This window comes from Phyllobates terribilis, unplaced genomic scaffold (genome assembly GCF_046119375.1).
Source record: "Phyllobates terribilis strain yellow unplaced genomic scaffold, ASM4611937v1 Scaffold_456__1_contigs__length_1449463, whole genome shotgun sequence".
Classification (NCBI taxonomy): domain Eukaryota; kingdom Metazoa; phylum Chordata; class Amphibia; order Anura; family Dendrobatidae; genus Phyllobates; species Phyllobates terribilis.
Genome location: NW_027363216.1, coordinates 434,354 through 506,442, shown reverse-complemented (window position 1 = coordinate 506,442; position 72,089 = coordinate 434,354).

Sequence of the window (72,089 nt, the reverse complement as noted above, 5' to 3'; positions counted from 1 at the left end):
TCAAGAATGGTCACAGAGTTGTTCTGAAGCCACTCCTTTGTTATTTTAGCTGTGTGATTAGGGTCATTGTCTTGTTGAAAGGTGAACCTTCGGCCAAGTCTGAGGTCCAGAGCACTCTGGAAGAGGTTTTCATCCAGGATATCTCTGTACTTGGCCGCATTCATGTTTCCTTCAATTGCAACCAGTCATCCTATCCCTGCAGCTGAAAAACACCCCCATAGCATGATGCTGCCACCACCATGTTTCACTGTTGGGATTGTATTGGGCAGGTGATGAGCAGTGCCTGGCTTTCTCCACCCATACCGCTTAGAATTATCACCAAAAAGTTCTATCTTCATCTCATCAGACCAGAGAATCTTATTTCTCATAGTCTGGGAGTCCTTCATGTGTTTTTGAGCAACTTCTAGGCGGGTTTTCATATGTCTTACACTGAGGAGAGGCTTCCATCGGGCTACTCTGTCATGAAGGCCAAACTGGTGGAGGGCTGCAGTGATAGTTGACTTTGTAAAACTTTCTCCCATCTCCCTACTGCATCTCTGGAGCTCAGACACAGTGATTGGGTTTGTTCTTTACCTCTCTCACCAAGGCTCTTCTCCCACGATTGCTCAGTTTGGCTGGATGGCCAAGTCTATGAAGACTTCTAGTGGTCCCAAACTTCTTCCATTTAAGGATTATGGAGGCCACTGTGCTCTTAGGAACCTTGAGTAATTCAGAAATTATTTTGTAACCCTGGCTAAATCTTTGCCTTGCCACAATTCTGTCTCTGAGCTCCTTGGGCAGTTCCTTTGAGCTCATGATTCTCATTTGGTCTGACATGCACTGTGAGCTGTGAGGTCTTATATAGACAGGTGCTTGCCTTTCCAAATCAAGTCCTATCAGTTTAATTAAACACAGCTGGACACAATGAAGGAGTAGAACCATCTCAAGGAGGATCACAAGGAAATGGACAGCGTGAGACTTAAATATGAGTGTCTGAGCAAAGGGTCTGAATTCTTATGACCTTATGATATTTCAGTTTTTTTTTTTTTTTAATAAATTTGCAAAAATTTCTATATTTCTGTTTTTTTCAGTCAAGATGGGGTGCAGAGTGTACTTTAATGAGAAAAAATGAACTTTTTAGAATTTACCAAATGGCTGCAATGAAACAAAGAGTGAAAAATGTAAAGGGGTCTGAATACTTTCCGTACCCACTGTATACATTTATTCAGGATGTGGGGGGGGCGCAATCCCGGGCCCATCAGACTATAGTTACCCCACTGTATGTACATATATATACAATATTCATTTTTTAGAGTTAGGCATATAACAATTTTTAACAACTGCATACCAATTCCGTCTTGTTTCAATGGCACTCTCATACATACACAGCGATGGGTGACATTGATGCCTGTTCCCCAGGTAGCACATTCTAATCCCACAACTGGGGTTATAAAATCCTTGGGGATTAATTTCATAGTGTTTTTATGAATTTTTTTTTATATAGTACTGTCCACACTGAGTATTTAATTCTCCCCTCTTTTCCTTCCTTTTTTTACTGTCCCATTTTACCATTCTTATTTGAATAAAAATAAATGAAAAACTAAAAATAAATACAATTGTTCACGTCCCCCACTCAGCAACAGCGTTTCTGGCTGGAACATCACTCCGGACGGGCACAGGAGAGGGGCAGATTCGGGATGTTGCTCCCGCAACATTTCCACCTTGCCAGAGGACCCTACCATAGTCACTACCATGGAGTGGGAGCTGGAGGACTGCTAACAAAATTGTATTCATCTGAATGCTGGAACCAACGGTGCTGTACATACCTAGCACAAATGAACTCCGCTGTCTCCCTGCGGTGGATCAGGGGATACCTTGTGTAATATTAAAGATTTTCCTGCAAAAATTGCTGAATATTCACAATTATTTTCTATTAGTCATTATTATAGGTGGAGATTGTCTTACTGACCCCACAGCCCTGGTGAGAAGGGTGGTCTCTAGAATACAGAAGGTCTTATTATGTCACAGTGGGCATGTGACCCCTGGGCTCCCCAGGACGCCCAGCACCGAATCCAATTGGTTCCTGTGCATAAAACTTAGGTCGAGCCACATTTAGGTAAAAGGGTCCGAGTCTATGGATAAAATCTATGGATCAGAACATGTTTTTCCTACATTGACCATCATTTTTAGGTGTAACAGAATCACTGGTCCTCTCCTCCACTTTTGGCCGAGGTCTGGAGGATTACTGGGAGACATGGAACAGATGTTCTCCTGTTTGTAGCCCACCCATCAGACATGTATGTCGTAAACAACTGACACCCCATAAATGTCAGGAGGATTCTATTAAATACAAAGGGACATTAATCAATTTAAAAGTTTTATTTTTAAATTAAGAATTGCATGGAAGGACGAGGAGATGTTCTTGGAGGAGCCTCCTTCTTCAGCAGATGTTCCTTGCTGGTCAGGAGGCCACATGTAGATGGTGCCAGTCCTTCCATACAGCTACAGCATTGATGGTGGACGCGCTGTACTTTCCTCAGGGTGCTAGACGTGGCGGTTTTCTGCCCTCGCGATGTTTATGGAGCCGCGGTGACAGACACCAAATAAGCAGCTTTCTCGGATGGAGTGAGCAGCCCTGGATAGTCCACGCCGGCAGGATGAGATCACCCGGCGGAAGAGAGAACCTATGAGAAGAGACGTAACACTGATGTCAGTAACAGGACTCCATATCAGAGGACACGGCTGTGCGGTCACTGTGGCCGGACGGCAGAGGAATCATCCATACACAGGTACGGGGGGATTGTCCGCCATCATACATGTGACAATCCCACCACTGACAGATCTGCTCCACGGCCGACACCACACAACATGGGGCTTATTGTCACACTCACCTCTTCTCCTTTCCCCTTCTTCTTCTCTCTCTGGTTTTTGTTGTTTTTTCGGTTTTCTTTTCCCCTGAACTGGAAATTCGAATAAAAAACAAGAAAAAGATGTTGATTATAAACTCCTAAGAGATGAGCTTTGTATGGTTCTATAGGATGGTGTTATTCTCGTGGCTTGTAGCCCTGGTAATCGATTATTTCCCCATAATGGGGGAAATATGTCACATATACATAACATCAGCAGAGGGGTGAGAATTAGATTACCCAGAGAACTGATTAATATGAAACCTGCCATGTGGGGTCTCGACAAGGAGCTATGTCCCTTCTTACCATGACATTACTTGTAATGTGCCGCAGTGTTGCCTTATAATCAGTTACATAAACCTCAGTGTAACAATGAGGCCATAAAGGGGTCAGTATGGGCCATATGGGGCCGTGGGCGCAGGATTCGGGTCAGTTTGGCAGAAGACTGAACGGCCCCTTAGAACTTTTAACGCATAAAAGAATGGAGATTTTTACAGAATGAACTGCTCATCGCTTTATAGGGAGAAAAAAGTAGTAATTTTCTGATCCTTTATGTGCACGTTCACATTACATGTTTTGACCACAAACTGTGATAGGATGTCATATAGACCTGTACACACCTGACAATGGGGAGGACTCGCTGTAATTAGCAGTGAAACACTGCTTGTCTCCATCAGGTTTAGAAGGGGAAGATTCTTGCTGCCTGTTTGGTAGAAGAAAAACATAAATTACAAGCGAAAACAATACAAAATGGACGAACACCCGTCTGCAAGGCCGGTTAGGACATTTGGATAACATGGAGGAGGCACCCTGCTCAGGACCCACTTCTATCACTAAGAATGGAGAATCGCTAGTAATATTGGCCTGTAATGAGCTGGAAATGATTGACTGGTTGCAATGATCGGCTGTTATCCCCGGCGTTATCACAAGCCAGAACCACAGTGATCATCAATCATGGGGTGGTGGCGCTGGATATAGTGCTGAGTTACACTTATCTTACAGTTGATCTTCTGATATATCAGATCCAAACCCGATAATAATAATTTACTCACATGTCTGAGTGTTTTGCACTCTCTGGGGAATACACTGGAGGTGGCTTCAGTTCTTCATCGTTCATCACCCTGGTATTGGTGGAACAGAGCTAAAACATAGAGAAAAATAAAATAAATATATATTTAAACTTTATTTTAATTATAAGTTTTATAGATCTTACCGGTCACACTTACTTTAGAAAGCCTTTGAGACGATGATATAAAGTTCAGGCTTTCTGGCCAGTCATTATCCTCGCTTGTGTCCCCCTCATCTGAATCAATAAGTTCGTAATTGCTACATTGAGCTGAAAAGCACAAGTGTTATTAGAGATTATTAGTATGAGACCCGATCACGGAAAGTCACCATTTTATCACTAAAAATGATTGGGACTGATTGTCACAAAATATGAAAGACAAGACGCACAAAAGCTTTCTGCAGATGATGTCTCCTTCTACTTACGGTCAAAGTAGCCAGTGTCCTCTTCTGACTCAAAGTTAGGAATGAAATGTGGCTCTTTACTTAGAAGACTGTCAAAGTCTATGCCACATAGGAATGGATGCATTTTGATCTCTTTCGCTCCTCCTGGGAAAGGAAGACAATAAAAAGTGATCTAGACATTATCAGATAGACAGCTCCATATCTGAACAGTTTATGTTACTCTGAACTAAAGACGTAACAGAGCTGATGTGAAGAAAAGTTGCTGAAAGTAAAGCAGAAAACCTCAGTGCTGATCCTCAGGGGTGTGATCATTTGTCTGGTCACAGATGTGTAATAATTCATTATTAATACTATTATATACATTACCTGTCCCAAGTCTATGTGCCGGATCTTTTCTGAGCAGCTCAGTGATGATGTCCTGAGCATCAGGTGGAGGAGTGCGATTATCAAATGTCCAAGTTATCTCATCTGTTATATTAAAAGAAAATGTTACAGAAAATAAAACCTCTTCATTTACTTTATTAAAACAAAAATCTTTTGGATTAACACAACAAGTAACTAAACCACAGAACCAATCTAAGCAAATAACAATGACACCACACCGCATTCAGATTATTTTACTTACCCCTTAATATACTGCAGTAAGTCTCATATTTGGAATCCCCATGAAATGGGCATCGCTACATGTGATCTCCTCTTGCCCCGCTTGAAGCGCGCCGGGCGAGAGTCCTGAATCCCTAAATGGAAATGTGAACAGCTCTTCAGAGTGTCCAAGTGTGGGATCAGTTGTCTCCAGGCACTCGGCATGGGGGGAGAAAGGAGGATCAGAGTGAGGAATATGCGGTCCAGGCTCACAGCTACTGAAACTGGACCATATGGAAGACAGGGTGGTGGTGGTGGCAAACTGACTGGAAACATTATCTGCTATCCAACCAACAACCTTTTCACACTGCTTTGGCTTCAATAGTGGTGTTTCGCGGCCCCCTTCAAAGTAGGGCAGGAAGGTAGGTCGACATGATATGGGTGCTTTAGTGCTCCCTCAGCAGGCATAATTTCAGCTAGCCCACGACCTCGGCCTCTGCGTGCACCATCAGCATCATGTCCTCTTTCCAGTCCCTTGCCACGTGCCTTGCCCATTTTAAATGGAGTATAATATTTGTCACGTTCCCAAAAATGTCAGGATTATTACAGCAGTAATATCGGATCAAGTCTGATGACCACGGTTTTAAGCAGTGGCCTTATAGTATGGTATTGGTTAGCGTCCAAGTGTGAATAGGTTTGAACAGCACACAACTGACAGACTTTAAATGGAGTATAATATTTGTCACATTTCCAAAAATGTCAGGATTATTACCGCAGTAACATCGTATCACCTGAGATGGACAAGTTTCTCTGCTTCCACAATACAGCAATGCTATTAAAATCAAACAAATCTGGCTGTATGCTGCTAACAAGCAAATGGAGCAGTAAAAGTGGTGTATTATATCGCTTTTCAACCAAATAATTAGGATTAAGCGCAAAAAGAATATTAAACCTGTTATCTAAGGCTGTGGATATGAGTAACAGCAGCAGACAGAACGTTCAATGGATTTATTGTGCTGTATACACTCTCCACAAACTCTGCCTAACTCCTGCTATCACCAGTATTATATGCATCTGGATTAGTCCTTAGCAGGACTGTTAGTATAGATGTATATTGCTGTGGAATACCTGACTAAATCAACCGCCAATTCTCTCCCTCGCTCAGCAGCAGCTCTCCCTACTCTGCCTGTCTGAAGGGTAGACTGTGACGGGCATAGGGTCCCGGGTCTGATATAGACCTGATGACGCTGTGTGGCCAGCCAATCACTGTAATGCCACAACCAACATGGCTGACATTAGAGAAATTCTACATTTTAAGTTAATTCTTTTTAATTCTTTCTACAAAACAGAAAAAAGAGTCGAAATCAGTGGAGCTCAGGGATGTTTAGATATTTAGCTAATTTTTTTTGAGCAAGTGACAGATCCTCTATAATCTTGGGGAATGAAACACTAGTCCTAATAAATCTCCTCCTACGTTCTCCGATCACCACCATATTTGTATTCCAAGAGCCTCAAAGCACCGGAAAGAGAAAGTAAGTGAAGAATCAGGCGCATTCTAATCTGTAACCATGGAGACACATAGGCTGCATAAGAGCTGTATACACTACACAAGATTTACAAATTTGTTTCATTTTTTATTTTAAGGAACCAAGTAAAAAAAAATACTGTAAAAGATCTTCTAACAACTAGAAATGATTCCAGGATTGTCTTTCCACTATATATACAGTATACACTCACAACACAAAGGTTAACTAATAGTTTTAATGATTTTCTGTAATAAATATTTGTATAAATATGAGAAACATTTATATAAAAATACAACAAATGATAATAAATATTTCAATTATAAAACAAGAAATACGTCTTATAATAATATTACTCAGCGATTTATAAAAATAACAAAATTCTTGTCGCTGCTGCTCCTGACGACCAATCAGATTTCTGCCGTTTTGCCTCTTGCAGTGCGGAATCGATGGATGGAATCTGACTGGTTGCTACGGGCAACACTTTCATTATTCTCTACACTGTTTGTATAAATAATCCTTGAACTCTCGTTGCCGATAGCAACCGATTAGAATTCAGCTTTTACATTTGTAATTTACACGAGATAAATAAACGTGATTTCTGATTGGTCGCTAGGGGTAACAAAGACGCTACATGACAGCTGAGGCTCCGTGACAATGGCGCCTGTTACTCCAGGTACTGGATGATGGGCCGGACACAGGTGCAGCCCACCGTCACCAGCTGCTTCTCCAGCCTATAGGTGGGGACACATCCTCTCATCTCACCACGCAGGACCAGGATCTCCTGTCTGATGGGGACTGAGTTCATGCTGAGGTCCACATGACCCTCCGGGTCCAAACATCCGCGGTGGAGACATCGGGCCTCGCTGATGACCGCAGGGAATCTGTTATTGTCCACATTAGAGCTGGTGGAAGGAGATGAGAGAAATCAGGACACAGCAGTAACCATGTTTAGTCCCCCATACTCCGGCCTGCTGACCCCTATATATCATTATTATTATTTCTGCCATTACTCCATGTACATTCACCTGTATTCCCATGGAGAGATGGAGCGGCTCCGCACACTGTCCGCCATTACTTGTGCAGAACTCCGACTGCCGACCTTCATATCCACCTTCACATGTGGAGGAAATGTGGTGTCCGGTGTGAAGAGACATCCCCCGCCGGACACTAGAGGGGCCTCCCAGCCATCAGCGCCAGGGACCTGCTCTTCTCCTCCATGGACACAAGAGATGAAGATCAGAAGAAGCAAAGTGGAGAAAACCTGAGGACAGAAGATGTCACACATGTGATAGGGGACATTGTGGAAGTGTCAACATTATGTAGTGATATAAGTAAGGGTTAAATAATGGATCAATAATATACACTAATAATATTCATACTCTTATGGACCTATCCCAAAGATATGCAACAGCGCTCAAGCCAAGAGCAACCATATATGACTATATAACACATATAAGAAAGTCCAACATTCTAAGTGGAATTCATTCAACAATATATTATATTGTCATTGTATCATAACAGAGGATAACAAATAAAATGGTGGTGGCCCCAAGCAAGTGCTGCACTCACTATTATGCTGGTGCAGTCACTGTGTACATACATTACATTACTGATCCTGAGTTACATCCTGTATTATACTCCAGAGCTGAACTCACTATTCTGCTGGTGCAGTCACTATGTACATACATTACATTACTGATCCTGTACTGATTCTGAGTTACATCCTGTATTATACTCCAGAGCTGCACTCACTTTTCTGCAGGTGCAGTCACTGTGTACATACATTACATTACTGATCCTGAGTTCCATCCTGTATTATACTCCAGAGCTGCACTCACTTTTCTGCAGGTGCAGTCACTGTGTACATACATTACATTACTGATCCTGTACTGATCCTGAGTTATATCCTGAATTATACTCCAGAGCTGCACTCACTATTCTGCTGGTGCAGTCACTATGTACATACATTACATTACTGATCCTGTACTGATCCTGAGTTACATCCTGTATTATACTCCAGAGCTGCACTCACTATTCTGCTGGTGCAGTCACTGTGTACATACATTACATTACAGATCCTGCACTGATCCTGTGTTACATCCTGTATTATACTCCATAGCTGCACTCACTATTCTGCTGGTGCAGTCACTGTGTACATACATTACATTGCTGATCCTGAGTTCCATCCTGTATTATACTCCAGAGATGCACTCACTTTTCTGCAGGTGCAGTCACTGTATACATATATTACATTATTGATCCTGCACTGATCCTGAGTTCCATCCTGTATTATACTCCAGAGCTGCACTCACTATTCTGCTGGTGCAGTCACTGTGTACATACATTACATTACTGATCTTGAGTTACATCCTGTATTATACTCCAGAGCTGCACTCACTATTCTGCTGGCGCAGTCACTGTGTACATGCATTACATTACTGATCCTGAGTTCCATCCTGTATTATACTCCAGAGATGCACTCACTATTCTGCTGGTGCAGTCACTGTGTACATACATTACATTATTGATCCTGCACTGATCCTGAGTTACATCCTGTATTATACTCCAGAGCTGCACTCACTTTTCTGCTGGAGCAGTCACTGTGTACATACATTACATTACTGATCCTTTACTGATCCTGAGTTACATCCTGTATTATACTGCAGTGCTGCACTCACTATTCTGCTGGTGCAGTCACTGTGTACATACATTACATTACTGATCCTTTACTGATCCTGAGTTACATCCTGTATTACACTGCAGAGCTGCACTCACTATTCTGCTGGTGCAGTCACTGTGTACATACATTACATTACTGATCCTGAGTTACATCCTGTATTTTACCCCAGAGCTGCACTCACTATTCTGCTGGTGCAGTCACTGTGTACATACATTACATTACTGATCCTGTACTGATCCTGAGTTACATCCTGTATTATACTCCAGAGCTGCACTCACTATTCTGCTGGAGCAGTCACTGTGTACATACATTACATTACTGATCCTGAGTTCCATCCTGTATTATACTCCAGAGCTGCACTCACTTTTCTGCAGATGCAGTCACTGTGTACATACATTACATTACTGATTCTGAGTTCCATCCTGTATTATACTCCAGAGCTGCACTCACTTTTCTGCAGGTGCAGTCACTGTGTACATATATTACATTACTGATCCTGCACTGATCCTGAGTTACATCCTGTATTATACTGCAGAGCTGCACTCACTATTCTGCTCGTGCAGTCACTGTGTACATACATTACATTACTGATTCTGAGTTCCATCCTATATTATACTCCAGAGCTGCACTCACTTTTCTGCAGGTGCAGTCACTGTGTACATATATTACATTACTGATCCTGCACTGATCCTGAGTTCCATCCTGTATTATACTCCAGAGCTGCACTCACTATTCTGCAGGTGCAGTCACTGTGTACATATATTACATTACTGATCCTGTACTGATCCTGAGTTACATCCTGTATTATACTCCAGAGCTGCACTCACTTTTCTGCAGGTGTAGACACTGTGTACATACATTACATTACTGATCCTGAGTTCCATCCTGTATTATACTCCAGAGCTGCACTCACTATTCTGCTGGTGCAGTCACTGTGTACATATATTCCATTACTGATCCTGCACTGATCCTGAGTTACATCCTGTATTATACTCCAGAGCTGCACTCACTATTCTGCTGGTGCAGTCACTGTGTACTTACATTACATTACTGATCCTGTACTGATCCTGAGTTACATCCTGTATTATACTCCAGAGCTGCATTCACTATTCTGCTGGTGCAGTCACTGTGTACATACTTTACATTACTGATCCTGTACTGATCCTGAGTTACATCCTGTATTATACTCCAGAGCTGCGCTCACTATTCTGCTGGTGCAGTCACTGTGTACACACATTACATTACTGATCCTGAGCTACATCATGTATTATATCCCAGAGCTGCGCTCACTATTCTGCTGGTGCAGTCACTGTGTACATACTTTACATTACTGATCCTGTACTGATCCTGAGTTACATCCTGTATTATACTCCAGAGCTGCGCTCACTATTCTGCTGGTGCAGTCACTGTGTACATACATTACATTACTGATCCTGAGCTCCATCATGTATTATACCCCAGAGCTGCGCTCACTATTCTGCTGGTGCAGTCACTGTGTACATACATTACATTACTGATCCTGTACTGATCCTGAGTTACATCCTGTATTATACTCCAGAGCTGCACTCACTTTTCTGCAGGTGTAGACACTGTGTACATACATTACATTACTGATCCTGAGTTCCATCCTGTATTATACTCCAGAGCTGCACTCACTATTCTGCTGGTGCAGTCACTGTGTACATATATTCCATTACTGATCCTGCACTGATCCTGAGTTACATCCTGTATTATACTCCAGAGCTGCACTCACTATTCTGCTGGTGCAGTCACTGTGTACTTACATTACATTACTGATCCTGTACTGATCCTGAGTTACATCCTGTATTATACTCCAGAGCTGCATTCACTATTCTGCTGGTGCAGTCACTGTGTACATACATTATATTTCTGATCCTGTACTGATCCTGAGTTACATCCTGTATTATACTCCAGAGCTGCGCTCACTATTCTGCTGGTGCAGTCACTGTGTACAGACATTACATTGCTGAGCCTGTACTGTTCCGGAGTTACATCCTGTATTATACTCCAGAGCTGCACTCACTATTCTGCTGGTGCAGTCACTGTGTACATACATTACATTACTGATGATGAGTTACATCCTGTAGTATACCCCAGAGCTGCACTCACTATTCTGCTGGTGCAGCCACTGTGTACATATTTTACATTACTGATCCTGTACTCATCCTGAGTTATATCCTGTATTATACTCCAGAGCTGCATTCACTATTCTGCAGGTGTAGACACTGTGTACATCCATTACATTACTGATCCTGAGTTCCATCCTGTATTATACTCCAGAGCTGCACTCACTATTCTGCTGGTCCAGTCACTGTGTACATACATTACATTACTCATCCTGTGTTACATCCTGTATTATACTCCAGAGCTGCACTCACTATTCTGCTAGTGCAGTCACTGTGTACATACATTACATTACTGATCCTGTGTTACATCCTGTATTATACTCCAGAGCTGCACTCGCTATTCTGCTGGTGCAGTCACTGTGTACATACATTACATTGCTGATCCTGAGTTCCATCCTATATTATACTCCAGAGCTGCACTCACTTTTCTGCAGGTGCAGTCACTGTGTACATATATTACATTATTGATCCTGTACTGATCCTGAGTTACATCTTGTATTATACTGCAGAGCTGCACTCACTATTCTGCTGGTACAGTAACTGTGTACATACATTACATTACTGATCCTTTACTGATCCTGAGTTACATCCTGTATTACACTGCAGAGCTGCAGTCACTATTCTGCTGCTGCAGTCACTGTGTTCATACATTACATTGCTGATCCTGAGTTCCATCCTGTATTATACTCCAGAGCTGCACTCACTTTTCTGCAGGTGCAGTCACTGTGTACATATATTACATTATTGATCCTGAGTTCCATCCTGTATTATACTCCAGAGCTGCACTCACTATTCTGCTGGTCCAGTCACTGTGTACATACATTACATTACTGATCCTGAGTTCCATCCTGTATTATACTCCAGAGCTGCACTCACTATTCTGCTGGTGCAGTCTCTGTGTACATACATTACATTACTGATCTTGAGTTACATCCTGTATTATACTCCAGAGCTGCACTCACTATTCTGCTGGTGCAGTCACTGTGTACATACATTACATTACTGATCCTGTGTTACATCCTGTATTATACTCCAGAGCTGCACTCACTATTCTGCTGGTGCAGTCACTGTGTACATACATTACATTACTGATCCTGAGTTCCATCCTGTATTATACTCCAGAGCTGCACTCACTTTTCTGCAGGTGCAGTCACTGTGTACATATATTACATTATTGATCCTGTACTGATCCTGATTTACATCTTGTATTATACTGCAGAGCTGCACTCACTATTCTGCTGGTGCAGTCACTGTGTACATACATTACATTACTGATCCTTTACTGATCCTGAGTTACATCCTGTATTACACTGCAGAGCTGCACTCACTATTCTGCTGCTGCAGTCACTATGTTCATACATTACATTGCTGATCCTGAGTTCCATCCTGTATTATACTCCAGAGCTGCACTCACTTTTCTGCAGGTGCAGTCACTGTGTACATATATTACATTATTGATCCTGCACTGATCCTGAGTTACATCCTGTATTATACTCCAGAGCTGCACTCACTTTTCTGCTGGAGCAGTCACTGTGTACATACATTACATTACTAATCCTGCACTGATCCTGAGTTCCATCCTGTATTATACTCCAGAGCTGCACTCACTATTCTGCTGGTGCAGCCACTGTGTACATATATTCCATTACTGATCCTGAACTGATCCTGAGTTACATCCTGTATTATACTCCAGAGCTGCACTCACTATTCTGCTGGTGCAGTCACTGTGTACTTACATTACATTACTGATCCTGTACTGATCCTGAGTTACATCCTGTATTATACTCCAGAGCTGCATTCACTATTCTGCTGGTGCAGTCACTGTGTACATACATTATATTTCTGATCCTGTACTGATCCTGAGTTACATCCTGTATTATACTCCAGAGCTGCGCTCACTATTCTGCTGGTGCAGTCACTGTGTACATACATTACATTACTGATCCTGAGTTACATCCTGTATTATACTCCAGAGCTGCACTCACTATTCTACTGGTACAGTCACTGTGTACATACATTACATTACTGATCCTGTACTGATCCTGAGTTACATCCTGTATTATACTCCAGAGCTGCACTAACTATTCTGCCAGTGCAGTCACTATGTACATACATTACATTACTGATCCTGAGTTACATCCTGTATTATACTCCAGAGCTGCACTCACTTTTCTGCAGGTGCAGTCACTGTGTACATATATTACATTACTGATCCTGCACTGATCCTGAGTTACATCCTGTATTATACTCCAGAGCTGCACTCACTATTCTGCTGGTGCAGTCACTGTGCACATACATTACATTACTGATCCTGAGTTCCATCCTGTATTATACTCCAGAGCAGCACTCACTTTTCTGCAGGTGCAGTCACTGTGTACTTACATTACATTACTGATCCTGTACTGATCCTGAGTTACATCCTGTATTATACTCCAGAGCTGCATTCACTATTCTGCTGGTGCAGTCACTGTGTACATACATTACATTACTGATCCTGTACTGATCCTGAGTTACATCCTGTATTATACTCCAGAGCTGCACTCACTATTCTGCTGGTGCAGTCACTGTGCACATACATTACGTTACTGATCCTGAGTTCCATCCTGTATTATACTCCAGAGCAGCACTCACTTTTCTGCAGGTGCAGTCACTGTGTACATACATTACATTACTGATCCTGAGCTACATCATGTATTATACCCCAGAGCTGCGCTCACTATTCTGCTGGTGCAGTCACTGTGTACATACATTACATTACTGATCCTGTACTGATCCTGAGTTACATCCTGTATTATACTCCAGAGCTGCACTCACTATACTGCTGGTGTAGTCACTGTGTACATATATTACATTACTGATCCTGAGTTACATCCTGTATTATACTCCAGAGCTGCACTCACTATTCTGCTGGTGCATTCACTGTGTACATACATTACATTACTGATCCTGAGTTCCATCCTGTATTATACTCCAGAGCAGCACTCACTTTTCTGCAGGTGCAGTCACTGTGTACTTACATTACATTACTGATCCTGTACTGATCCTGAGTTACATCCTGTATTATACTCCAGAGCTGCGCTCACTATTCTGCTGGTGCATTCACTGTGTACATACATTACATTACTGATCCTGAGCTACATCATGTATTATACCCCAGAGCTGCGCTCACTATTCTGCTGGTGCAGTCACTGTGTACATACATTACATTACTGATCCTGTACTGATCCTGAGTTACATCCTGTATTATACTCCAGAGCTGCACTCACTATTCTGCTGGTGTAGTCACTGTGTACATACATTATATTACTGATCCTGAGCTACATCATGTATTATACCCCAGAGCTGCACTCACTATTCTGCTGGTGCAGTCATTGTGTACATATATTGCATTACTGATCCTGTACTGATCCTGAGTTACATCCTGTATTATACCCCAGAGCTGCGCTCACTATTCTGCTGGTGCAGTCACTGTGTACAGACATTACATTGCTGATCCTGTACTGATCCTGAGTTACAGCCTTTATTATGCTGCAGAGCTGCACTCACTTTTCTGCAGGTGCAGTAACTGTGTACATACACTACATTACAGATCCTGTACTTATCCTGAGTTACCTCCTGTATTATACTCCTGAGCTGCACTCACTATTCTGCTGGTGGAGTCACTGTGTTCATACATTACATTACTGATCCTGTACTGATCCTGAGTTACATCCTGTATTATACTACAGAGCTGCACTCACTATTCTGCTGGTGCAGTCACTGTGTACATACATTACTTTATTGATCCTGTACTGATCCTGAGTTACATCCTGTATTATACTCCAGAGCTGCACTCACTATTCTGCTGGTGCAGTCACTGTGTACATACATTACATTACTGATCCTGAGTTACATTCTGTATTATACTCCAGAGCTGCATTCACTATTCTGCTTGTGCAGTCACTGTGTACATACATTATATTTCTGATCCTGTACTGATCCTGAGTTACATCCTGTATTATACTCCAGTGCTGCGCTCACTATTCTGCTGGTGCAGTCACTGTGTACAGACATTACATTGCTAATCCTGTACTGATCCTGAGTTACATCCTGTATTATACTCCAGAGCTGCACTCACTATTCTGCTGGTGCAGTCACTGTGTACATACATTACATTACTGATCCTGTACTGATCCTGAGTTACATCCTGTATTATACTCCAGAGCTGCGCTCACTATTCTGCTGGTGCATTCACTGTGTACATACATTACATTACTGATCCTGAGCTACATCATGTATTATACCCCAGAGCTGCGCTCACTATTCTGCTGGTGCAGTCATTGTGTACATATATTACATTACTGATCCGGTACTGATCCTGAGTTACATCCTGTATTTTACTCCAGAGCTGCACTCACTATTCTGCTGGTGTAGTCACTGTGTACATACATTACATTACTGATCCTGAGCTACATCATGTATTATACCCCAGAGCTGCACTCACTATTCTGCTGGTGCAGTCATTGTGTACATATATTACATTACTGATCCTGTACTGATCCTGAGTTACATCCTGTATTATACCCCAGAGCTGCGCTCACTATTCTGCTGGTGCAGTCACTGTGTACAGACATTACATTGCTGATCCTGTACTGATCCTGAGTTCCCTCCTGTATTATACTCCTGAGCTGCACTCACTATTCTGCTGGTGGAGTCACTGTGTACATACATTACATTACTGATCCTGTACTGATCCTGAGTTACATCCTGTATTATACTCCAGAGCTGCACTCACTATTCTGCTTGTGCAGTCACTGTGTACATACATTATATTTCTGATCCTGTACTGATCCTGAGTTACATTCTGTATTATACTCCAGAGCTGCACTCACTATTCTGCTGGTGCAGTCACTGTGTACAGACATTACATTGCTGATCCTGTACTGATCCTGAGTTACATCCAGTATTATACTCCAGAGCTGCACTCACTATTCTGCTGGTGCAGTCACTGTGTACATACATTACATTACTGATCCTGTACTGATCCTGAGTTACATCCTGTATTATACTCCAGAGCTGCGCTCACTATTCTGCTGGTGCATTCACTGTGTACATACATTACATTACTGATCCTGCGCTACATCATGTATTATACCCCAGAGCTGCGCTCACTATTCTGCTGGTGCAGTCACTGTGTACATACATTACATTACTGATCCTGTACTGATCCTGAGTTACATCCTGTATTATACTCCAGAGCTGCACTCACTATTCTGCTGGTGTAGTCAATGTGTACATACATTATATTACTGATCCTGAGCTACATCATGTATTATACCCCAGAGCTGAACTCACTATTCTGCTGGTGCAGTCATTGTGTACATATATTACATTACTGATCCTGTACTGATCCTGAGTTACATCCTGTATTATACCCCAGAGCTGCGCTCACTATTCTGCTGGTGCAGTCACTGTGTACAGACATTACATTGCTGATCCTGTACTGATCCTGAGTTACAGCCTGTATTATGCTGCAGAGCTGCACTCACTTTTCTGCAGGTGCAGTCACTGTGTACATACATTACATTACAGATCCTGTACTTATCCTGAGTTACCTCCTGTATTATACTCCTGAGCTGCACTCACTATTCTGCTGGTGGAGTCACTGTGTACATACATTACATTACTGATCCTGTACTGATCCTGAGTTACATCCTGTATTATACTCCAGAGCTGCACTCACTATTCTGCTGGTGCAGTCACTGTGTACATACATTACTTTATTGATCCTGTACTGATCCTGAGTTACATCCTGTATTATACTCCAGAGCTGCACTCACTTTTCTGCTGGTGCAGTCACTGTGTACATACATTACATTACTGATCCTGAGTTACATTCTGTATTATACTCCAGAGCTGCATTCACTATTCTGCTTGTGCAGTCACTGTGTACATACATTACATTACTGATCCTGAGTTACATCCTGTATTATACTGCAGAGCTGCACTCACTATTCTGCTGCTGCAGTCACTGTGTACATACATTACATTACTGATCCTGAGCTACATCCTGTATTATACTCCAGAGCTGCACTCACTATTCTGCTGGTTCAGTCACTGTGTACATATATTACATTACTGATCCAGAGTTCCATCCTGTATTATACTCCAGAGCTGCACTCACTTTTCTGCAGGTGCAGTCACTGTGTACATATATTACATTACTGATCCTGCACTGATCCTGAGTTACATCCTGTATTATACTCCAGAGCTGCACTCACTATTCTGCTGGTCCAGCCGCTCCCTCTCTCCTCACACACATATTATACATATATACACAATAATAACTACCTACACCATGACATCTGGTCCGGTTACCAAACAAATATAACAATATAATAAACAATAACCGACAAATTATATACAAACTAATATATACATTCTTTTTTTTTATTATTATTTTTTTTTATTATAAGTAAAATAAATACTAACTATACAAATATATACAAGACAAAACAAAACACCCCACACTCAAGCCCACCAGTCCCTCCCCGGCACTGACCTGAGAGCTGGTCCTGCGCCTCATGCCTCAGTCCAACGTCCATAGGCCAGATCAGGCAGTGCCAGTTTTTCACCCAAATAACCAGTGTCCCACAAGATGAACCCACCTCCCCCCTTTTCCCTCCACCCAACCTAATACCTACACCCAAACCCATATATACAATATATACTGAAACAAACAATACAATAACCACAACTGACAAAGCCCAAGTTCGGCGCCTGCAGCCCTACATCACTGTCTACTGATCAATAAAACAAAAATCTATGGTGTCAGCAGCAGCCCACCACCAGGAGAGGCGATGACCAGACTAGGGCACACTAAAAGAAAAGCCCCTCCAGAGGAGAGCTGCCCTCCGTGTACCCAGTCTCTCATACTCCAGAGAACGCACCTTCACCAGGTCACCGAGTATGGTCCTAAACACATCGTCCACTGGGAGGATTTTCCGCTGCGTCGATACTAAGCACCGTGCGTTCCACGTGTGATACCTAACCACTGCGCTAACTAGAAATAAGGTGCAGCGGTCCCGACCACCCAGGTCCCCGAATGCTCCATAGGCCCATTCCGCATAAGAGAGACCGACCAGCCGGGGCCAGCCAATGGAGGCGCCCACCCTGTTGTACACTTCTGTGTTAAAGGGACAACGAAGCAGGAAGTGGTCCATGCTTTCAAGCATGGTACCACAATGCTCCCGAGGACAGTTCCTGTCCTCAGAGCTCCTACACTTCAGATTGTTCCTCACACACAGTTTCCCATGGAAGCAGCGCCAAGCCAAGTCCCAAACCTTCGAGGGGATCCTGATAGAATTCAAAAGATGCAGACCCACCCCAAGATTCCGACTTGGGCAATCCCTGAGCGCCAGAGGCCTCTGAAAATAGGTCAACAGAACCCTTTTGTCAAGGAGCTTCCTTGGCAGAGTCCTGACCTCCCACATTCCCAGACCCCACCAGCGAATTACCTTCAGAACCACGGTAGCGTAAGCCGGGAGATGTTCATGCGGTGTGCAGAGATCCTTCACTTGCCCTCCTGTCTCCCATTCCTGGAAGAAAGGCTGAAACCATCCCTTACAGGAGAATACCCACGGAGTAGCCCTCTCTTTCCAGAGGTTTGCAATATTGATCTTAATGAAGGTATTCACAAGGAATACCACAGGGTTGACCATACCCAACCCTCCTAGTCTCCTCGTACGGTAAGTAACCTCCCTCTTGACCAGGTTCAGTCTATTCCCCCATAACAGTTGAAAGAACAAACTGTAGACCCGAGTCCAGAGAGGCTCTGGCAAGATGCACACACTGCCCAGATAGATCAGCAAAGGGAGCAGGTAAGTTTTGATCAGGTTTACCCTCTCCCTTAGGGTCAAAGACCAACCCTTCCATTGGTTCACCTTCTGAGTGGCGATCTCTAGCCTGCTGTCCCAATTTTGTTTGGGGTAATCCCCCTGGCCAAATTCGATGCCAAGAACTTTTGCAGAGACTTTGGGTTCTGGAAGGGTGTCCGGGAGATCAAAACCAGGATCTCCTCCTCCCAGCCAGAGACTCTCACACTTATCCCGGTTGATCTTAGACCCGGATGCCTCCGAGTAGCGATTTACCTCTGACATCAGCCATTCTGCCTCCCCATCAGAGGAAACAAAAACGGTGACGTCATCGGCATACGCCACCACTCTCAGAGTGGCTTCCGGTGCTGCCCGGTCCATCCCGATCCCAGCCAACGGTCCACGCTCCACCATCCTAAGAAGTGGGTCAATCGCAAACACGTACAGTAGCGGGCTCAAGGGACAACCCTGGCGAACACCACACCCAACCTCAAAAGAGCTGCCAATCCAACCGTTCACAAGCGGGAAACTCTCTGCCCCAGAGTACAAGGTCTTAAGCCAATCAACAAACCCCCCCGGCAGGCCATACCTCAGAAGGACAGACCAGAGGTACTCATGATTAACCCGTTCAAACGCTTTTGCCTGGTCCAATGACAGCATGTACCCCTTCCAGTGGCCAGCCCTACCCTGCTCCACCGCCTCTCGGACACAGAGTACAGCACTAATTGCACTGCGGCCCGGAACAGAGCAATGCTGGGCCCCCGAAAGGAGCTGGGGTGCAAATTTCACCAGCCGATTAAACAGCACCTTTGCCAAAACCTTCCTGTCTGCATTCAGAAGCGCTATGGGAGGCCAATTCTCAATGCAAGATGGGTCCTTACCCTTTGACAAGATGATCAGGGCAGACCTCCTCATTGACTTTGGCATAGTGCCCGAGGAAAGACACTCATTGAATACCTCAGTCAAGAGGGGAACCAAGGCGTCCTTAAAGGTCTTATAGAATTCAGATGTTAAGCCATCCGGACCGGGAGATTTCTTCAGGGCAAGCCCTTCAATCGCCAACTTAACTTCCTCTTCCCTGATCATCTCTGTCAAAACGCCAAGAGAGGGGTCTACCCCTGGTTCGGGGACGGCTTCAGCCAGAAAAGCCGACATCTCATCCCAATCCAGATCCCTCTTCCCCAAGAGGTGCGAGTAGAAGGATCTGACGACCTCCAGGATCCCTGATCTGGATCTTTTCAAGGACCCCGCAGTGTCAACCAGTCCTGTAACAACTTTACTATTCACTGACATCTTGCAGTTTCTATAAGGGTCGGGCGAGCGGTACTTCCCGTAATCCCTCTCAAAAACCAAAGATGCGTGTCTATCATACTGACACCTCATTAGCAAAGATTTCACTCTGGAGATCTCCTCGCGGCTACCTCCAGTTGAGACAAGATGCTCGAGTTTCCTCCTCAGGCCCTGATACAGGCGGTACCTGTCCAGGCTCCTGAGGCTCGAGAGCTGGCGGAAGAATCTCGCCACCCTTTTCTTAAACATCTCCCACCACTCTGACTTACTACTACAAAGATCCAGTAAGGGTACCTGGCTCTGAAGAAAATCCTCAAAGGACTGTCTTATCTCCGCTTCTTCCAAGAGAGACGAATTGAGCCTCCAAAAGCCTCTTCCCATCCGGGGGGTCTCTGTAACATTCAGGGAAAACAAAATCAAACAGTGATCGGAGAACTCCACCTCAACAACAGATACTGCTGAAGAGACGGCTTCCTCCTTTAAATAAAACCTGTCTATCCTGGACCTACAGTTACCTCTATGATAGGTGAACCCCTCGTGGCCTGCGGTGTGCCGGATGTGGACATCCACCAGGCGAGCCTCACTAGCTATACTATTAAGGGCGACGCTATCATAAGTCAGCTTGTCTCTGGAACCTCCTCTATCCCGGGGCCTCGTGACAGTGTTGAAGTCCCCTCCAAAGACGACCTGCCGACTTGTAAAAAGGTAGGGCTTGATCCTCATAAAGAGACACTTCCGGTCCCATTTAGATTGGGGACCATAGATGTTAATGAGCCGAAGCTCTTGTCCCTTCATGAGGACATCTAATATCAGGCACCTCCCCATTTCTAACTCAATAACCCGTCGGCATTCTACCGGTGCGGTAAAAAGGACCGCCACTCCGCTATACGGCTCGGCCGCAAGAGACCAATAGGAGGGCCCGAGTCTCCACTCCCTCTTAGCTATAAAAACCTCTGCCATATTTGGCAGCCTGGTCTCTTGCAAAAAGAAAATGTCAGCTTCAACCCGGCTGAGAAAATCAAAGGCCGCAAATCTAGCCATGTTTGACTTAATGCTGGCGACATTAATGGACGCCAGCGTCAACGGAGTGGGTACCGCCATCATTGGTGATTGAGTTAGATGGCTTTCTTCTTCCCACTCCCCTTATCCTCTGCCTCAGAGGAGGAATCCTTCCACCACACAGAGGTGTCCATTCTCACATTTTTCCTTCTTTTTTCGTCCTCGTCTCTGGACTATGGGCCAGTCCCTCCCCCCAAGGACCTTGCATCCCCAGGAGGAGGAGACTCGGCGCCCCCTGTAAGCTCCGCTGAAGCCGGAACCTCAGCCTCCTCCTCAGAGGAAGAGATGTTATCAAGGGCTTGGAACCGGTTAGAAAGACCAACTAGAGGGGAGTCGGTTTTACCTTCCTTAGGTACCTTGGTCAGAGCGGGAGAAGATGTTTTATCTCCCTTCTTTTTCTTCTTTTTGGTGCCGAGCTTACGCTTGTGCTCTAGCCACCGCTTATTATCCTCATCCATACTTTCATAATGGGAGGATTCTGAAGCAGAGGCAGTTTCCTCCCTGTGGATCCTCCTGACCTCCTCATCCAACTCATCATCCCTCGGGGCCTCAGCAGCAACACTGGCATCCAGGACAGGGGCTGCCCCGGTAGTCTGGGGCTCGCCCCTCTCCGTCTCCTGTCTGCGCTTGTCTAGACGCCTCAGCTGGGCAGGCGTCTTTTTATTGCTTTTCTTCCCTGGCCCCTCAGCTCCCCCACCCCTGCTAGTCCCCTCTCCAGCAGAATCGGCCTCACGGCTTACTCCCACCGGGGTCTCGACTGCATTAGCAAAGGAGCGAGGACAACGGCTGAATGGGTGGCCTAACTCACCACAAAGGTGGCACCTAATCTCCACACAAGAGGCGGCAAGATGGCCAACACCCCCACACAACGCGCATTTCTGCACGGTGCAGTTTGCACTGAAGTGTGTGGGGTCACCGCACCTGTGACAGAGCTTCGGTTGCCCCAGGTAGAAGACCAGGATACGATCCCTACCTAGGAAGGCAGACGATGGAATGTGGGCAACCGTACCACCTGAACGCTTAAGTTTTACCATAAACGTCCAGGCCCCTGACCAGATACTAAACTCGTCGCGGTTTTTCTTTGGCATCTCCACCACCTCTCCATACCGTCCAAGCCACGTCATGATGTCATAGCAAGAAAACGACTCGTTACGAGTCATCACGGTCACTTTCTTGATCTGGTTTTGGCGAGACACTGCCTGAACGGCAAAGTCTCGCCAGCCGGGCTCATTTTTTGCCAACTCATAATTCGCCCAGAAGAGCTCAAGCCCCTCCGGCCGAACAAAGCTGACATCAAACTCAGGCATGGAATAGGGATGTATCAAGGCGTAGATGTCAATCGCCTTGAAGCCCATCCTCAGCAGGAGCTCCACAACTTTAGACCTTGGCGGACATGCATCACTGCCCCTCCACCGAAGACGGACCACATTCCTACGCACACTGCCTGGCCCGGCTGTTGGGAGGGACCACACTGTTTCTCCCCCTTTTTGCTCTCGGAAGGCCCCGAGGCCATGCCTCTCTATCCAGAAGGATAGATCAACCTCTCGACCCTCTACCATTAGTGATCTCTCCCCCTTCTTTAGAGCCTCCAGAAGGCGCCTTTGCAACATGCCGTCCCCAAAGCCCGGAGACGAGGAGGATGCCCTATTTGCCCCGGAGGTGACACTGGCATAACTCTGGACAGGTGTTGCCACCCCCGGGGGGGCAACCGGACCAGTGACCACATCAGCCCCAACAGTATCACCATTACCCACCTCCATCTCACCCTCCACCAAACCAGCAACCACACCACTAGACAATGAATTATCCTCATTCACCTCCACCACCACATTCATTCCTGCTGGACGAGTAACAATGGTGGATGACCTTTTGACCTCCGCATCAGGCACAAGGGACTCAGTCACCTCCATAGAACTGGAGGCGACCTCACCCCCGGTCTTATGTGTGCCCTCCACATCATCGGTCGGTAATTTCCGCTGTTTGGCATTTGGTATAATGTGCAGCTGATCTCTAGCTGCAGTTAGGCGCCGCTGATCTTTAGCATCAGGATCTTCCGGACCAGCGACGCCAACACAAAATAGCACTTTCGTGGGAGGACCGGAACGCTCAGCCCCAACTGCCCCCTCACACTGCCGCCGCTTCTCAACTAAGTGATCAGCGGCAACAGCATTCAGAGGCACCGAGGCTACCAGAGCTGCCCCCGACACCGGGCTGCTCCCCCCTCCCACTGAGGAGCGCACCACAGCATCGTGGCCTGATGGAACGCCCGCCGCCGGGCCGCCCTCACTGTCCAGCCTCTCGGCTGATGCACCTCCTGCTACGTCCCCACTACTACAAGCAGAGACGGAGCTCTGCGCCTCACTACCGCGCTCTGTAATCTCCCCGCGCCTTTGCACCGGATCCACAGCAGAACCCGGGCTGGGCTGGGCAACGGGGCTTATACAGCGAGCTGAGCCTGCCGCCGACTCAGGGGGTACAGGGAGGGGGGCATATACGTATCTTACCGCTTCCTGCAGCTTTGGCTTGGTCTTCTTTGCCTTTTTGTGGCCCCCAGGTGCCTCTTCTGGTAGATCGTCACCAAGATGGAAGTTTTGGAGGCACACTGGGGACTCCAGGAGCTTAATCTCCGCCATTAGCGCCCCTCCCTGGCCGCTGCTGTCACTGTCCTCCCCAGAGCCGGCAGAACTGCGACCGGATGTCACTGTCGCCTGTCCTGCAGGGAGCTCGCTGCACGTGGCCTGCGGGTGACTTTGCAGGCTGCCAGGTGGGGCTTGCTGCTGGTCATCATCACTCTCATCATCCACCTGGCTCTCAGGCTGCAGCCCTATCTGCCTTTGCTCTCTGGTATCAGCCATTTCTCTAAAGCGGTCTTCATTTATAAGTTTTTCTTTGAAAGGACCACTCTGCTCCCTGATGGTGGCTTTCCTAAGTTCCAGGCGTTGAATTTCACTGCTCAGTCTTTTTACCTCGGCTTGGAGTTTTGCCTTCCTTGGTTTGGAGGCCCCCACAGCTTTGGCGCTTGTGCAGCGCAGCTCCTCCCGGAGCCTCCTGATGAGCTTGCTGGCATCTTCATACTCACGGAGGCGGATCATGACCCGGGAGGCATAGGTGGACACAGACTCCCGGGGTCCCTGCAGCACCCATTCCCCCTCAGGGAGGTCGGCCTCACCTCCGTGAGCACTCAGCTTTCCTCCGGAAGGAGCGCCATCTTGCACGCCGCTGTCAGGCTTTTCCTCCATGCTGGAAGCCTTGCGGCTTCTGGGGGTCTCCACAATCCCGGGGGGAGTAGGAGCCACATTGCTGCGACTCCTGGTGCAGCGTCTCACCCCCGAGTCCTCTGATGTGCAGGCCGGTTGCTGGTTTCTTCTGCCCCCCGCCGGCCTGGTTCGGGAAGCAGAAGCCTGGGACTTGGCTACATCACTCATCCCAGAAACCCGTTCCCTCCCTGGGAAAGAGAGAGAGCAGGTCCCCAGGTGGAGAGGTGTTGGTTTCTCAGAGATCAGGAGCTCACAGCAGGATCTGCAGCCACCACACCCGCAATCACCACACTGACTAGCAGCTGATCAGAGCTGCACCCAGTATGCTGCTGGTGGAGTCACTGTGTGCATACATTACATTACTGATCCTGAGTTACATCCTGTATTATACTTGCTCCAGAGCTGCACTCACTATTCTGCTGGAGCAGTCACTGTGTACATACATTACATTACTGATCCTGAGTTACATCCTGTATTTTACCCCAGAGCTGCACTCACTATTCTGCTGGTGCAGTCACTGTGTACAAACATTACATTACATTACTGATCCTGTACTGATCCTGAGATACATCCTGTATTATACTCCGGAGCTGCACTCACTATTCTGCCAGTGCAGTCACTATGTACATACATTACATTACTGATCCTGAGTTACATCCTGTATTATACTCCAGAGCTGCACTCACTATTCTGCTTGTGCAGTCACTGTGTCCATATATTACATTACTGATCCTGCACTGATCCTGAGTTACATCCTGTGTTATACTCCAGAGCTGCACTCACTATTCTGCTGGTGCAGTCACTGTGTACATACATTACATTACTGATCCTGAGTTACATCCTGTATTATACCCCAGAGCTGCACTCACTATTCTGCTGGTGTAGTCACTGTGCACATATATTACATTACTGATCCTGCACTGATCCTGAGTTACATCATGTATTATACTCCAGAGCTGCACTCACTATTCTGCCAGTGCAGTCACTATGGACATACATTACATTACTGATCCTGCACTGATCCTGAGTTACATCCTGTATTATACTCCAGAGCTGCACTCACTATTCTGCTGGTGCAGTCACTGTGTACATACATTACATTACTGATCCTGAGTTACATCCTGTATTATACTGCAGAGCTGCACTCACTATTCTGCTGCTGCAGTCACTGTGTACATATATTACATTACTGATCCTGAGTTACATCCTGTATTATAGTCCAGAGCTGCACTCACTATTCTGCTGGTGCAGTCACTGTGTTCATATATTACATTACTGATCCTGAGTTACTTCCTGTATTATACTCCAGAGCTACACTCACTATTCTGCTGCTGCAGTCACTGTGTACATACATTATATTACTGATCCTGAGTTACATCCTGTATTTTACCCCAGAGCTGCACTCACTATTCTGCCAGTGTAGTCACTATGTACATACATTACATTACTGATCCTGCACTGATCCTGAGTTACATCCTGTATTATACTCCAGAGCTGCACTCACTAATCGGCTGGAGCAGTCACTGTGTACATACATTACATTACTGATCCTGAGTTACATCCTGTATTATACCCCAGAGCTGCACTCGCTATTCTGCTGGTGTAGTCACTGGGTACATACACTACATTACTGATCCTGAGTTACATCCTGTATTATACTCCAGAGCTGCACACACTATTCTGCTGGTGCAGTCACTGTGTACATACATTACATTACTGATCCTGAGTTACATCCTGTGTTATACTCCAGAGCTGCACTCACTATTCTGCCAGTGCAGTCACTGTGTACATACATTACTGATCCTGAGTTACATCCTGTATTATACCCCAGAGCTGCACTCACTATTCTGCTGGTGTAGTCACTGTGTACATGCATTACATTACTGATCCTGCACTGATCCTGACTTACATCCTGTATTATACTGCAGAGCTGCACTCACTATTCTGCCAGTGCAGTCACTATGTACATACATTACATTACTGATCCTGCACTGATCCTGAGTTACATCCTGTATTATACTCCAGAGCTGCACTCACTATTCTGCCAGTGCAGTCACTATGTACATACATTACATTACTGATCCTGAGTTACATCCTGTATTATACTCCAGAGCTGCACTCACTATTCTGCTGGTACAGTCACTGTGTACATACATTACATTACTAATCGGAGAGAATTATGAATACAGCTCTGGAGTATTATACTGGTTGTAATGATAAGTAATACAATATATTTAAGCAGTAATATGCGTCTCACAATTCGACAAACCCTTTCTAACAACATTCCCTCTTGAACATTGGAGAAACCTCACTGTCCTGTAATATTACAGTATATTATATATAACGCTCTGGATTCATTGTAGCGTTTGTTCTGTTAGTAAATAACAATGTAACATTAATAGACCCCAGATGTGGTGATCAGAGAGGGGCCGCTGCTCTTACCAGGGATGGTGCGGCCATTGTTCTCCTGGATGTGCTCTGCTGCGGTTCTGCTGCTGGACTGGGCTGTGACCCCGACTCCAGGACACATTATATAAGGGTCACACTTGTTTCTGGCCTTTCCTGGAAAGTTCATTACCGGATATTCAGGTTTCAATGACTTTGTGTATTTTTTATGATTTATTTTTCCTAATCTTTAGTAATGGGAAACACTGGGAGAATGGAAAGGTCCGGATCATCTCCGCTGTGGAATCCCTTAATCACTAATTAACCTGCAGAGCGGACACAGAAATAATATTCCCTGATGAAGATAAGAAGAGTCATAAACCCGAGCGCGGACTTGTAATAACAGGTGTGAGAAGCAGAAGACGTTCTGTCCCTCCATATACTCAGAGGGGCATCTGCGGACTGCGGGGGATGTCAGATGTAGTAGACTGCCTTATAGGCGTGTGAGTGGTGTGACGGGGGTAATTCTGGGTATAATTAATTGGGGAAACAATATATAAAACACCATAAATGAGGGGTGTCAGTGCTTTATGTATGATTGTATGAATGCTCGGCGGTCTTTCCCCGCTCCACCCCGACTCATGGAGAAAGCCTGACAGTCCTGCTGCTTCCACCTAATTAAACAGAAAGCCCATAAAGCCAATTCATCATTGCCTTGGGTCTGTTTTTTGTTTGTGCCATATTCATCTTTTCATTTGCCCTTTTTTATCGCCACTGTTTTATTTCTTCATCTGTTGGTTTTTATGTTCTCCGTTGCCGGTGAGGTTTTGCCTTTCCAGATGTTTTCATCCGGTTCATCATTTACAACTTTCTGAAAAGTTACAAAAGTTTTGCAGATATGCACTTGTGGCGCCCCTGCGGGTGGTTCAGTCTCCACAGGGGTACTGCATCTCAGCCAGAGGTGTGGTACCCCACTCTCAGGTAAGGAGGGAGCACTACCCGGGACCCACACACTCACATCCAACACTACACCACCTCATTAGGGAAGGGCAAGATTGCTCCTGAGGGAGAGCACAGCCCCTGTCCCTGTGTAGAGGTACACAGGGGGTCCATTCAAGTGCACCCAAATTAACTGAGAGTCTGCTGGATCACTTCCCCGGAGGACACAGGACGACGTGGGCGGTTATAATTCGGCGGTTGTAACCTGGAGCATCTTGACAACTGTGAGTAAAACCTGAAGACTGCACCCGCTGTGTCCTTGACTAATTGCTGCGCCCCCTGCCTTGCACTACACCAACATCTACCTCATCAAATACTATATCCTGCCCTGGAGCTGAGCTCTGCCGGTGGAGAGCTGCACTATCTCTGCTGCGTCACCATCAGCTCCAGAGGATCTGCACCGCAGCGGCGCCCCCTATAGCCACATACCACGGGTGGCGTCACAAATTTTATCCCCCTTTTCTTTATTCCCAAATTGACTTTCACTGTTCTTCATTTGACCGCCCTGGGCCATGGACCGGGTCACCGCCACCGTGACAATACAGGACCGGCCCGGCTACCGAGTACCCCACGGCCCATGGGGCGCGTCACTCCTCTCTCCTCTCCCTCCCTTGAGTGATTTTATGTATGCTAGTTTATTTTTTATTTTGGGCGGGGGGGGGGTGCAAAATGTGCAACTTATTGTGCTGAAGAAAGGCAAAAAAAAGTTTTAATAAAAATAAAGGAAATGTTTTTCTTTAGTGCAGAGTTCATGAATCATTGATATAAAGTTACTAGAGATGATGGAATCTGCCAGGATTTCTATTTGTCAAAATGTGAGAATTTTACAGGGAAATTTGATTTGCCGCAAAGTTATTCTCTGCTAATTGAATCTTCCTCATTATGGGGTCTCTATTGTAATATCTTTAATCTATTGTAACCGTTTGCCCTCTATGGTTCAGCAAGATGGCGGCTGCAGCCGGCTGTCGTTATGTTGAATATGCAATAAAACTTATATTCTGGAGAAAACGGAGTTTTGTACAATTCAAAATTCAATGAGAATTCCAGTCGAATAAATTTCATCATCTTTAATAGTTACATTACAGGAAAGCAATGATGGGGGGATAGTTATATTAGGAAACCCCGAGGTCCGTCACTGCTGTGAGTTATTATCTCTGAGGCCCCAGATAAGCGGAGAGTTCAGATAAACGATGGCCGTGATTTAGGGAAGTGCTGGGATCTGACGCTGGTTTCTCTCTTTTATAATCGGACATTATAGGGCAGAGTCGGACAGTCCACAGTGACGGCCTCCATTCCTCACCGGTCACAGACTCTGCGGGAACTTACAGAAACTTTTAGGAAAACTCTGATTCCTGATATGGAGACTCCAACTGGAGCAAAAAGTGGTATAAATAGCGAGAGGGACGGGGATGGAAGGATCAGACAGGAGATCCACCGGAATATAGAGCGACCAGAAGAAGCAGGATGGTCCTTACAAGAACATCTCTCATCCTTGTGAGCAGGGGTGGATTAAGAGTAGCAAGGGCCCCGGGCAGTTTAGACGGCATGGGCCCCCCCCACACACACACACCTGATGTATCACGTGACTTGTGACATGATCCCCCTTTGATAGATCATGTAATAGTTCATGTGAAATTAATTCTGCACAATATTAATATATTAACCCCTTCGCAACCTTGGGTTTTGTCGTTTTTGCTTTTTCGTTTTTTGCTCCCCTTGTTCCCAGAGCCATAGCGTCTTTATTTTTTGGACAATATGGCCGTCTGAGGGCTTATTTTTTGCGGGACAAGTTGTACTTTTCAACGCCATTACTAGTTTTACCATAGCGTGTACGGGAAAACGGTAAAAAAATTCCAAGTGCGGTAAAATTGCAAAAAAAGTCCAATACCACAGTTTTTTATTTATTTTTTTACCACTTTCACTGAATGCTAAAACTGACTTGCCATTCTTATTCTCCAGATCATTACAAATTCGTAGACACCAAACATGTATAGGTTATTTTATATTTAAGTGGTGAAAAAAAATTCAAAAATTTGGTAAATTTTTTTTTAAAAAAATAGCGCCATTTTCCGAGACCTGTAGCGTCTCCATTTTTCGGGATCTGGGGCTGGGTGAGGGCTTATTTTTTGCGCGTCGGGCTTACGTTTTTATTGATAACATTTTGGGGTAGATCCAATGTTTTGATCGCCCGTTATTGCATTTTATTTCAATTTTGCGGCGACCAAAAAACGTAATTCTGGCGTTTAGAATTTTTTTCTCGTTACACCGTTTACCGATAGGATTAATTCTTTTTTTATATTGATAGATCGGGCGATTCTGAACGCGGCGATACCAAATATGTGTATGTGGTTTGTTTTTTTTTATATTTTATTTTGAATGGGGTAAAAGGGGGGTGATTTAAACTTTTATATTTTTTTTATATTTTTAAAAACATTTTTTTTTTCACTTACTGCATGCTTCTATAGTCTCCATAGGAGACTAGAAGCAGCAGTTGTCTGATCATCTCTGCTAGATACAGGGGACCAGCAGATCCCCTGCATATAGCAGAAATGGTCCTATGCTATGAGCGCCGACCACTAGGTGGCGCTCATAGCGACGAGATCATGACAACCACAGGCGTCTGCTGCAGACCCTGGGTTGTCATGCACGCCCATCGGTTACCCGCGATCACGTGACGGGGTCGCCGGTGGGCGGGGCTTATGACGCGCAACCCAGAAACGCGCGTTTAAGGTCGCTGTCGGAGATTGACAGCGTCATTTAACATGTTAACAGCCGCGGGTGGATCGCGATTCCACCCGCGGCTGTTGCGGGCACATGTCAGCTGTAAGAATCAGCTGACATGTGCTCGGTTCAGTGCGGGCTCAGCGCCGGAGACCTCACTGAACCGGGGGTACGCAAATGTGCGTACTAATACGGCAAGGGTTGGAAAGGGGTTAATTATAATTTTTTTTTTATATTAATTGTATGACTTAATATTGAGCACAATTAAGTATGCTGACATCCCCCTATGTATGTAGGGTCTCATACTGTATAATATGAGCTTTCACATAATCCTCCTATACACAGCAGGAGGCCGCCCGGCGCTCCCCCCCAGATACAGCAGGAGGCCGCACGGCCCCCCCCCCCACCCGCAGATACAGCAGGAGGCCGCCCGGCGCCCCCCCCCCCCCCCAGATACAGCAGGAGGCCGCACGGCGCTCCCCCGATACAGCCGGAGGCCGCACGGCGCTCCCCCCCCCAGATACAGCGGGAGGCCGCACGGCGCTCCCCCGATACAGCCGGAGGCTGCAAGGCGCCCATCGAGATACAGCCGGAGACCGCACGGGTTCCCCCCCCCCAGATACAGCAGGAGGCCGCCCGACGCCCCCCCCAGATACAGCAGGAGGCCGCACGGCGCTCCCCCCCCCAGATACAGCAGGAGGCCGCACGGCGCTCCCCCGATACAGCCGGAGGCTGCAAGGCGCCCATCGAGATACAGCCGGAGACCGCACGGCCCCCCCCCCCCCCAGATACAGCAGGAGGCCGCACGGCGCTCCCCCCCCAGATACAGCAGGAGGTCGCACGGCGCCCCCCCCCCCAGATACAGCAGGAGGCCGCACGGCGCCCCCCCCCCCAGATACAGCCGGAGACCGCACGGCCCCTCCCCCCCAGATACAGCCGGAGACTGCACGGCCCCTCCCCCCCAGATACAGCAGGAGGCCGCACGGCGCCCCCCCCCAGATACAGCAGGAGGCCGCACGGCGCCCCCCTCCCCAGATACAGCAGGAGGCCGCACGGCGCCCCCCCCCCAGATACAGCCGGAGACCGCACGGCCCCCCCCCCCCAGATACAGCAGGAGGCCGCACGGCGCCCCCCCCCCAGATACAGCAGGAGGCCGCACGGCGCCCCCCCCCCAGATACAGCAGGAGGCCGCACGGCGCTCCCCCCCCAGATACAGCAGGAGGCCGCACGGCGCTCCCCCCCCAGATACAGCAGGAGGCCGCACGGCGCTCCCCCCCCAGATACAGCCGGAGGCCGCACGGCGCTCCTCCCCAGATACAGCCGGAGGCCGCACGGCGCTCCCCCCCCAGATACAGCCGGAGGCCGCACGGCGCTCCCCCCCCAGATACAGCCGGAGGCAGCACGGCGCTCCCCCCCCAGATACAGCAGGAGGCCGCATGGCGCCCCCCCCAAATACAGCCGGAGTCAGCACGGCGCCCCCCCCAGATACAGCTGGAGGCCGCACGGCACCCCCCCCAGATACAGCCGGAGGCCGCACGGCGCCCCCCCCAGATACAGCCGGAGGCCGCACGGCGCCCCCCCCGAGATACAGCAGGAGGCCGCACGGCACCCCCCCCAGATATAGCCGGAGGCCGCACGGCGCCCCCCCCAGATACAGCAGGAGGCCGCACACACACAAACAAACATATACAGACATATACAAAGACAAATATATACACGCATAGGCTGCGTTCCCACTGTGCGTTTTTCAAGCGTTTTTGCCACGGAATTTCCGCAGCGAAAACGCTGAAAAAACTCTTGGTAATACGTGCCCCATGGTCCCTAATGATAATCCTAATCCTAATGATAATGCGGATTATCATTGCGGAAAAATCCGCAGCATGTCCATTCATTTTGCGGACATGCAGTGTAATTGCCGCCATTGACTTGCATTGAATCGCTTAATATCCGTATGACTACATGTGCACATGCGGATATTAAGCGACTCAATGTGCGGATGGTACCCGGGTTTTGAGAAGAGGAGACTCTCATCCAGACCCGGGTACCATAGAACCTGTAAAAAAAAAGAATTTAAAATAAATAAAATAAAGATTATACTTACCTTCCGTTGGCCCCCGGTCTCCTCAGCGATACGTCCGGTCTGTTGTATGCGTCGCGGTGGTGTGAAAGGACCTGCCATGATGTCATTTAGTCATGTGACAGGTCACACGACAGCTGACATCGGCTGTCGCGTGACCTGTCACATGACTAAATGACATCATGAAAGGTCCTTTCACACCACCGTGATCCGCCGAAGACACCGGACGCACCGCTGAGGAGACCGGGGGCCATCGGAAGGTAAGTATAATCTTTATTTTTTACCATTCTCATTCTTTTTTATAACTATTACTTGGTCACACTATATATGCCGGTTGCCGGTTTCATGGATTTATATAGTGTGACCAAGTTGTCAAGCACTTTCCAAGTGATGCTGAAATCTCTAGGAAAGTGCTTGATAACCCGCATGCATGAATGCTGCAAAAACGCTTGACAAACGCTTCTACCTGGCGGGAAAAGCGCATGCACAATAAGCACGTACAATCCGCATGCGTTTTTCCTGCCAGGGAGAAGCGGAAAAAATCTGCAGCATTTCTGCATGGTGGGCACATAGCCATAAACACATTTGAAACAGAAAAATACATATAAAGAGACATATCACACAATGATATCGGCACACACTGACACATCACTCACCGTCCCCCTGCTCGGCTCCAGTCGTCCAGCTCCTCTCTGGTGGTAAGAAGCAGTGCAGGGCGCACTGCATGACGTCATGCTAGCAGACACTGCCGCGCACAGGGCCGTGTCTTCTAGCTGTGATGCGGCCGGGCCAGCACACGTGCGCACGCACGATATGCAGATATGCGCACACATGCACGCGGTACGCAGATATGCGCACAGACACATGCATACAGGCATACGTACATATCTTACAAACACATAAAACTGTCCTGTCCAGCAGCTCCTCAGGCATGTCTCAGTGCAGGGCCACCAGCGTGTCACAGACATGGCCCTGCTTTCAGAGGGGCCCACTCGCCGTTGGGGCCTGGGCTGCTTCTACAGCATCTGTGTAGGACCTCTAGCGCTGCTTGATTGCCGACACTTCACCTGACATGGCCGTGCGCTGTGCGGTTGAGTCTGGTAGTAATGGCGCGGCAGGGGCAATACACAAGCACAATTATAGGCGCAGTGTCGCCCCAGCCGTGTCATTAATACCAGACACAGCCACACAGCTCACGGCCATGTCAGGTGAAGTGCCAGCGGTCCTGCACGGGGAAAGCAGCCCGGGCCACAACAGAGAGTGAGCCCCCCTGATGGTCCACAAATACATACACATAGATAGATACACACACACATATACATACATACACATATATATATATATATATATATATATATATAATATATATAACAGACACTGCACATGGACTTACCCTTTCTGTACATTATGCAGGTTGTTCTTTCATCTTCCCTGTGAGGCAGCCTCCCCTCCTCTTGGGGCCCGACTGCAGAGTTCTCGGTGTAATTGCTGGGCAGGAGGGGGAGAGCGGAGAGGTAACATTCAGACCCGGGTAGGGGGCAGGGGGAGCAGTGGCCATGCTGTAAGCTGTCTCTGTGCTCTGCTGGAGGCCGGAGCAGGTGGGCGGAGCCTCCTCTACTGCACTTACACAGTCAGCACCTGGTGAGTCATCCTCGCAGCGCCGCGGGACACAGCAGAGCAGATTCCATCTTCCGGCTCCCGGGCCCTCCTGTCACACATTATAATGAGGTCAATCTGGCCACAGGCCCCTGGGAGCCCCGGGCACCATGGCAGCCCCGGGCCCCGGGCGGTAGCCCGGATTGACCTCATTATAATCCGCCTATGCTTGTGAGTATTATAGGGACCATGTTATACTATTGTGTTCAGTAAGGGAGATGATATCCAGAATTCAAATGTTAATTCCAATAGTCTGGAAAAAGTTCCATGATTTATAGCACTTGCAAGTATTTGATAAAATAATAGTTAAAGGAATTTTTCTATGAAGAGGTAAGATTATATTGAATGCTTTTATGAAATCAGAAGAGGAGAAAGGCAGGACTCTGATCCTAAATAGTTATTTTAAAATGATTTTTCAGCTCGGGGTTAATAAAACAGTTTATAAATGAAAAGTTCTATATCTTTCTATTATACTTTGGAGCCGATTCTTTGGTGACTGTTTTTTGCCGAGTTTTTGGTGTTCGGCACCTTTTATTTTTGTTTGTGGCGTATTCATCTTAACATTTACACCTTTTGTTTCAGTCCCTTTTTTATGTTTTCGTCCTTTTTTTGTTTGTTCGCTTCTTTTTTTCGCTACATTGCGGAGTTTAGGGTTTCCAGATGTTTTCGTCTGATTTATCATTTGTGACTTTTCAAAAAATCTTGCCCATATTTTGCAACATTTTAGCAGAACATTCAACTTTTTAAGCTAAAAAGTTGCAAGACAGGTTAAAGTAAAAAGCATTTTTTGATTTTAGCGCAAAGTTGATGAAACGTTTGGGCCATTTTGATGACTTTGGCACATTGAAAACCAAAGGACAAAAAAAAGAAAAAAAATGCAAATGATAAACTGGACCCTTTATGTTTCAATTGCTCCCAATTTTAAGGCTATGTGCCCACGTTGCATTTATGAAGCAGAAAATTTCTGCTGCATAAATGCAAGTCCTCTCCCGGAAAAACGCATGCGGAATTCCGCACGCGTTTATCGCGCATTTTTCGCGCGTTTATCACGCGTTTTCCACATGCGGAATTGCCTTGCGTTTTTTATGCATTGGACAAAGGCAATTCCGCTTGCGGAAACGCAAAATTAAATGACATGCTGCGGATTTTTGAACGCGGCATAAACACTGCGGAAAAATCCGCAGCATGTGCATAGAACTTGCGGAATCCCATTGGGGACCATGGGGTGCGGATATACATGCGTTTTTCAAGCGTTAGCGCTGCGGAAATTCCGCAGCATATACGCTTGAAAAATGCTACGTGGGCACACAGCCTAAAGATATTAGTTTGCTGTCAGTGAATGAGAACACTGCTGTTTCCATTCAGAGGCAGTAAACCTGTCTGTATCTAGTCGAGAAGCGGATACAATTGTATCCAGTGCAGACAATGCTCTGTGAGCAAAACCCCAGACTGATACAATGTAACAAGCTATTAGATTGTGGCTGATATATATTGTGCTCAGGAGCATTTTCTAGACTGGATACAATGTATCCGCTGAGAGCAGGAGCAGCAATGTGCAGGATTACGGCCTCCGAATGGAAACAGAACCGTCCTCATTCACTGACATCAAGCAGAGATCCTGAAGATGGTGAGAGATGAAACACAAAGGGTAATAACACAAAGATGGAGAAGATTTCATTTATTCACTGATTTACCGCTGCTCCCATCACTAGTGGTGACGTTACATTTCTTAAAGAGACAGGACACATAATATTTGTAATTCTCCCTCTAAAGGTAGATAATAGACTCAGCCTTGTTAAAGGGGTTATAAGAAACTGTTTTATATATATATAAAGAAAACAAACCAAGTATTGCTCACCCTCCCCAGGTCTAACTCCAGCTTTCCGACACTGCCTGGTCTGTGCTGATTGTCTGCAGTGCTGACATCAAGTTGACAGCATTGCAACCAATCAGTGAGCTGAACACAACCATGATTGGCTGCAGAGTTGTCGATGTGATGTCAGTGCTGCAGACAATCAGCAGAGATCCGGCAGCAGCGGAGAGCTGGAGTTAGACCCAGGGAGGGGGAGTAATACTCAGTTTGTTTTGTTACAGCCACTGTAGCCCATGATAGTCACTATTCTGAAAGGGGACAACCCCTTCAAGGCAAACGTCATCTGCACAAGACAAGTTTCCCCTCTTCTGTTTGCAATGATGTGAATCATTCTCCATGTTCTCTCCATCTTTCCCTATCTCTCAGACGGCCGTCCTGGTCTCCTTCAGCTCATCGGCCTTTCTACCAGAGGAGGATTTGCCCCATGATCAGGAAGGATCTAGGGGTGAAGAGCTCCCTCTAGAGGGCAGACAGAGATGTCCTGGAAGAAGGAACCGGCGCCTGCCGACCAGTATGACAGTGGACACCAGTCTGATTGACAGCAGCTCTATGGACGGCTCGGTGCAGATGGAGGACGGTCCCACCCGCTCTCTGTCCCCCTGGGAATACAGGTAATATCACAACCTGTCACATTACAAGCAGCGCTGAATAGTGATACAGTCCGGTGGAGATTCCCGGAGTCTCCTATAGAAGGACGTCTAGTAAAGTATAGAAAGAAAATAATCTTTTCAGTAGAGTTACAATAGCAGGGAATAGCTTGTCGGGATGTTTTTATAACCCCTTTAGTGGAGAATAACGTCTTCCCACCTTCTAGCCGCCTCTCGTTCTTCTTTTCCTGCCTACAAGCTCCCAGTAACCGTTCAGAAATCTCCCCTGTCCCCAAATAGACTTCAGGGGAGGAGGGAGATGCAGCTGCAGTTATTAGGAATTAAACATGAAGGAGAGAAGCTGAGAGCGCGCGGCGCGGCTCTGACATCACCCAGAATAACCTTGTATGGAGGGAGAAACTGGAGATTTATAGAAGACTGAAGAAAAAGCCTCGAGAATCTGCAGGATGAGAACAAGGAGCGCGGACATGGACCAGGTGTTACACAGCTTCTCTCACTGTGTATTTTTATTCCCAGTCTCAGCACAGATCCCAACAGGTTCCCTATCGTCATTGCCGAGGCCGATTGTCTGACTTTTGCTTGTGTAGACGCTGATGGCCATGAAAGTCCAGACCTGATCTCCTTCCCCATCCAGCAGGAGGTGATGGTCCTACGACGGGAGCAGAAAGGCTGCAGCTTCTCCTACAGACTGGAGGGCGAGGTGGTGACTCTGGGCTGCACATGTGTCAGACCAACCATCAGCTATTACTGAATACGTGGAAATATGGATGGTGGACGCCTGATTGTCAACTTATAAGATTTCTTAAGAATTTTTTATTTAAATAATAAAATAAAAGCAACTTTAATTTTTTTATAGTGTTATCTCTGGTTACAATAGATTTTGGGGTTTGGTAGTAGCTACTTGTCCATTACACAGGTCCATGTTATGGTGGAAAATACTGGTATCATCAGAGGACACATGCCGTATATTCTCATTGTATAGGGCCATGCTGCTCCATCAGGTGTCCTCAAGTTCATATGGAGGCGTCTTTTCTTCTTTAGATTCCAATACAATGTTTCTAGGGAAAGTTCCTCCATAAAAAGAAATCTAATATGGCAGAACGTCTGCTGCTCCGTAATATGAGGGAATCGGTGTGACGCTCTACAGGCGATGGGCAAATGGGCCTTCACCTTAAAGGTTTGGAACAAGATGGTGAGTTATCACTTATCCATAGGGGATAATTACTGATCGCTTGGGGCCCAATCACTAAAGACCCCACTAATCCCAAATGTGGGCTCCATAATGAATGGAGTGGAGGTCAAGTATGCAGACCCCTCATTATGTATGGGATTGTTGGATTGCCCAGACTAGCGCTCATTCTCAGGATTCCAAGACACGGACAAGATGGCGGATGAGACTATAAATTATCTTGAAAGTTTCTGACATGGCTGAAAATCAGTTTTTTGGCCATTATAAAATACTGTGAGGCCGATATATTAAGACTAAAGTTGTGCACGGACTGAAGTAGCATTACTGGCAGAAGAAACGCCAACGCTCTTGCAGAATTTGACAGGTGGACATAGCCATGTCCCATCCAGTCCCGGCTCCTCTCTAGCTCTGCCCAATTTGGCGGAGTTTCTTCAAACTGCCGAAAAAAATTTAAAACTTGGAATATTTCTGTACAACTCCTCTTTGCTCAATTTTTTTGAATACATTTCAAAGCAGATTGCGCCAGTTTTCTGATAAAAAAAGCTATGATGAAAGATTTTGGTAAGTCCATTACTACACACCACCAAAAATCCACCTCTCCCAGGGGCTTGCCTATAATAAGTGCAGGGTTTACTGTCTCCTTCGTGCCCTAGAGACTAGGGGAGCCAAAAAGGTCCCTTTGTCCCATATGTAAAGAGTCTAGATTATTACTACTAAAGACCTGTGTCAGTTGGAGGAACTGATGGAGATTTAGCATCTGGGCCCTCGAGCTTCTGGATACATCACTGATCACCCTTATACTAAAATAAGGATATGGCAGCATCATGTTCTGTCTCAGGCTCTGGAAGACGCGTGAAGGTAAGGAGTAAAATGGGTTCTGAGGAAAGCAGGGAAATCCTGGAGAAAACCTTCTGCAGGTGACGACTCGTGAGCAGATTTATCTTCCAGCCAAGCGAGAACTCAGACCGTAAAACCAAAACTACACAGAATGGACTGAAAAACAACAATGTGGTGGGGTCACTGACCAAATCAACCCAATAAAGGACGCGTGGATAAACCTGAAGCTTAAGTGAGGATTGGGGAACATGGCAGGGATTGTCCAGACCTATAGACTTATCCAGGACTCAAGACAATGACTGCCAAAAAGTCCACCAATGTCTTCACTTACGTGTGTCTATGCTATGACTCTTTCAGGGTCATCTATTTGGTCTCCGACATGTCTCCTGGTTCATGTATTGCCCGTATTGTGTTATTATATAAAACGCTGGGTCATTGAGAGGAAGAGGAGCCGGAGCTATAATGTGCACCAGGGCTAAGGGACATTTAGGCCACATGAGCGCAACATGCAGCCCGGGCTCCACAGTATGTAGATGGCCGTGCCACACTCTCTGCCCTGAAGACCTTGTGAGATCCAGGTCAGCACCCGCTATCGACTGCTCCCATGTATCTTCTCTGGCTTGTGGCTTAAAGTGATGCCCAGAATGGACAAGACAGCGCTAATGGCACACAATGTGGCTAGCATGGCATAAACGGCAATGTTATGGAGGCACTGTGTGGCTGACACTGTTATGGGGGCAATGTGTATGAACTGGTCAGTCATCAACACTGGAGGTCCTATGTAAGTAGATCCCACCATTCACCAGGCACCTAAATCAGAGGAACGTACCGCCCCCTACTCCAGGTAGAAAAATGTAAAACCGTCCATGTTGTTAATATTGTGTAATATAAATGATTTTCCTGCATAAGTTGCTGAATATTCTTTATCATTTGCTGTTATAAATTTGTTATTAGTCATTATTACAGGTGGAGATTGTCTTACTGACCCCACAGCCCTAGTGAGAAGGGTGGTCTCAGAAGTGATCACTAGAATACAGAAGGTTATGTGACAGTGGGGATGTGACCCCTGGGCTCCCCAGGACGCCCAGCACCGAATCCAACTGGTCCCTGTGCATAACACTTATGTAGAGCCATATTAGGTAAAAAGGTCCAAGTCTATGGATAAAATCTATAGATCAGAACATGTTTTTTCTACATTGACCGTCATTCTTAGGTGTAACAGAATCACTGGTCCTCGCCTACACTTTTGGTTGAGGTTTAGAGGATTAATGGGAGACAGGTAACAGATATTCTCCTGTTTGGAGCCCACCCATCAAACATGTATAACGTATAGTACTGACGCCCCATAAATGTCTATTAAATCCAAAGGGACATTAATCAATTTGAAAGTTTTATTTTTAAATTAAGAATTGCATGGAAGGACGAGGAGATGTTCTTGGAGGAACCTCCTTCTTCAGCAGATGTTCCTTGCTGGTCAGGAGGCCACATGTAGATGGTGCCAGTCCTTCCATACAGGTACAGCATTGATGGTGGACGCGCTGTACTTTCCTCAGGGTGCTAGACGTGGCGGTTTTCTGCCCTCGCGATGTTTATGGAGCCGCGGTGACAGACACCAAATAAGCAGCTTTCTCGGATGGAGTGAGCAGCCCTGGATAGTCCACGCCGGCAGGATGAGATCACCCGGCGGATGAGAGAACCTATGAGAAGAGACGTAACACTGATGTCAGTAACAGGACTCCATATCAGAGGACACGGCTGTGCGGTCACTGTGGCCGGACGGCAGAGGAATCATCCATACACAGGTGACCCTTATTAACATGACATTACTTGTAATGTGCCGCAGTGTTGCCTTATAATCAGTTATATAAACCTCAGCGTAACATTGAGGCCATAAAGGGGTCAGTATGGGTCATATGGGGCCGTGGGCGCAGGATTCGGGTCAGTTTGGCAGAAGACTAAAAGGCTCCTTATAACTTTTAATGAATAAAAGAATGAAGATTTTTACAGAATGAACTGCTCATTGCTTTATAGAGAGAAAAAAGTAGTAATTTTCTGATACTTTATGTGCACGTTCACATTACACGTTTTGATCATAGGCTGTAATAGGATGTCATATAGACCTGTACACACCTGACAATGGGGAGGACTCGCTGTCCTTAGCAGTAAAACACTGCTTGTCTCCATCAGGTTTGGAAGGGGAAGATTCTTGCTGCCTGTTTGGTAGAAGAAAAACATATAAATTACAAGTAAAAACAATAAGAACACCCGTCTGCAAAACCGGTTAGGACATTTGGATAACATGGAGGAGGCACCCTGCTCAGGACCCACTTCTATCACTAAGAATGGAGAATCGCTAGTAAGATTGGCCTGTAATGAGCTAGAAATGATTGACTGGTCGCAATGATCGTCTGTTATCGCCGGCGTTATCACAAGCCAGAACCACAGTGATCATCAATCATGGGGTGGTGGCGCTGGATATAGTGCTGAGTTACACTTATCTTACAGTTCATCTTCTGATATATCAGATCCAAACCCAATAATAATAATTTACTCACATTTCTGAGTGTTTTGCACTCTCTGGGGAATACACTGGAGGTGGCTTCAGTTCTTCATCGTTCATCACCCTGGTATTGGTGGAACAGAGCTAAAACATAGAGAAAAATAAAATAAATATATATTTAAACTTTATTTTAATTATAAGTTTTATAGATCTTACCGGTCACACTTACTTTAGAAAGCCTTTGAGACGATGATATAAAGTTCAGGCTTTCTGGCCAGTCATTGTCCTCGCTTGTGTCCCCCTCATCTGAATCAATAAGTTCGTAATTGCTACATTGAGCTGAAAAGCACAAGTGTTATTAGAGATTATTAGTATGAGACCGGATCACGGAAAGTTACCATTTGATCACTAATAATGATTAGGACTGATTGTCACAAAATATGAAAGACAAGACACACAAAAGCTTTCTGCAGATGACGTCTCCTTCTACTTACGGTCAAAGTAGCCGGTGTCCTCTTCTGACTCAAAGTTGGGAATGAAATGTGGCTCCTTACTTAGAAGACTGTCAAAGTCTATGCCACATAGGAATGGATGCATTTTGATCTCTTTAGCTCCTCCTGGGAAAGGAAGACAATAAAAAGTGATATAGACATTATCAGACAGACAGCTCCATATCTGAACAGTTTATGTTACTCTGAACTGAAGACGTAACAGAGCTGATGTGAAGAAAAGTTGCTGAAAGTAAAGCAGAGAACCTCAGTGCTGATCCTCAGGGGCGTGATCATTTGTCTGCTCACAGATGTGTAATAATTCATTATTAATACTATTATATACATTACCTGTCCCAAGTCTATGTGCCGGATCTTTTCTGAGCAGCTCAGTGATGATGTCCTGAGCATCAGGTGGAGGAGTGCGATTATCAAATGTCCAAGTTATCTCATCTGTTATATTAAAAGAAAATGTTACAGAAAATAAAACCTCTTCATTTACTTTATTAAAACAAAAATCTTTTGGATTAACACAACAAGTAACTAAACCACAGAACCAATCTAAGCAAATAACAATGACACCACACCGCATTCAGATTATTTTACTTACCCCTTAATATACTGCAGTAAGTGTCATATTTGGAATCCCCATGAAATGGTACACGGAATAGAAGGAATTCGTGTAGGATGATCCCTACCGACCACCAGTCCACAGGCCGCCCATAGCCTTCCTGTAAGATGACTTCAGGGGCGATGTATTCAGGGGAGCCAGCAATCTGGAAAGCAACAGAAGAAGGAGATGAGGAGCTGAGAAAATAATTGTGACGAATAACATCAGAGGAAAACGTTTTCTAGATGAGAAGATATCAGAGAAGAAGAAATAGATGAGAAGAGTAAAGAACAAGATCCTGTAAGTAAAGCCGACCTCATCATCACGGAACTCTCTGGTGACGTCCTCGGTTGGAGCCTTGTAGGTTTCTGATGTTGGTCTCATGAGGCCGAGTTTGGAAAGTCCGAAGTCCGTGACTTTAATATGACCAGATGCCGATACCAGGAGGCTGTGAAAAAACAGACGGTGTCAGCCCCAAGTAATAACCCATAGACTTTATGACAATCTCTAACTTTCTTCCTCCTAGAGGGGGCACTTACTTCTCAGGCTTCAGGTCTCGGTGCACCACACCAAAGCTGTGCAGGTATTCCACAGCCAGGACTGTTTCTGCAATGTACTTTCGGGCCAAGGGGACAGGTAAAGGTCCATAGATGTTCATAAGACTGCCACAGTCTCCTCCTACAGGAGAAAGCAAATATGACAGGAGAGGGTTTGTTACAATGTAAATTACACCTGATGCGTGTAAATGAGAAATAAGCGGAGACATTGGGGCAGGATGTCACACATAGAGATATACTGTGTAATAATGCAAAAGAAAAACAATGGAGCGTACCCTAATAGTAACTAGGACTGCGCTGAATGTCTATGAAGCCAAACCACAAATGTGCAAAAGCTGCAGAAATAAGTGCAAGGAAACAACGTCCCATATAAAAATGTGAAGCTATACTATGTATATAGATGTGTATGTGCAGTGTGTGTGTATATAGCTGTGTATGTGCAGTATATGTGTATATAGCTGTGTATGTGCAGTATATGTGTATATAGCTGTGTATGTGCAGTGTGTGTGTATATAGCTGTGTATGTGCAGTATATGTGTATATAGCTGTGCATGTGCAGTGTGTGTGTATATAGCTGTGTATGTGCAGTATATGTGTATATAGCTGTGTATGTGCAGTATATGTGTATATAGCTGTGTATGTGCAGTATATGTGTATATAGATGTGTATGTGCAGTATATGTGTATATAGCTGTGTATGTGCAGTATATGTGTATATAGCTGTGTATGTGCAGTGTGTGTGTATATAGCTGTGTATGTGCAGTGTGTGTGTATATAGCTGTGTATGTGCAGTATATGTGTATATAGCTGTGTATGTGCAGTGTGTGTGTATATAGCTGTGTATGTGCAGTATATGTGTATATAGCTGTGTATGTGCAGTATATGTGTATATAGCTGTGTATGTGCAGTATATGTGTATATAGCTGTGTATGTGCAGTGTGTGTGTATATAGCTGTGTATGTGCAGTGTGTGTGTATATAGCTGTGTATGTGCAGTATATGTGTATATAGCTGTGTATGTGCAGTGTGTGTGTATATAGCTGTGTATCTGCAGTATATGTGTATATAGCTGTGTATGTGCAGTATATGTGTATATAGCTGTGTATGTGCAGTATATGTGTATATAGATGTGTATGTGCAGTATATGTGTATATAGCTGTGTATGTGCAGTATATGTGTATATAGCTGTGTATGTGCAGTGTGTGTGTATATAGCTGTGTATGTGCAGTATATGTGTATATAGCTGTGTATGTGCAGTATATGTGTATATAGCTGTGTATGTGCAGTATATGTGTATATAGATGTGTATGTGCAGTATATGTGTATATAGCTGTGTATGTGCAGTATATGTGTATATAGCTGTGTATGTGCAGTATATGTGTATATAGATGTGTATGTGCAGTATATGTGTATATAGATATGTATGTGCAGTATATGTGTATATAGCTGTGTATGTGCAGTATATGTGTATATAGCTGTGTATGTGCAGTATATGTGTATATAGCTGTGTATGTGCAGTATATGTGTATATAGATGTGTATGTGCAGTATATGTGTATATAGCTGTGTATGTGCAGTATATGTGTATATAGCTGTGTATGTGCAGTATATGTGTATATAGATGTGTATGTGCAGTGTGTATATAGCTGTGTATGTGCAGTATATGTGTATATAGCTGTGTATGTGCAGTATATGTGTATATAGCTGTGTATGTGCAGTGTGTGTGTATATAGCTGTGTATGTGCAGTATATGTGTATATAGCTGTGTATGTGCAGTATATGTGTATATAGCTGTGTATGTGCAGTATATGTGTATATAGCTGTGTATGTGCAGTGTGTGTGTATATAGCTGTGTATGTGCAGTGTGTGTATATAGCTGTGTATGTGCAGTATATGTGTATATAGCTGTGTATGTGCAGTGTGTGTGTATATAGCTGTGTATGTGCAGTATATGTGTATATAGCTGTGTATGTGCAGTATATGTGTATATAGCTGTGTATGTGCAGTGTGTGTGTCATGACATGATTATATTTAAATATGTCCTTTTTTTTTTTTTTTAAATAAATGTGTATTGTTGTTTATGAGAAAACAATAAGGCATCCCCTAAAAATAAGCCCTAACCCATCTTTTGGAGCAAAAAATTGATATAAGACCCTGTCTTATTTTTTGGAAAAACCCTGTACAAACTGTAAAAATTCAGTCAAACCCTCCTTTATCTATAGTGAAAATTTCTGCCACATAATCATTTTTCTGGCCTGTTGTTAACAGATAACTTATAGTAAAAGCAGTGTGGACATGTAACCATCTATGGGGTCACATTCTGCTTATGGAGAAGGTCCTAGAGATGAGCAGACCAGCGCTGGATATAGATACGATGGAGATGTCCTACCTGGTACATACTCCATGACCATGCACAGATGACGTGTAGTTGGAAAGGAGCACAACATGGAGGCCACGAAGGGACAATCTGCGAATGTTAGGATGTCCCTCTCTAGAAAGGCCCGTTCAAGTCTTACTGGATCTTTCAGCTTCTGCTTGTCCAGTTTCTTCATGGCGTATAACTGTTTGGAGTCTTTTTGGCGCACTAAGTGGACGGTTCTGTAGAGGAAGAAAATCGGTGGTTTATAATGTATTCTTACTAACAGTCTGTCTATAGACCTCACCACATCTCCTGTACTAATGGTGAATACTAGATGAGCTGCCGTCGCTACATAGATGATCTCCACTGGGAGGTCCTCATCCATGCCCCATCGTAAATGAATTGAATAATGACAATTAGATGTGCACAGAAGAGATGAGAGAATAAAATACAATGGATTAGAATTCTACTCAAATTTTACATATATCCGCATTGGCCAAAATGGCGAAATTTTTGTAATTCTCTTCCTCATGGATTCGGCAAAATGGTGAACATTGGCTACTATTTTCTAAACCTTAAAAGTCCGTCAAAATGTTAAAAAATAAACAAACTCTTACACTTACCTCTCTGGCTCCTCTATCTCAACCTTTTGGTCCTCACTGTACTTTCAAAGCTGCTGCCAGTGCTGAAGAACAAGAAAATGTCTAAGGCTGAGACAGGACTTCTGGCATTGATGACGTCTAGGAAGATTCTGCACAAACGCATAAAAGGTCATGGTGGCATGACATTGCAAATCTTCCTGCTCTTGCATAGAATCCTCCTGGACCTTCTCCAAGCTAGAAGTTCTGGCCCAGCGTGAGCGGCAGCAATCTGAAGACGCGGTGAGGATCGGACAGATGAGGCTGAGAAGCGGAGGGGTCGGAGAGCTGAGCAGTGAGGTCAGTATGAGTATTTTTTCCATTTTGTACATCTTACATTTATTAAGATCTGGGGTCTGGAGAGAACCCAGAGCGTAATAAGAGATATTACATTTGCCGAGTGATAACTTCTACGTCAATCACATTTCCCAGGAAAGTCTGCACGAAAGGCGAATGTGAATTATGGCAGATCCGCTCTTCTCTAGAGAACAGGGATGTGGACTCCAATAATTCCTCTATGGTAACACTGTACGGGCACAGAGACAGAGGGATCGTCATAAGGAGCCCTAGAAACCGAATATTATGCCGACATCAAGCTCACCCAAAAGCTCCACAGCTGAACTGTTTGATCTGTTTGTAGTCGCTCTTACAAGGATTTCTCCCTGGGTTCAATGATCCGATCAAGGCCTAGAAATAATAAGAAATGGCATTAAAGCATAAAATCTGCAGAAAGATAACATCTGTGGATGCCGGACCCCCACAGACAACATTATGTATATGGGATATCCCCCATACACAGACATCACTGTACTGCAGGGGAGGAGACAGGAGATCACACAGCGGGGGCAGGAATAATAATGCCGCCATCACACACAATAGATCTGATCTACAAGAAGAATAGGGATATCCCCTCGTCATATGGGGGATAATATTATATGTGTAATTCACCCCCGTTACCTGATCATACACAGACGTCTCCGCTGATACTTACACTGACAGATTCCTGGACCTCGGGGGTCTCACATATTCCACCGTCAGTAATTGCCGGCACAGATATTCCTATAATAATGAGGAAACGTTTTGTATTAGACGATATCAGTACATAATATATAACATCCATATAAAGAAGGAGATGAGACGGGCTCTGTACACGGTGTAATACTGGTATATGGGATTCTGCACACAACGTATATATTTATGGCTCCTCCATAGATGGATATTCTGGACCATAAATGGCCATTGTTCAGGATCTGATTCATCCTAGAACAATTACATGATCGGGGTCCTAGGAGCCTCCTTGTACATGATAAAGAAGAGCACAGAGGAGAGAAGCAGAATTACCTGCGCCCCCTCCATTATAGTCTATAAGGGGCTCCGGAGCCGTCACCGGCCTCATACAGAGGTTGGAGAGTAAATCTACATGTTCTCTGCCGTTCTCTATAATATCTCGATATGTGAATGTAAGAATATTAGATGATTGCTCACCTTCCATCAGATCAGTGTTCAGCCCCTGCTGACTGGTATTAGGGTCCGGGATAGTCAGGTTTTCCCCCTCTTCAGAGTCACCTTCTGATGTTTCCTGTTCGTCACAATATGTACAATTAATGTAGCATTTCACAAATACTAAATCACCGTATACAGTCCGTCCTCGACTTAGAAACATCTGACTTACAAACGACTCCAAGATACAAAGGGTTGATGATGAAAAAAAAAGCTAATATTCACCACTCTCCTCTCCGGCCGCCCCGCTGCTCACCACCTATCGTCCAGTCCTCTTCTTTCCAATGTCATGTGCTACTTCTCCGGTCTCTTCACTATAGTGCAGGACTTCTGGCCACATTCAGGACCCAGATTTCACTGCTCATCATAAGGTCATAAGGACGAGACGGGAAGTCCTGCCCCATAGTGAAGAGGCTGGAAATGTGGCACACTATGATGGAATAAGAGGACCGGGTGGCGGACAGCGAGCAAAATATTATTGTTTTTTTTTACTCTTTCCATTTTACATTCAAATTTGGGTTACAAACAAAACTATAGGATATATCTAGTTCATAACCCAAGGACGGCCTGTACATAAGGCAGGAAGGACTAAACCTGGATCTATGGGATAATCTCATTACTGGACGGACTCTACATAAGGCACGAAGTACTAAACCTGGATCTATGGGACAATCTCAGTATTGGACGGACTATACATGGCCGCTCCCTCCAGAAAATCAACATGAATATATAAGGGACTTGTATCTACAACTGTTCTCTAATAACTTCTATTGTCAGAACTGCAGCATTTAGAAGAATGAAGATTGTGATGATGAAGTGAGACAGAGGTGGAAACACAACCTCTGCATCGCTGAGTACAGAATGTCACTACAGAGGGTTGAGCTGCAGAGACAGGCTGCCATAGAACATCCTGCGCCTCTGACATCATAAATCTGCCACTCTGCTATTTGACGGCTAATCTGGAGAAGATTAGACCAGGACGTGTGATATAGAAAGTGATGGATCCTTACCAGACGCTCCAGTGAGCCGGCCGGACGCTCCAGTACATACAGGACATTTTGTGCCAGTTGTATAATAAAGGCCAATTCTCCACTTGTGGATTTTTCTTCAGCCTATAAAGATGGAAATAAATAGAAAAGGAAAATCATGAGAGAACATGGAGGAGGCCGATTATGTCACCACTTTACTCCTGCGATCTGCTCTACAATTACTACATATCTAGTGACTTAGTGCCGGTTATATATTATATTATTATCGGCCTAAAGAACTATTTTATGTGAATAAACTTATATTCTGTTATTATAACTTTTCGATGTTTTATGCAGATTTCTGCCACTTACCTGTTGCACCAATGTCCTGATGTTCTTCTGTAAATGCTCAAGATATGCTGAGCTTATACAACCTTGCTGATATTTGGTCAGGCAGTCTCTCAACAGCTCCATAACCAGCCGGTAAGTGAAGCTGAGGACGCCATCGGGTAGCGGCAGCACAATGTCAGGGGCATAGGTGGTAAGAATCCCCTGCAGCAGTGCCAACACCTGAAAATTGTCTGAAGGAATTTCAGACATTTCAAATAAATCCAAATAAATCCAAATCGCAGTCAGTAAATCACTAGCTATGTAGCTAATCACCAACAACAATGACACCGGAATGTCAAAGTGACACTGGAGCTGTAAACACTGGCACAAGTAATGGTGGTGCATTATGATGTCATAATATCATCACGGAATGTTGAGATGTTACCATATATGGAGCTTCTCTCCATAAAAGGAAGTTGCCTAGCAACACAAGCAGCAACTCTATAGGCTGTCGGCAGTGAGCATTGTCAGAGGTAAAAATAAAGCAAGTGTCAGAGGCAAGCATTAATAAGTTATTAAAAAAAGCCCTGCATCCACTCCTATGTCACTAGGTAAAAAAATAATGACTCTACTTCTTTGGTGAATTATAACCCCCAGAATGCCCTGGAAGCTGCAGAAATTCAAGAAATGCTGTGAGTTGTGGTTCTCTCCAAAGGCAAAAGGATTGTAGTCAACCACATGTGACATAAATGGCCCCTATGGGATCTTCAAGGGTTTGTTCAGCGCCGCTTACTTCCATACTGGGAGGTGACATCACGTCTACAGATACATGATGGGACGGTGTAAGTGTGGCCGCCATCATGCCTGTGACTTGGTAGGTTCCTCAGACGGCAGCTCACTCACCTCCCAATGTGGAAGGAAGCGGCCGGAGAACACTTTTAATCTATAAAAGAAATCAAGATTCCACCAAATCCGTGTAGAATATTTTTTGTTCTTTTCACTACACAAAAAAAAAATGATGAAAACGTCTCATGTACCGCGCACTGTTACCCATAAATATTGTAGCTCGTTCCATTAAAAAAAGCTCTTGCCTAAATCTAAGCAGAAAAATGAAAGTTATGGGTCAATGATTAAAAAAGCTAAATAAACTGGATATCTGTGTAATTGTATCAACCTGCAGAATAAAGATAATTTGTCTACAGTGAGCGGCAAAAAAGAAGGAAAATAAAAAAGTGATGGAAGATTTATTTATTTATTCATCGTCACTCATATCATACCATTAAAAAAGAAAGAAACTGTAGTGGTGGTGAATTCTGATGTCATAATAGCGGTGATGTCATCATGGAATCTTGTGATGGAATCTTATATGGAGCTTCTCACCTTATAAGGAAGTTGCCTAGCAACAGTGAAGATGGTAAAACCATAGGGTGAGCATCAGTGCTTGTATGTAAGAGGAAGCTGTGGGCACCGGGCTCTTCTCATCAGTGAGGGGATTTATAAATATATTTATTAATATCTGTATACACAATAAAAATCATAATTACGTATTTATAAGAAATCCGGATTCAGGATCTAAAAGAAGTATCTTTATCTGGGGGTCCAGGGACTGAAAGTCAGAAGCACACGCCTCACCATCTCCCCCAATCTCCCAAGATGGGGGTCTCTATTACGAATATGACCCTGCCTGCACTCCTTATTAAAGAAATAGAAGAACTGGGAGGACTATTGAGTTACACCTTAGATATAGACAAAACTGAGACCTTATTATTAAGAAGCCCTTCAAAGCCACTATGGACAAAGAGATTCCAGTTCTGCTGGATTGAAACAGCGCTGAAATATTTGGGGATATACAGTGACATGTTAAAGTTTGGGCCACCCCCGGTCAAAATTAATGTTATAGTGAACAGCTAAGCAAGTTGAAGATGAATTGATCTCTAAAAGGCCTAAAGTTAAAGATGACGCATTTCCTTTGTATTTTAGACAATATATATATATATATATATATATATATTGAAGTTGAAAAGAGGATGGCTTCTAAAAATGATAATGATCCTAAGCACATGTCACAATCCACAATAGACTTCAAAAGGAGCAAGCTGAAGGTTTTACAATGGCCCTCACAGTCCTCTGATCTGAACATCATTGAAAATCTTTGGCTCAACCTCAAAATAGCAGTGCATGCAAGACAACCCAGGAATCTCACAGAACTGGAGTAAGGCTATGTGCCCATGATGCAGAAATGCTCCGGATTTTTTCCTGAGCATTTCTGCATCTCCCTGGCAGAAAAAACGCATGCGGATTGTACATGCGGATTGTACATGCGTTTGTTCTGCCAGGGACAAGCGTATGTCCCGCTTTTTTCACATGCGATTTCGCATGCGGAGTAATAAGCGCTTTTCCAACCAATTTTAGCATCACTTGGAAAAGTGCTTGACAACTTGGTCACACTATATAAATCTATGCAACCGGCATGAATTTATATAGTGTGACCAAGTAATAGTTAAAAAGAATGGTAAAAAAGTAAACATTATACTTACCTTCTGATGGCCCCCGGTCTCCTTCTCCGGTGCGTCCAGTGTGTTTGGCAGCTCACAGTGGTCTAAAAGGACCTTTCATGACGTCATTTAGTCATGTGACAGGTCACGCGACCGCCGACGTCAGCGGTCACGTGAGCCTTCACATGACTAAATGACGTCATGGAAGGTCCTTTTAGACCATTGCGAGCCGCCGGGGACCCAGGACACACCGCTAAGGAGACAGGGGGCCATCAGAAGGTGAGTATAATGTTTTATTTTTTATTTTAAATTCTTTTTTTTTGCAGGTACCATGGTACCCAGGTCTAGATGAGAGTCTCCTCTTCTCCAGAACAGGGTACCATCCGCACATTGAGTCGCTTAATATCCTCATGTGCACATGTAGTCATGTGGATATTATACGATTCAATTCAAGTCAATGGCGGTACGCAAAATTAATGGTAGTGCTGCGGATTTTTACGCAATGATGATCTGCAGCAGAAATTTCCACAGCACGTGCATAGCACATGCGGATTATCATTTGGGAACATTGCAGACCTTCTACCAAGCGTTTTTTAAGCATTTCCGCGGTGGAATTGCAGCTGTGGAAACGCTTAAAAAACGCATCGTGGGCACACAGCCTTATAATCCAAGGAAGAATGGATGAAAATCCCTCAAATAAGAATTGAAAGACTTTTGTCTGGTTACAAAATGCGTTTACAAGCTGTGATACTTGCAAAAGGGGGCGCTACTAGGTACTAACCACACAAGGCGCCCAAATTGACGAAATTATGGCAAAATATCCAAATATAAGCCAGTTATATCACATCTGTCATCATCATTAATCTAACAAAACAAGACTGGGACCCCAAATCATTCAATGGCTTTCCAAAGTGAATATAATGAAAGGACAAGTATCCTTGAATGATACATTTCTCTATGCCCTTATAGACAATACTAAACACAAACTCCAATGACAAAATATGGAATATGGATGATCCAAATCTAACTCATTCAAACATATTGGATTCTTTAGTTCAAGCACAAAAATATCTTCATTCATCCAGGTATCTAGAAAAGAGGCTAAAAGTTTGTCCCAGGTCGTACCGGACCCCCTCAAGGGGATATAGAATGGGACTATACACAACAAATAACTCCAAGAGCAAATCTTTATCATTGCTTATGGGGATGTCCAAGTATCCAAACTTTCATTTGCAATGACACACTTCACTAATTTTGTACCACAAGGTCATCTATGATTCTATCTTTTGTTACATGAACCCAGAAATGTATCAATATAAGAAAGGGGCGAATAAATTGTTACAGGAGTGAAATCTGTTATTCACACCTAGGTCCAGAAACAACCACAGCCCTTCAAACTGTTTCTGTAAAAAATGTCATCATATCTATTCAAAACGGTCTGGGTAGAAACTTCATTATCATTACATAAGGAAAATAAGCTTAAATATTAGAACAAATTCATAGACTGCACAAATGTTCTTCAGTTTGTTTCTGTTGAAAACTGTTTTTGCTCCCACTTACTGCATAGTGCATTGCATGTTTACAATTTATTGACGCTTTTTTTATTTTAATGTTGTATTCCAATAAAAATATTTCAGGTTCTATAAAAAGAGCTTGATTATTGTATCATAATGATGATTAAAAGCCTGATGTTACCATTTAACTGCAGTAAATTTATCACTTAAACATGAGCTATGTATGAGGGAGTTGGACTCTGGGAAATTGAGGAGTCGGACATTTCTCTTATCGACTCCACAGCCCTGCTATAAACACTGGTATAAGTAATGATGGTAAATTCATGGAATCTTGTAGTAATGTCATCATGGAATCTTGAGATGTTGCCTTATATAGAGCACCTCACCTTATAAAGAGGTTGCCTAGCAAGAAATAAGGCAGCAGTACTACAGGCTGAGCATCAGTACCAGATGCAGACATGGAGGAAAGAGCTGTGGGGGCTTTACTCCTCTGACCAGTGGGGGGATTTTTATGTTCTAAGATAAATCATTTATATCTGTTATACACAGTAAAATGTATATTATTACTAGTGATGATCAAGCACTAAAGTGCATGGGAGCTCGTTGCTCGAGTCAAGAAAATCATAATGCTTGGGTGCTCAACCCAAGTAGCGAGCCCAATGTGAGCCAATGGGAAACTTCAGCATTTTTTCGGCACCCCCCCCCCTCCCCGGGGTCTGGAGGGGGCCTATAAATTGGCCATGATATGGGAACAGCATGGGGAAGACCCCTGGAAGCATCTCTGTCTCCCAGGCCACTGCTGTGAACAATATTGTCAGAGTATTATGCCACTTTTTTACGGACTCACAATAAATCATACAATTACGAAACCAAAATGGATTTTCCTGCAAAAAATGTTAAGGAACATCCTTTCCAGGGTAATGACTTATATATAAGGCAAAATAAATAACCAAAAACAAAAATGGCTCCTCCACACCTTGGGCTATGTTCACAAGTAGCGTTTTTGATGCATTTTTGCACTTTTGCATTGCTTTCAATGGTGAAAAATACATTTACTAGTAAAAGAAATTTTAACATTTTACTACCTTATCTTGTCATGTGGTGTGTGAGACATGATCGGACAAATCCTGTTATATTTATGAAGGAGGGACTGTCAAAAGTCACAAAGCCTATATTTACAAGGTCATTAGGCGGCTCTTGCTATTGATAGAGGGACAGCAGTCTATCCTCACTATTGTTAGAGAGCCATCAGCCGGCTATGCTTTGTTGTTCCCATTATAAAGGAGTGGGTCTCCTATACTGTTATTGCATATGCAGTGACTGCAATGGCTGCCAAAAATTAGGACACACTTCAATACCCCTTTGAAGAGACGTAGAGGAGGGCCTTATTAAAAAAATGTTCCCATTATAAAGTAGTGGGTCTCCTATACTGTTATTGCATGAGCAGTGACTGCAAGGGCTTACAAAAATTTGGACGCACTCCAATACCCCCTTTGAACAGACGTAGAAGAGGGCCACATTAAAAAAAATGTTCCCATTATTAAGGAGCGGGTCTCCAACACTGGTAATGCCTATGCACTAAGTGCAAAGGCTGTCAAAATTTAGGACGCAACCAAATACCCGTTTGAAGAGACGTAGAGGAAGTCCTCATTAAAAAAATTGTTCCCATTATTAAGGAGTGGGTCTCCTACACTGGTAATGCCCATGCACTAAGCGCATGGGCTGAAAAACATTTACCCATTGGGGGTATACATGACCATACTGTATAACATACAGAATGTTAGAGGTAGGCCTAAAAATATTTCCTACGGGCAACTTAAACACCTTTTAAAAAAATTATGTGGGTGTTGCATGATGGTCACCCTGTTGATATGGTGATGGTGGATGAGGAGAAGGAGAAGGAGGAGGGTGACATAAAACAGACAAAATCAGGAAGCGTATACCCATGTCTGGGTGTGAAGAGGTGCATGGGAATAGACCCCCCCAACAAAAAACACTGAATTTGACTTTATGTTCTGCTGCTATCATCCGGTGGTGTTGAGAAGTCTGGGTTAATCCAGCCCTTGTTCATTTTGATAATAGTCAGCCTGTCAGCATTTTCAGTTGACAGGCTGATGCACTTTTCAGTTATAATACCCCCAGTGGCACAATAAACCCGCTCTGACAAAATGCTGGCGGCAGGGTAGGCCAGGACCTCCAAGGCGTAGAGAGACAGTTCATGCCTCATGTCCAGCTTGGATACCCAATAGTTATAAGGCACAGAGGAATCACCGAAGACGTTGGTACACTTGGCAAGGTACTCCTTCAGCATCTTCCAAAACTTTCTCCTTCTTGTCAGAGTACCCCACGCATCAGGGCAGGGGCACTGGGAGGGTCTGAGAAAACTGTCCCAGACCTTTGACAGTGTTCCCCTACCTCTGCCACATCGTATTTGTGTCTCCCTCACCTGTACTCTTTGGTTGTCCAACAAACTGTGACCTTTGCTGCCAGCATTTTCAGATGGGAATTTTTTTAATAATTCTATAACAAGGGCCTTCTGGTACTGCAACATTTTATTAGACCGCTCTGCCCCGAGAAGGAGAGATAGAAATATGTCCTTGTAGCATGGGTCTAGAAATGTGACAAACCAGTAATTATTGGTGGCCAAAATGCGTGGGTCACGGGAAAGGCAGTGGAACATAAAGTCAGCTATGTGTGCCAGACTGCCAACAGCCAAGACTTCCCTGTCCTGACCCAGAGGACCACTGTCCATGCTCTCCTCGTCCTCCTCCTTGTTCTCCCGCTCCTCAGGCCATCCACATTGAACAAACGGTATGACTGTTGTGTGCGTAGTACCGTCTGTAGTGCAGGAAAACAGCTCCTGTTCCTCCTCCTCTTCCTCATTATCACCCAATCCATGTTGAGATGAGATGAGGCTGGGCTTTGTGACATCACCTTGTATAGTTCCTTGCTCCATCTCATCGTGCTCCGCCTACAATGACTCCTCTTTAATTGTGAGCACAGAGCATTTCAGTAGACAGAGAGGCAGGATGGTGATGCTAATTATGGCGTCATCGCCGCTCATCATCTTGGTGGAGTCCTCAAAGTTTTAGAGGACGGCACAGATGTCAGACATCCATGCCCACTCATCAGCTCTAATTTGCGGAGGCTGACCTGAATACCGATGGGGATGTTGAAGCTAGAACTCAACAACTGCCATCTGCTGCTCACAAATCCTTCCCAACATATGAAAGATTGAGTTCCATCGTGTGGTGACATCGCACACGAGTCAGTGAGTTGGTATGGCTAGGGTAGGGGAAGCTGTAAGTGACTTCCTGAAATGGGCACACACGTGGCGTTCTTTCACAAGCAGGTCATGCAGATCCGTGTAGGTTTTGAGAAACCGCTGAACCACTAGATTTATCACATGGGCCAGGCATGGCATGTGTGCGAGTTTGCCAAGCCTCAGAGTCACAACCATGTTCCGGTCATTGTCAAACATGATCTTGCCTGGCTGTAAGTTCAACAGTGACAGCCACAGATCTGCCTGCTCTATTACAGATGTCAACAACTTTGCAGCGGTGTGCAGTTTGTCACCTAAGCATATCAGCTTCAGCAGTGCCTGTTGACACTTGGCCGAAGCAGTGCTATAGTGCTTCCAGTCTCCGACTGAAGTGGTCATTTCGGAGATGGAGGCTGATGAGGAGGAGTTTCAGAAGCTGTAGAATCTGAGGGCAACCCTGGTTGACCCTGGGCCCGCAATCCGTTCTGGCCACAAGCACTTGTCCACGTGCCCGTGGTTAGGTGGACCTTCCCAGTGACTGTGCTGGTAAGGGCACGTGAAATGTTCTGGGACACGTGCTTGTGTAAGGCAGGGACGGCACACCGGGAGAAATAGTGGTGGCTGAGGACCGAGTACCGAGGGGCACCCGCCGCCATGAATTTGCCGAAAGATTCTGTCTCCACGAGCCTAAAAGGCAACATTTCAAGTGCAAGCATTTGAAAAATGTGGCAGTTTAGTATTGTGGCCTGTGGGGCGTTAGCTGCATATTTGCCCTTGCATTCAAAGGACTGGGGTAGGGACAACTGAACACTGCGTTGTGACAAGGACGTGGACGTGGTTACTGATGGTGGTTGTTGCAAGTGTGCAAAAAGAGGCATCTTTGCCTGCGCCATGGACAGGGGATTGGTGTGCACGCACAACAGCAGAACAGGCAGTGGTGTCCCCCACAGAAACTGTTTCTGGACCCTAGCATTTGGTCCAATTAGTCAGGTGCTTTGCTGTCATGTGCCTGATCATGCTGGTGGTGGTCAGGCTGGTAGTTTTGCAGCCCCTGCTGATGCTGGCATGGCAGATGTTGCAAATGGCCTGTTTGGAATTAACTTGACAGTCTTTAAAAAAGTGCCAGACTATGGAAGACCTAACAGTTGGACTGGTAACTTCCCTCGTGTTGGTGTTCCGGAGAACTGTTGCCCGCCTTGTGTCTGTGGCCACCCCACTGCTTGTTCCTGCCTGTTGTGGTGCTTACACCTCCCTCCCCCTGTGTGCTGCTGTCCTCGCTATGCATGTCACCTTGCCAGGTTGGTCAGTGACTTCATTGTCCACCACCTTGTCTTCCAAGTACGCACCCTGGGCCTCCTGATGACTTGCTGGCAATTGTGTCTCATCATCATCCACCTCTTGCGACAGTAATTGCATTTTCCCACCATCGCCTTCATGTGACTGTAGCTGCTCAAATACATGGGCATCGCTACATGTGATCTCCTCTTGCCCCGCTTGAAGCGCGCCGGGCGAGAGTCCTGAATCCCTAAATGGAAATGTGAACAGCTCTTCAGAGTGTCCAAGTGTGGGATCAGTTGTCTCCAGGCACTCGGCATGGGGGGAGAAAGGAGGATCAGAGTGAGGAATATGCGGTCCAGGCTCACAGCTACTGAAACTGGACCATATGGAAGACAGGGTGGTGGTGGTGGCAAACTGACTGGAAACATTATCTGCTATCCAACCAACAACCTTTTCACACTGCTTTGGCTTCAATAGTGGTGTTTCGCGGCCCCCTTCAAAGTAGGGCAGGAAGGTAGGTCGACATGATATGGGTGCTTTAGTGCTCCCTCAGCAGGCATAATTTCAGCTTGCCCACGACCTCGGCCTCTGCGTGCACCATCAGCATCATGTCCTCTTTCCAGTCCCTTGCCACGTGCCTTGCCCATTTTAAATGGAGTATAATATTTGTCACGTTCCCAAAAATGTCAGGATTATTACCGCAGTAACATCGTATCACCTGAGATGGACAAGTTTCTCTGCTTCCACAATACAGCAATGCTATTAAAATCAAACAAATCTGGCTGTATGCTGCTAACAAGCAAATGGAGCAGTAAAAGTGGTGTATTATATTGCTTTTCAACCAAATAATTAGGATTAAGCGAAAAAAGAATATTAAACCTGTTATCTAAGGCTGTGGATATGAGTAACAGCAGCAGACAGAACGTTCAATGGATTTATTGTGCTGTATACTCTCTCCACAAACTCTGCCTAACTCCTGCTATCACCAGTAATATATGCATCTGGATTAGTCCTTAGCAGGACTGTTAGTATAGATGTATATTGCTGTGGAATACCTGACTAAATCAACCGCCAATTCTCTCCGTCGCTCAGCAGCAGCTCTCCCTACTCTGCCTGTCTGAAGGGTAGACTGTGACAGGCATAGGGTCCCGGGTCTGATATAGACCTGATGACGCTGTGCGGCCAGCCAATCACTGTAATGCCACAACCAACATGGCTGCAGCATTACAGTGACGAGTGGCGAGTACCGAGCAGTTGCGAGCACGCTCGCTCATCGCTAATTATTACTCACCACCACACCCAGGTCTCTATTATAAATAACCCTGCCTGACATTAGAGAAATTCTACATTTTAAGTTAATTCTTTTTAATTCTTTCTACAAAACAGAAAAAAGAGTCGAAATCAGTGGAGCTCAGGGATGTTTAGATATTTAGCTAATTTTTTCTGAGCAAGTGACAGATCCTCTATAATCTTGGTGAATAAAACACTAGTCCTAATAAATCTCCTCCTACGTTCTCCGATCACCACCATATTTGTATTCCAAGAGCCTCAAAGCACCGGAAAGAGAAAGTAAGTGAAGAATCAGGCGCATTCTAATCTGTAACCATGGAGACACATAGGCTGCATAAGAGCTGTATACACTACACAAGATTTACAAATTTGTTTCATTTTTTATTTTAAGGAACCAAATAAAAAAAAATACTGTAAAAGATCTTCTAACAACTAGAAATGATTCCAGGATTGTCTTTCCACTATATATACAGTATACACTCACAACACAAAGGTTAACTAATAGTTTTAATGATTTTAATAAATATTTGTAAAAATATGAGAAACATTTATATAAAAATACAACAAATGATAATAAATATTTCAATTATAAAACAAGAAATACGTCTTATAATAATATTACTCAGCGATTTATAAAAGTAACAAAGTTCTTGTCGCTGCTGCTCCTGACGACCAATCAGATTTCTGCCGTTTTGCCTCTTGCAGTGCGGAATCGATGGCTGGAATCTGACTGGTTGCTACGGGCAACACTTTCATTATTCTCTACACTGTATAAATAATCCTTGAACTCTCGTTGCCGATAGCAACCGATTAGAATTCAGCTTTTACATTTGTAATTTACCCGAGATAAATAAACGTGATTTCTGATTGGTCGCTAGGGGTAACAAAGACGCTACATGACAGCTGAGGCTCCGTGACAATGGCGTCTGTTACTCCAGGTACTGGATGATGGGCCGGACACAGGTGCAGCCCACCGTCACCAGCTGCTTCTCCAGCCTATAGGTGGGACACATCCTCTCATCTCACCACGCAGGACCAGGATCTCCTGTCTGATGGGGACTGAGTTCATGCTGAGGTCCACATGACCCTCCGGGTCCAAACATCCGCGGTGGAGACATCGGGCCTCGCTGATGACCGCAGGGAATCTGTTATTGTCCACATTAGAGCTGGTGGAAGGAGATGAGAGAAATCAGGACACAGCAGTAACCATGTTTAGTCCCCCATACTCCGGCCTGCTGACCCCCATATATCATTATTATTATTTCTGCCATTACTCCATGTACATTCACCTGTATTCCCATGGAGAGATGGAGCGGCTCCGCACACTGTCCGCCATTACTTGTGCAGAACTCCGACTGCCGACCTTCATATCCACCTTCACACGTGGAGGAAATGTGGTGTCCGGTGTGAAGAGACATCCCCCGCCGGACACTAGAGGGGCCTCCCAGCCATCAGCGCCAGGGACCTGCTCTTCTCTTCCATGGACACAAGAGATGAAGATCAGAAGAAGCAAAGTGGAGAAAACCTGAGGACAGAAGATGTCACACATATGATAGGGGACATTGTGGAAGTGTCAACATTATGTAGTGGTATAAGTAAGGGTTAAATAATGGATCAATAATATACACTAATAATATTCATACTCGTATGGACCTATCCCAAAGATATGCAACAGCGCTCAAGCCAAGAGCAACCAGATATGACTATATAACACATATAAGAAAGTCCAACATTCTAAGTGGAATTCATTCAACAATATATTATATTGTCATTGTATCATAACACAGGATAACAAATAAAATGGTGGTGGCCCCATGCAAGTGCTGCACTCACTATTCTGCTGGTGCAGTCACTATGTACATACATTACATTACTGATCTTGAGTTACATCTTGTATTATACTCCAGAGCTGCGCTCACTATTCTGCTGGTGCAGTCACTGTGTACATACATTACATTACTGATCTTGAGTTACATCCTGTATTATACTCCAGAGCTGCACTCACTATTCTGCTGGTGCAGTCACTGTGTACATACATTACATTACTGATCCTGAGTTACATCCTGTATTATACTCCAGAGCTGCACTCACTATTCTACTGGTGCAGTCACTGTGTACATACATTACATTACTGATCCTGAGTTACCTGCTGTATTATACTACAGAGCTGCACTCACTATTCTGCTGGTGCAGTCACTGTGTACATACATTAAATTACTGATCCTGTGTTGCATCCTGTATTATACTCCAGAGCTGCACTCACTATTCTGCTGGTGCAGTCACTGTGTACATACATTACATTACTGATCCTGTGTTACATCCTGTATTATACTCCAGAGCTGCACTCACTATTCTGCTGGTTCAGTCACTGTGTACATACATTACATTACTGATCCTGAGTTACCTCCTGTATTATACTACAGAGCTGCACTCACTATTCTGCTGGAGCAGTCACTGTGTACATACATTAAATTACTGATCCTGTGTTACATCCTGTATTATACTACAGAGCTGCACTCACTATTCTGCTGGTGCAGTCACTGTGTACATACATTAAATTACTGATCCTGAGTTACATCCTGTATTATACTCCAGAGCTGCACTCACTATTCTGCTGGTGCAGTCACTGTGTACATACATTATATTACTGATCCTGAGTTACATCCTGTATTATACTCCAGAGCTGCACTCACTATTCTGCTGGTGCAGTCACTGTGTACATACATTACATTACTGATCCTTAGTTACCTCCTGTATTATACTACAGAGCTGCACTCACTATTCTGCTGGTGCAGTCACTGTGTACATACATTACATTCCTGATCCTGAGTTACATCCTGTATTATACTCCAGAGCTGCACTCACTATTCTGCTTGTGCAGTCACTGTGTACATACATTACATTACTGATCCTGTACTGATCCTGAGTTACATCTTGTATTATACTCCAGAGCTGCACTCACTATTCTGCTGGTGCAGTCACTGTGTACATACATTACATCACTGATCCTGTACTGATCCTGAGTTACATCTTGTATTATACTGCAGAGCTGCACTCACTATTCTGCTGGTGGAGTCACTGTGTACATACATTACATTACTGATCCTTTACTGATCCTGAGTTACATCCTGTATTACACTGCAGAGCTGCACTCACTATTCTGCTGCTGCAGTCACTGTGTACATACATTACATTGCTGATCCTCAGTTCCATCCTGTATTATACTCCAGAGCTGCACTCACTTTTCTGCAGGTGCAGTCACTGTGTACATGTAGCACCCTGAGGATTCGGCTGCTACAGGGGTATTACACCTCAAGCCAGAGGTGTGGTATTCCACTCCCGGGTGAGGATGGAGTGTGGAACTGAGCTCAGTAGGCTGCATGCACTACATACATCCCATTTCCGGGGGACAGACCAATGGTACTCCCACTAGAGAAATGTGCAGGTACGACAGTGTCTGTCCCTGGCTGGAGTGGGAGGGGGGTGGAACATCCCAGTAGTGTAGGGGCAGATAGGGGGAGCAGTCTGGGTAATGCTAGCAGCTCATTGGGTGCTGGTCACCTGAGCTCACACATAGAGGGAGTATATAAGGTGGGAACCATCTTAGATCAGGGTCAGTCTGTCAGAGTTGAGTCAGAGAAGCAGAGCAGCTCAGCCAGCTCCAAGGCCAAGAGAGAGAGAGAGGAGAAAGAAGGACCCAGAGGGGGAGAAGAGGGAACTCCAAGAACCCAAAATTAGACCAGAGGGTGAAGAGTTGGCACAAGGGTACCGGATCCCAAGCTGGTGGAGGGCCCTAATCCTTAGCCAGAGACCGGAGGTCGTGGGCAGGATTTGCCACGACCACCCACTAAATCCACCCGGAAGGCAAACCGTGAATAGGGTCAGGGAACCCAGAGACAAGGGTTTTACCAACAAGAGGCCCGAGGGAGCCGGACTTAGGTGGATACCTGGTGGGGAAGGCCAGAGAGAAGGACAAGTCAGAAAGGGAGCTCGGGACCACGCTCCGGAATCGCCTGGGGGTTGGCCGAGTCCAGGACCTGGTGGACGCAGCACGGCTCGGGCGGTCACTCAAGGCCGGAGTGACCAACACAAAAGCAGTAAGTAAAACCCTGAACTGCACAGCCCGACTCGGAGTCTTATTACTACTCTCACTGCACCACCACAACCACCACCCTCTACAGCTGACCCCCTGAGGCTATACCCCTCCCGTTGGGGGTTATACTACCTGAGCTGCGCACACACCACCAGCCTCAGCGGACCCTGCTGCAGCGGCGGCCGTACTGACCGCAAATCAACGGGTGGCGTAGTCGACACTAAAGAACATCCAGTAACATCTGTAGGACTGCCACACACTGAGCTTGACACCCTGGGCACGGACCGGGTCACCGCCACTCGGAGACTACAACCCCCACCTGATCCGGCTCCGGGTATCCCCCAAACAACACTGGCCCAGGGGGCGCGTCATACATACATTACATTACTGATCCTGAGTTACATCCTGTAGTATACCCCAGAGCTGCACTCACTATTCTGCTGGTGCAGTCACTGTGTACATATTTTACATTACTGATCCTGTACTCATCCTGAGTTATATCCTGTATTATACTCCAGAGCTGCATTCACTATTCTGCTGGTGCAGTCTCTGTGTACATACATTACATTACTGACCCTGTATTGATTCTGCGTTACATCCTGTATTATACTCCAGAGCTGCACTCACTATTCTGCTGGTGCAGTCTCTGTGTACATACATTACATTACTGACCCTGTATTGATTCTGCGTTACATCCTGTATTATACTCCAGAGCTGCACTCACTATTCTGCTGGTGCAGTCACTGTGTACATACATTACATTACTGACCTGAGTTACATCCTGTAGATCTTTTATTATAAAAATGAAAAACATAACAAAATTAATAACAAGAAAATAAACAATGTAATGAACTGGTCCAGCCGCTCCCTCTCTCCTCACACACATATTATACATATATACACAATAATAACTACCTACACTATGACATCTGGTCCGGTTACCAAACAAATAACAATATAATAAACAATAACCGACAAATTATATACAAACTAATATATACATTCTTTTTTTTTTTTTTTTTTTTAAATAAATAAAATAAAATAAATTAAAATAAATACTAACTATACAAATATATACAAGACAAAACAAAACCCCCCACACTCAAGCCCACCATTCCCTCCCCGGCACTGACCTGAGAGCTGGTCCTGCGCCTCAGTCCATGTCCAACGTCCATAGGCCAGATCAGGCAGTGCCAGTTTTTCACCCAAATAACCAGTGTCCCAAAAGATGAACCCACCTCCCCCCTTTTCCCTCCACCCAACCTAACACCTACACCCAAACCCATATATACAATATATACAGAAACAAACAATACAATAACCACAACTGACAAAGCCCAAGTTCGGCGCCTGCAGCCCTACATCACTGTCTACTGATCAATAAAACAAAAATCTATGGTGTCAGCAGCAGCCCACCACCAGGAAAGGCGATGACCAGACTAGGGCACACTAAAAGAAAAGCCCCTCCAGAGGAGAGCGGCCCTCCGTGTACCCAGTCTCTCATACTCCAGAGAACGCACCTTCACCAGGTCACCGAGTATGGTCCTAAACACATCGTCCACTGGGAGGATTTTCCGCTGCGTCGATACTAAGCACCGTGCGTTCCACGTGTGATACCTAACCACTGCGCTAACTAGAAATAAGGTGCAACGGTCCCGACCACCCAGGTCCCCGAATGCTCCATAGGCCCATTCCGCATAAGAGAGACCGGCCAGCCAGGGCCAGCCAATGGAGGCGCCCACCCTGTTGTACACCTCTGTGTTAAAGGGACAACGAAGCAGGAAGTGGTCCATGCTTTCAAGCATGGTACCACAATGCTCCCGAGGACAGTTCCTGTCCTCAGAGCTCCTACACTTCAGATTGTCCCTCACACACAGTTTCCCATGGAAGCAGCGCCAAGCCAAGTCCCAAACCTTCGAGGGGATCCTGATAGAATTCAAAAGATGCAGACCCACCCCAAGATTCCGACTTGGGCAATCCCTGAGCGCCAGAGGCCTCTGAAAATGGGTCAACAGAACCCTTTTGTCAAGGAGCTTCCTTGGCAGAGTCCTGACCTCCCACATTCCCAGACCCCACCGGCGAATTACCTTCAGAACCACGGTAGCGTAAGCCGGGAGATGTCCATGCGGTGTGCGGAGATCCTTCACTTGCCCTCCTGTCTCCCATTCCTGGAAGAAAAGCTGAAACCATCCCTTACAGGAGAATACCCACAGAGGAGCCCTCTCTTTCCAGAGGTTTGCAATATTGATCTTAATGAAGGTATTCACAAGGAATACCACAGGGTTGACCATACCCAACCCTCCTAGTCTCCTCGTACGGTAAGTAACCTCCCTCTTGACCAGGTTCAGTCTATTCCCCCATAACAGTTGAAAGAACAAACTGTAGACCCGAGTCCAGAGAGGCTCTGGCAAGATGCACACACTGTCCAGATAGATCAGCAAAGGGAGCAGGTAAGTTTTGATCAGGTTTATTCTTTCCCTTAGGGTCAAAGACCAACCCTTCCATTGGTTCACCTTCTGAGTGGCGATCTCTAGCCTGCTGTCCCAATTTTGTTTGGGGTAATCCCCCTGGCCAAATTCGATGCCAAGAACTTTTGCAGAGACTTTGGGTTCTGGAAGGGTGTCCGGGAGATCAAAACCAGGATCTCCTCCTCCCAGCCAGAGACTCTCACACTTATCCCGGTTGATCTTAGACCCGGATGCCTCCGAGTAGCGATTTACCTCTGACATCAGCCATTCTGCCTCCCCATCAGAGGAAACAAAAACGGTGACGTCATCGGCATACGCCACCACTCTCAGAGTGGCTTCCGGTGCTGCCCGGTCCATCCCAATCCCAGCCAACGGTCCACGCTCCACCCTCCTAAGAAGTGGGTGAATCGCAAACACGTACAGTAGCGGGCTCAAGGGACAACCCTGGCGAACACCACACCCAACCTCAAAAGAGCTGCCAATCCAACCGTTCACAAGCGGGAAACTCTCTGCCCCAGAGTACAAGGTCTTAAGCCAATCAACGAACCCCCCCGGCAGGCCATACCTCAGAAGGACAGACCAGAGGTACTCATGATTAACCCGATCAAACGCTTTTGCCTGGTCCAATGACAGCATGTACCCCTTCCAGTGGCCAACCCTCCCCTGCTCCACCGCCTCTCGGACACAGAGTACAGCACTAATTGTACTGCGGCCCGGAACAGAGCAATGCTGGGCTCCCGAAAGGAGCTGGGGTGCAAATTTCACCAGTCGATTAAACAGAACCTTTGCCAAAACCTTCCTGTCTGCATTGAGAAGCGTTATGGGACGCCAATTCTCAATGCAAGATGGGTCCTTACCCTTTGACAAGATGATCAGGGCAGACCTCCTCATTGACTTTGGCAGAGTGCCCGAGGAAAGACACTCATTGAATACCTCAGTCAAGAGGGGAACCAAGGCGCCCTTAAAGGTCTTATAGAATTCAGATGTTAAGCCATCCGGACCGGGAGATTTCTTCAGGGCAAGCCCTTCAATCGCCAACTTAACTTCCTCTTCCCTGATCATCTCTGTCAAAACGCCAAAGAGGGGTCTACCCCTGGTTCGGGGACAGCTTCAGCCAGAAAAGCCGATATCTCATCCCATTCCAGATCCCTCTTCCCCAAGAGGTGCGAGTAGAAGGATCTGACGACCTCCAGGATCCCTGATCTGGATCTTTTCAGGGACCCCGCAGTGTCAACCAGTCCTGTAACAACTTTACTATTCACTGACATCTTGCAGTTTCTGTAAGGGTCGGGCGAGCGGTACTTCCCGTAATCCCTCTCAAAAACCAAAGATGCGTGTCTATCATAATGACACCTCATTAGCAAAGATTTCACTCTGGAGATCTCCTCGCGGCTACCTCCAGTTGAGACAAGATGCTCGAGTTTCCTCCTCAGGCCCTGATACAGGCGGTACCTGTCCAGGCTCCTGAGGCTCGAGAGCTGGCGGAAGAATCTCGCCACCCTTTTCTTAAACATCTCCCACCACTCTGACTTACTACTACAAAGATCCAGTAAGGGTACCTGGCTCTGAAGAAAATCCTCAAAGGACTGTCTTATCTCCGCTTCTTCCAAGAGAGACGAATTGAGCCTCCAAAAGCCTCTTCCCATCCGGGGGGTCTCTGTAACATTCAGGGAAAACAAAATCAAACAGTGATCGGAGAACTCCACCTCAACAACAGATACTGCTGAAGAGACGGCTTCCTCCTTTAAATAAAACCTGTCTATCCTGGACCTACAGTTACCTCTATGATAGGTGAACCCCTCGTGGCCTGCGGTGTGCCGGATGTGGACATCCACCAGGCGAGCCTCACTAGCTATACTATTAAGGGCGACGCTATCATAAGTCAGCTTGTCTCTGGAACCTCCTCTATCCCGGGGCCTCGTGACAGTGTTGAAGTCCCCTCCAAAGACGACCTGCCGACTCGTAAAAAGGTAGGGCTTGATCCTCATAAAGAGACACTTCCGGTCCCATTTAGATTGGGGACCATAGATGTTAATGAGCCGAAGCTCTTGTCCCTTCATGAGGACATCTAATATCAGGCACCTCCCCATTTCTAACTCAATAACCCGTCGGCATTCTACCGGTGCGGTAAAAAGGACCGCCACTCCGCTATACGGCTCAGCCGCAAGAGACCAATAGGAGGGCCCGAGTCTCCACTCCCTCTTAGCTATAAACACCTCTGCCATATTTGGCAGCCTGGTCTCTTGCAAAAAGAAAATGTCAGCTGCAACCCGGCTGAGAAAATCAAAGGCCGCAAATCTAGCCATGTTTGACTTAATGCTGGCGACATTAATGGACGCCAGCGTCAACGGAGTGGGTACCGCCATCATTGGTGATTGAGTTAGATGACTTTCTTCTTCCCACTCCCCTTATCCTCTGCCTCAGAGGAGGAATCCTTCCCCCTCTTTAATGACACAGAGGTGTCCATTCCCACATTTTTCCTTCTTTTTTCGTCCTCGTCTCCGGACTCTGGGCCATTCCCTCCCCCCAAGGACCTTGCATCCCCAGGAGAAGGAGACTCGGCGCCCCCTGTAAGCTCCGCTGAAGCCGGATCCTCACCCTCAGCCTCCTCCTCAGAGGAAGAAATGTTATCAAGGGCTTGGAACCGGTTAGAAAGACCAACTAGAGGGGAGTCGGTTTTAACTTCCTTAGGTACCTTGGTCAGAGCGGGAGAAGATGTTTTATCTCCCTTCTTTTTCTTCTTTTTGGTGCCGAGCTTACGCTTGTTCTCTAGCCACCGCTTATTATCCTCATCCATACTTTCATAATGGGAGGATTCTGAAGAAGAGGCAGTTTCCTCCCTGTGGATCCTCCTGACCTCCTCATCCAACTCATCATCCCTCGGGGCCTCAGCAGCAAGACTGGCATCCAGGACAGGGGCTGCCCCGGTAGTCTGGGGCTCGCCCCGCTCCCTCTCCTGTCTGCGCTTGTCTAGACGCCTCAGCTGGGCAGGCGTCTTTTTATTGCTTTTCTTCCCTGGCCCCTCAGCTCCCCCACCCCTGCTAGTCCCCTCCCCAGCAGAATCGGCCTCACGGCTTACTCCCACCGGGGTCTCGACTGCATTAGCAAAGGAGCGAGGACAACGGCTGAATGGGTGACCTAACTCACCACACAGGTGGCACCTAATCTCCACACAAGAGGCGTCAAGATGGCCGACACCCCCACACAACGCGCATTTCTGCACGGTGCAGTTTGCACTGAAGTGTGTGGGGTCGCCGCACCTGTGACAGAGCTTCGGTTGCCCCTGGTAGAAGACCAGGACACGATCCCTACCCAGGAAGGCAGACGATGGAATGTGGGCAACCGTACCACCTGAACGCTTAAGTTTTACCATAAACGTCCAGGCCCCTGACCAGATACCAAACTCGTCGCGGTTTTTCTTTGGCATCTCCACCACCTCTCCATACCGACCAAGCGAAGTCATGATGTCATAGCAAGAAAGCGACTCATTACGAGTCATCACGGTCACTTTCTTGATCTGGTTTTGGCGAGACACTGCCTGAACGGCAAAGTCTCGCCAGCCGAGCTCATTTTTTGCCAACTCATAATTCGCCCAGAAGAGCTCAAGCCCCTCCGGCCGAACAAAGCTGACATCAAACTCAGGCGTGGAATAGGGATGTATCAAGACGTAGATGTCAATCGCCTTGAAGCCCATCCTCAGCAGGAGCTCCTCAACTTTAGACCTTGGAGGACATGCATCACTGCCCCTCCACCGAAGACGGACCACATTCCTACGCACACTGCCTGGCCCGGCTGTTGGGAGGGACCACACTGTATCTCCCCCTTTTTGCTCTCGGAAGGCCCCGAGGCCATGCCTCTCTATCCAGAACGATAGATCAACCTCTCGACCCTCTACCATTAGTGATCTCTCCCCCTTCTTTAGAGCCTCCAGAAGGCGACGTTGCAACATGCCGTCCCCAAAGCCCGGAGACGAGGAGGATGCCCTATTTGCCCCGGAGGTGACACTGGCATAACTCCGGACAGGTGTTGCCACCCCCGGGGGGGCAACCGGACCAGTGACCACGTCAGCCCCAACAGTATCACCATTACCCACCTCCATCTTACCCTCCACCAAACCAGCAACCACACCACCAGACAATGAATTATACTCATTCACCTCCACCACCACATTCATTCCTGCTGGACCAGTAACAATGGTGGATGACCTTTTGACCTCCGCATCAGGCACAAGGGGCTCAGTCACCTCCATAGAACTGGAGGCGACCTCACCCCCGGTCTTATGTGTGCCCTCCACATCATCGGTCGGTAATTTCCGCTGTTTGGCATTTGGTATAATGTGCCGCTGATCTCTAGCTGCAGTTAGGCGCCGCTGATCTTTAGCATCAGGATCTTCCGGACCAGCAACGCCAACACAAAATAGCACTTTCGTGGGAGGACCGGAGCGCTCAGCCCCAACTGCCCCCTCACACTGCCGCCGCTTCTCAACTAAGTGATCAGCGGCAACAGCATTCAGAGGAGCCGAGGCTACCGGAGCTGCCCCCGACACCGGGCTGCTCCCCCCTCCCACTGAGGAGCGCACCACAGCATCGTGGCCTGATGGAACGCCCGCCGCCGGGCCGCCCTCACTGTCCAGCCTCTCGGCTGATGCACCTCCTGCTACGTCCCCACTACTACAAGCAGAGACGGAGCTCTGCGCCTCACTACCGCGCTCTGTAATCTCCCCGCGCCTTTGCACCGGATCCACAGCAGAACCCGGGCTGGGCTGAGCAACGGGGCTTATACAGCGAGCTGAGCCTGCCGCCGACTCAGGGGGTACAGGGAGGGGGGCATATACGTATCTTACCGCTTCCTGCAGCTTTGGCTTGGTCTTCTTTGCCTTTTTGTGGCCCCCAGGTGCCTCTTCTGGTAGATCGTCACCAAGATGGAAGCTTTGGAGGCACACTGGGGACTCCAGGAGTTTAATCTCCGCCATTAGCGCCCCTCCCTGGCCGCTGCTGTCACTGTCCTCCCCAGAGCCGGCAGAACTGCGACCGGATGTCACTGTCGCCTGTCCTGCAGGGAGCTCGCTGCACGTGGCCTGCGGGTGACTTTGCAGGCTACCAGGTGGGGCTTCCTGCTGGTCATCATCACTCTCATCATCCACCTGGCTCTCAGGCTGCAGCCCCATCTGCCTTTGCTCTCTGGTATCAGCCATTTCTCTAAAGCAGTCTTCATTTATAAGTTTTTCTTTGAAAGGACCACTCTGCTCCCTGATGGTGGCTTTCCTAAGTTCCAGGCGTTGAATTTCACTGCTCAGTCTTTTTACCTTGGCTTGGAGCTTGGCCTTCCTTGGTTTGGAGGCCCCTGCAGCTTTGTCGCTTGTGCAGCGCAGCTCCTCCCGTAGCCTCCTGATGAGCTTACTGGCATCTTCATACTCACGGAGGTGGATCATGACCCGGGAGGCATAGGTGGACACAGACTCCCGGGGTCCCTGCTGCGCCCACCCCCCCTCAGGGAGGTCGGCCTCACCTCCGTGAGCACTCAGCTTTCCTCCGGAAGGAGCGCCATCTTGCACGCCGCTGTCAGGCTTTTCCTCCATGCTGGAAGCCTTGCGGCTTCTGGGGGTCTCCACAATCCCGGGGGGAGTAGGAGCCACATTGCTGTGACTCCTGGTGCAGCGTCTCACCCCCGAGTCCTCTGATGTGCAGGCCGGTTGCTGGTTTCTTCTGCCCCCCGCCGGCCTGGTTCGGGAAGCAGAAGCCTGGGACTTGGCTCCTTCACTCATCCCAGAAACCAGCTCTCCCTCCGGGAAAGAGAGAGAGCAGGTCCCCAGGTGGAGAGGTGTTGGTTCTCAGAGATCAGGAGCTCACAGCAGGATCTGCAGCCACCACACCCGTAATCAGCACACTGACTAGCAGCTGATCAGAGCTGCACCCAGTATGCTGCTGGTGGAGTCACTGTGTACATACATTACATTACTGATCCTGAGTTACATCCTGTATTATACTCCAGAGCTGCACTCACTATTCTGCTGTTGCAGTCAATGTGTACATACATTACATTATTGATCCTGTACTGATCCTGAGTTACGTCCTGTATTATACTCCAGAGCTGCACTCACTATTCTGCTGGTGCAGTCACTGTGTACATACATTACATTACTGATCCTGAGTTACATCTTGTATTATACTCCAGAGCTGCGCTCACTATTCTGCTGGTGCAGTCACTGTGTACATACATTACATTACTGATCCTGTACTGATCCTGAGTTACATCCTGTATTATACTCCAGAGCTGCACTCACTATTCTGCTGGTGCAGTCACTGTGCACATATATTACATTACTGATCCTGTACTGATCCTGACTTACATCCTGTATTATACTCCAGAGCTGCACTCACTATTCTGCTGGTGCAGTCACTGTGCACATACATTACATTACTGATCCTCTACTCATCCTCAGTTACTTCCTTTATTATACTCCAGAGCTGCACTCACTATTCTGCTGGTGGAGTTACTGTGTACATACATTACATTACTGACCATGAGATACATCCTGCATTATACTCCGGAGCTGCACTCACTATTCTGCTGGTGCATTCAATGTGTACATAAATTACATTACTGATCCTGAGTTACATCCTGTATTATAATCCAGAGCTGCACTCA